The sequence below is a fragment of the Apium graveolens genome, chromosome 11 (genome assembly GCF_009905375.1).
Source record: "Apium graveolens cultivar Ventura chromosome 11, ASM990537v1, whole genome shotgun sequence".
NCBI lineage: Eukaryota > Viridiplantae > Streptophyta > Magnoliopsida > Apiales > Apiaceae > Apium > Apium graveolens.
This window is the reverse complement of record NC_133657.1, coordinates 120,475,342-120,547,430: the sequence shown is the minus strand read 5'-3', so window position 1 is coordinate 120,547,430 and position 72,089 is coordinate 120,475,342. Positions and strand designations below refer to the sequence as shown.

The 72,089-nt window shown below is 35.7% G+C and overlaps 1 pseudogene; it reads left to right on the top strand.

Annotated features, from left to right (window-relative positions):
• Nucleotides 1–20,098: 20,098 nt before the first annotated feature.
• LOC141695844 (putative 2-oxoglutarate-dependent dioxygenase AOP1) lies at nucleotides 20,099–61,873 on the top strand (annotated as a pseudogene).
• The last annotated feature ends 10,216 nt before the right edge of the window (nucleotides 61,874–72,089 follow it).

Below are 72,089 nucleotides of genomic sequence, written 5' to 3'. Positions count from 1 at the left end.
TCACTCCATTCCCTCAATCCTAGAAGTGATTGTACAGTAACCATGTCTTCTACACTTAGAATTGATTCAGTTATTTGTGTAAAGACTATCAACGGATAGGGAGTATCCGTTGAAGTAGGAACTGATGGTATCAATGGATAACTGTTGTTAAGCTTATCCGTCGAAGAACAACCACTTGTCAACGGATGAGGAATATCCGTTGAAGAAGGAAAAGAAGTAGAAATTGAAAGTGACATAATTATTGAATCTGTGTGGATTGATTTTAATTTAGGTGACACAGAGTCCTCAACTAAGTCTGAAAGAATTGGCTGATGATCCAACAAATCATCTAAAAGATGATGATCACCAGTATTTGAGTGGGGCTCCTCCCTGAGTTATAAAGAGGGAGAATCAGGAATTGATGTGAATATCATGTCCACATCCAGAGATGGTTATGGAGAATTTGGTGATTGATGTGTGTCAATTTTGAGAGAATGGGGCTGTGACTCCATATTTGTTGGAGTCATATCAAGCTAAATTTGAGAAGGCATAGATACGGGTGGGTGTATCTGTGCAGTGTATGCACCCTATGTGGAAACTAAGGTTTTGACCCTCTTTCTTCTTGTAAAGGCTTTTACAGGTGAGTGTGTGGCTTCAGTGTCCCTCCCTCTTTTGTTCTGTGTCCCTGGTTGGGGACTATTTTCAATAGCTTCACCCTTTTGGGAGGATGCAACTAGGGATGAGTTTGAATCATTTTCAACCACCACAGTCTTTTGAGAAACTGTGGCTTGGCTAGCTGGGGTACCACTCACCTCTCCTACCTTATCCTGGGGGGTTTCTTGATGTTCACCCCTCCCCTCACCACTCACACCATGTTCACTCCCCTCAAGGTTTATGGTAGTTGTTACAACTGTTATCTTTTGAGAAACAACAGAGGTGGTTTTCTTTGACTTTGGTTTTGAAACTTTAGGTTTGGTGGCCTTGGTAGGCATCTGTTGGGACAAGGACACAGATTCCATGGCCACACTTGAAGGCAAAGAAATAATGGGGTTGGAAGTAGTGGGAGTTGAAGAAGTATTTACCTCATTTACCTGAGGTGCATTCATTATTGGTAAATATACCAATGGCACCTGATTGTTGAGGTTAATTCTCAAAAGGTCTGCAATGACCCTTTTCTCTTGTGCCCAGCACTTGAGTTTATTACTCTCATTGGTTATGACCAAACCTTCAGCAACATGGTTAGCTAATAACATAAAGAATCTAGCATATTAGATGTTATGAGGTCTATTAGCTTTGTTACCTAACCTGGTACCCAATTCTAGCATAACATAGTTGCTAAAATTAAAATACCTATCAGAAACTAGCATATAGAGCATATTAACAAGAGATGAAGTTATTGCATCAATATTACTAATTTTCCCAGAGAAAACCTTGATAAAGGCATCACCAAGAAAACTCCATTATTTCCTAAGGCCTTTTCTTCTAATACTCCCTAAACTAGCAGAATCAAAAGAATAGCCTATGGAATCTAACATGCTAGATACATCATTATCAGTGTGTGGTGTCATGGCATTGTCCTCAGGTAGTTTGAAACAGGACTGTATATCATCACAGTTAATACAGTAATCTTTACCTTAGAGAGAGAAAGTGATAGTCATATCAGTGGGGTTGAACTCTGCAGTTGTCCAAATCTCCTCAATTACCTCACAGTAAATAGTTGGGGCTTCCAGCATTGCATAGCTTAGTTTGCAGTTTTTGATGAAGTCCATCATCTTGTGATAATCTGAGTGGGCTTCATTCTTTTCCACCAAAGCTACGAAATTGTTTTTCTCATAGACAAATCCAGACTGGGACATTATCTTTACTACTGGTGCCATTGTAGTGGGTAGAGGTTGCAGAGAAAAGTTGAGAGTTTTGGGAGAGAAAGAGAGTAAAAGCTTTTCAAAAATTGCAAGAAAGCGTAAAGTGAAAATAAGAATTCAAAGGGCTTTTATACTTTCTCAAATTAAAACATGAGGAGAATGATTAAACAATATTTTTAAGTAAATTACAGCCGTTTGAGAATAAAGAAAACTGTATGAATTCTAAAAACTGCCTTTAATATAAATACATATAACTGTGTATATATATATATGTATCAACAGCTAAGTAAAAGAATCAACGGCTGTGACTTACTTAAAACAACTGTTGTGACACTTCAACGGATGAGGTAAACAGTTATTCGTTGAATATTAACACAGTTTTATCCGTTGAAGGATAAAATTACCAGAAATGTATTTGTCTTTTAACGGATAATGAACATCCGTTGATAGAACAATTTTGGCTTTCAACGGATAGGGAATTTCCATTGATAGGATAATCTTTACTTAAAGCTAACTTTGTTCTTGCAACAAATTCATTTCAGGCTACAAAGAAAATTATAATAAGGACATGAATTTATGAATAATTAAGCATACCTAGCTCACTTACTAATCTTGTGAATGTTGATTCATCAAGTGGCTTGGTAAATATATCTGCAATCTGTTTTTCACTTGGAATAAAATGAAGTTCCACTGTACCATTCATCACATGTTCCCTTATGAAGTGGTACTTGATGTCAATGTGCTTGGTTCTTGAGTGTTGTACTGGATTTTCAGTAATGGCAATGGCACTTGTGTTGTCACATAATATTGGAATTTTGTCAACATTTAGTCCATAGTCAAATAGTTGATTCCTCATCCACAGTATCCGTACATAACAACTACCAGCAGCAATGTACTCAACTTCAGCTGTTGATGTAGAAACATAATTTTGCTTCTTGCTGAACCATGACACAAGCTTATTCCCTAGAAATTGACAGGTGCCAGTTGTACTTTTCCTGTCTATTTTGCAACCTGTATAATCTGCATCTGAGTAGCCAATTAGATCAAAACCAGACTCTCTAGGGTACCAAATTCCTAGATTTGGAGTCCCTTTGAGATATCTGAAAATTCTTTTAATAGCCACTAAGTGAGATTCTTTAGGGTCATCTTGAAATCTAGCACAGAGACATGTAGAAAACATTATATCGGTTCTACTAGCAGTTAAATATAGAAGTGAGCCAACCATGCCTTTATAACTTGTAATGTCCACAGACTTTTCAGCCTTGTTTAATTCAAGCTTGGTGGCAGTGGCCATAGGAGTTTTTGCAGATGAACAATCCATTAAGTCAAACTTCTTTAAAAGATCATAAATATAATTAGCTTGACTAATGAAAATTCCACCACTAACTTGTTTAACTTATAAACCAAGAAAATAAGTTAACTCTCTCATCATGCTCATTTCATATTTACTTTGCATTAACTTAGCAAACTTTTTGCAAAGCTTATCATCTGTACAACCAAATATAATATCATCTACATAGATTTGAACAAGTATTGTAGAGCCACTAACATTTCTAAAGAAAAGAGTTTTGTCAATAGTACCTCTTGTGAAGTAATTATCTAGAAGAAATTTTGACAAAGTCTTATACCAGGCTCTAGGTGCTTGCTTTAGTCCATAGAGTGCTTTCAACAGATAATACACATAGTCTGGAAAGTTTGGATCTTCAAATCCTGGAGGTTGGCTTACATAAACTTCTTCCTCCAATTCTCCATTCAGAAATGCACTCTTGACATCCATTTGATAGACTTTGAAATTGGCATGGGCTGCATAGGCTAGAAAGATTCTAATGGCTTCAAGTCTTGCAACTGGAGCAAATGTCTCATCAAAATCTATTCCCTGTTGTTGAGAATAGCCCTTGGCAACCAATCTAGCTTTATTCCTTATGACAATTCCACTTTCATCCATCTTGTTTCTGAATACCCATTTTGTGTCAATAGAGCTCTTGTTCTTTGGCTTGGGTACCAGCTTCCATACCTTGTTCCTCTCAAATTGGTTTAGCTCCTCTTGCATTGCTAAAATCCAATCTGGATCCAATAGAGCTTCTTCCACTCTCTTAGGTTCCTCCTGTGATTGAAAACTACTGTATAGACATTCATCTTGAGTAGCCCTTCTAGTCTGCACCTTAGATGTTGCATCACCAATGATCAATTCAAAAGGATGATTCTTGGTCCATTTCCTTTGAGGTGGTAGATTGACTCTAGATGAGGTTGCCTCAGTATTGTCATGATGCGAGATAGAATGTTGATTGGTTGAAACTCCCCCTGAGTAACTGATCCTTTGAAAAGAACTGGGAGTTCTATCAACTGATGAAGTAAATTGATTATCCGTTGATAGACTATGATCAACAGATGCTTCATTATGTACTTCAACGGATGATGCACTTTGTCTTTCAACGGATGCTGCATTACTTCTATCAACGGATGCTGAATTATGACTTTCAACTGATGCAGCATTTTGTGCATTATCCAAAGGCAGATTTTGAATCCTTTTCGAGGTGCCATCTTCATCATTCTCATCTTCACTATCATCACACTATATCTCAATGTTTTCAAATTTGAGTCCTTCATGATGTCCCTCATCTGTTAGTTCATCAATCTTTTTATCATCAAACGCAACATGCACAGATTCCATAACAATGTTGGTTCTTAGATTGTAAACCCTATATGATTTTCCAGCAGAATAACCAACAAATATCCCTTCATCAGCCTTTGCATCAAACTTCCCTTTGTGATCAGGTTGATTCCTTAGAATGTAGCATTTGTAACCAAAGATATGAAGAAAGTTTAAGTTTGGTTTTCTGATTGATTAGAGAAATATTTTGAGTGTAACATGCACAATTAACAGCCTCAGCCCAAAAATATGTTGAGAGTTTTGACTCTTCAAGCATTGTTCTTGCAGCTTCAATTAGTGATCTGTTCTTCCTTTCCACCACACCATTCTATTGTGGAGTCCTTGGAACTGAGAACTCATGCATGATCCCATTTTCTTCACAGAAAAACCTCATGGTAGAATTCCTGAACTCAGTTCCATTGTCACTCCTGATATTCCTTACTTTGAAATCTGGATGATTGTTGACTTGCTTGATGTGATTGATAATGATTTCACTAGCTTCATCCTTTGATCCAAGAAAGTAGGTCCATGAAAACTTTGAGAAATCATCTATAATCACTAGGCAATATCTTTTCCTTGAAATTGACAATACATTGACTGGTCCAAAAAGATCCATGTGTAGTAGTTGTAATGGTTCATCAATTGATGATTCAAGCTTCTTACTGAATGATGCTCTCTTTTGCTTTCCTTTCTAACAAGCATCACACAGTCCAACCCTTGAGAATTCCACTAGAGGCATTCCTCTAACTAAGTCCTTTTTGACTAGATCATTCATTGTCTTGAAATTCAAATGGGACAGCTTCTTGTGCCATAGCCAACTTTCATCTGGACTTGCTTTGCTGAAAAGAAAAGTAATTGATTCTGCATCTGTAGAGTTGAAGTCAGCCAAGTACACATTCCCTTTTCTTACTCCAGTTAGAACCACTTTGGTGTCCTTCTTACTTGTGACAACACAGGCTTCAGAATTGAAGGAAACAACATTCCCTCTATCACATAGTTGACTGATGCTCAATAGATTGTGTTTGAGACCATCAACTAATGCTACTTCATCAATGATGACATTTTCTTTTGAAATCAAGCCATATCCCATAGTGAACCCTTTGTTGTCATCTCCAAAGGTTATGCTAGGGCCAGCTCTCTCCTTGAACTCTGTGAGCAGGGTGAAATCTCCTGTCATGTGCCTTGAACAACCACTGTCCAAGTACCATAGATTCCTTCTTTTTCTCTACATACAACAAAATCAAATCAATTTGATTTTGGTACCCAAGTTTCCTTGGGTCCGGCCTTGTTAGTCTTTTTCCTAGACCTCATACTTCCTGCATCTTTGAATTAGGTAACTTTGGGTCAACCTTGGTCTCTGATGTAGTTGGTTGAAGTGTAGGGTTAGTCACAGAATCATTTAGCATATTTGGTTGAATTTGATAAGGCATAGATTGTGCAAACATATTATTCCACATAGGCATGTTGTATGGCATTTGAGGCATACTGAATGCAGCAAAATAAGGATTATTAACATATGGCATGTTTGCAAAATGTGCATGAGGATTCTGTTGAGACATAACAGGCATAACATGCAGAGGTGACATAGACATGTTAGGCATGAAAGGAGTTAAATGCATGGGAGCATTCTTAACAGACTTGTAGTTAGTAGATAGATGATTAACACTTTTACAATGCACACAACTTTTTCTAGGAGCATACTTATCAGGTGTGTAATTGTTGTGTTTGTTAATCCCTACCTTCCCATTTCTATTAGATTTCCTTTTGGTTTCCTTTTTATCCTCAACCAACTTAAGCCTATTTTTCAACTGATCTAAAGTCATGTGTCCTATATTCACCTTACTGGCATCTTTGGATGTGCTAGCTTCTTCTTTGACAAAGTTCTTGGAAGTTGAACCAAACTTCTTATTGAGATTTTTCAAATTGTTCTTTTTAGAATTACTTGCCTGTTTTAATTGATGAGCCTTCAACGGATGCTCCTTTTCTTCCTTCAACGGATAACTTTCATCATCCATTGATTCCACATCTGTTGACAATCCATCAATTAATTCTACTTCCTTTTTGTTTTTCTTCCAGGCATTCTCATAGAGTGATTTAATTCCCTGAACCTTGACAATCTGAGCACTAACATCCCTAGATGTTTTCCAGGCCTTGATTACATCTTGCTGACGTTCTAATTGCTTAGAAAGAATTTCTACTTTCTTAACAGATTCTTCTAGTTCACTCTCAACAGATAAGCATTTGATTTTAATCTTTTCAAGCTCAATTACCTTACCCTCTAACACATCATTCCTATCACTTAAAAACTAATTATTCTCTTTAATTCTTGTGTTTTCTTTAGCTAGTGATTTAAGGAAACACACAAATGATATAATTCATTGGACATATCATTTATAGCTTCATTGCATTCAATTTTAGAAAGCTGAGAGAGGTTAGTAGTGATTACCTGGTTGTTTGATGAACTAGTTTCATTTTTATCAGAATTAACCATCAGGGCTAGGTTGACATATTCCATATCATCATCTTCATTGGCTCCATCCGCTGCCCAGTCATCCTGAGTCAGAAAAGCTCTTTCCTTTTGTTTGAGCAAATCAAAATATTTCTTTTTGTAATCCACTTGCTCAAATTTCTTCTTCTCAGAAGTTGGCTTTCTGCACTCATTTGCAAAGTGTCCACTTATGCCACAGTTATAATATTTGAACTTAGATTTGTCCACCATGTTCTTGTTTGACTTAGTGAATCTAGCATTTTTCTTAAATTTCATCTTTGCAAACCTCCTGGACAGAAAAGCCAGATGTTCATCAACATCATCAGAGTCATCTTGACTGGAACTATCTTCAACCTCAGCTACTTGCTCCTTTCCCTTGCTTGATTCTGATTTGCTTGTGCCAATTTTGAGACTTGGCATTGTCTTTTCTTCATTCCTGGCTTCAGTCTTCTCATTGTCAGCTACAAGTGCAACTGATCCACCTTTTCTCTTTCCCTTTTCCAACAACTCATCTTGCTCCATCTCAAGTTCATAGGTCTTCAAAATTCCATATAATCTTTCAAGTGTGAAGTCCTTATAATCCTCAGAATTCCTTAGTGAAACAGTCATAGGCTTACATTCCTTTGGTAGAGACCTCATACATTTTAAGTTGGAATCCTTGACTTGGTACATTCTGCCATACAGATTCAATCCATTCAATAGTTTCTGAAATCTATCGAAGGTATCATTCAGTGATTCTCCTTCTTCAAAATGAAAGTATTCATACTGTTGAATGAGAAGCTACATTTTGTTTTCTCTAACTTGTTCAGTACCTTCACAGATAAGTTGCACAGTATCCCAAATTTCCTTAGCAGTTTGACTGTTAATGACATTAGCATACATATCTTGATCTAGGCCATTAAACAGAATGTTCATGGCTTTCTTGTCCTTGTGAACCTTTTCAATATCTTCATCAGTTCATTCTGCTTTTGGCTTGGGAATAGACTGTCTAACAGCAACTGTGGTAGTTGCAGCTGTGGCAGTTGCAGCTGTGGCCACCTTGTGAGGGATGTGAGGACCATTTTCAATGTAGTTGATGTAGCTTTCATCTTGAGAGAGAAGATGTAGATGCATCTTCACTTTCCAGTGATGATAATTATCTCTTTCCAGGATTGGAATTTTTACACCAATATCCTTCTTACTCATGATGTTAGTAGAATAGATCTTTAAACTCTTTGTAAGTTAAGAGCTTGCTCTAATACCAATTGTTATTCCCAAGGAACTAACAATGAGATTTACAGAAAGGGGGTTGAATGTAAATCTCAAATATTTTCAAGTTTTGAGCAGTTTCAAAGGCTAAGTGTTTTGATGAATAGTTGTGTGTGAATTGCTTTGAGCAGGTGCAGACAGATATATATTCAAGACACAAATGTAAAGAACACAAAGGCTTCAAAAACTTTTCTGGTGGATTTGTTGTTCCACCAGAGATGTTTATTTCAGAAAATCTGTGATTTAAAGAATTGATCACAGCTGCGTCCTAGTCCAAACTAGATGATTTTCTCTCTGGATTTTTCTAAACAGCTCTGGAAAAATTTACACTCTAGTTACTAGCTGCAACTTGGTTTATATATCACCAAGTTTACAAGTGAAGACAAAAGTACAAATACAATTAAAAAGGTTCTTCACATGTTTCTTCTTCATTTCTCTATCCAATGCAATCTAGGATAATCTTTGAATCTTTGAATACTTCCTTGTTTGCACCAGAATAGAAATGCTGCATTTTCTTGATTCCTCCAAGAGGCTACCACATTCCAATTGTCTCTGTCAACCCATGTGCCTCTGTCAGCTTATGAATTGTCACTGTCAACTGCTATTGAACTGAGCATCCGTTGAAGCTTTCATCCGTTGATGAACTCATCCGTTGATGCTTTATCAGTTGAAGCTTTATCCGTTGATGCATTAGCAGTTGAAGCTTTATTCGTTGATGCACTCATCCGTTGATGGATGTTATCCATTGAAGCTTTAGAGACATCCCTTGAAGCTTTGTTTCTCATCCGTTGAAGGCCTTTAATTTATCAGTTGATACTACTTCATTTATGCAAAATTACAAGGCATGAAATATTTACAATTAGCCCTCCTATTTGCATATCCACTAGTAGTCAACATGACTTATAATTTCCCACAACATCTAAGAATTATAACTTAAATGCAGAAACTGAAATGTGCTGCAATACTAAACTTATTTCTAAGTAAAGCTACTCCATCAATGGATAGCCAGAATGGTCTTATCCGTTGAGGCTACAAACACTAGATTTCTACTTAAGTGTTTTGTTTAACTTATCATCAAACTAATACACATATTCCTAACAGTCTATCGAGTCACACACTTTACATTCCTATCATTCAGAGCTATCATATCGATCTATTTCTAATGTGCGCTCCTCTGAAAAGTCTATAAAGTCAGATGTATCACATCCTATATAAATAGTTTGAAATCGATTTATGATGTGCGTGAAGCAGAAAAGTCTTTAATACTTGAACAATTACATTCCTATCAAAATCTATCAGTTTCTAAGCTGCACGATACAGGTTTCTCCAAAGGTTCTTTAGATTCATAAGTTCTAGATTCTAAGTGCTCAGCAAAATTTGCAGAAGTTAGATTTATCCATTTCTGATGTGCGTCTTGCGAGAAAAGTCTGTAGTCTCCAGTTCCGATTTTGATCGGAGGGGTTGAATAGGAAAATAAAAAAAAGTAATGACCAAGAAAATGATTTGGAACCTGAGGTGGTGTACTCTTGAAGAGTGTCTGTAAACAAGGTTGCTACAACCTATAACAGTAAATGGAACACACAATGTGGCATCCCCGACAAAATTGAAAATAGCTATAGACTCTTCTTGTAGAGAATGATTTAAAATCCTTTTAATAGTTGAATTTTTAATCTCTTTTGAAACCAGATATAAGACCACTCTAGCCTTTTTTATGTGATTTTAAGACATGAACAAAAAAATTAAAGCAGTTCAGATTCATGGCAAGATATCTACATAAACAGGTCTTACCTCTACAGTGAGTTCTGTTGTTCCTTGAGATGATTTGTCAGGTCTTCTTACTGAATTCTCCGAGTTCTTTATTTCAACCACATTTCTAATGTAGATCTGAGACTTTAGAATCTATTCTGAGAGAATTATAGAAATAAACAGAGAAAAAGATTATTAAAATAATATTGTTTCAGAGAAATAGACTACATAACTAAATTAAGCAAACCCTCATTTATTTTTTTGTAGGACACTATAGAATGAACATGAAGAAGGCGACGTGGATATAATGGGTTTAATTCTGGTAGACTTAATAATTATATAATAAATAATCAAGCACAAGATACCATAAGGAGGTGGCAATTTAAACTATGAAAATATACAAGTTGAAGAACTTGTCTAGTACATCAGCAGATGGTATAGGCTATTAGGGTGTCGACAGATATGCTCATACTTAATATCACTGCTGGTATTTCTATATGGTACCTTGTCAACTTTTGACATAATGAAGTGAACATATTATAAAGAATTTAGGCATTTCAAGAGGTCTCAAGTTTGTGACCAATTCGACAGTACTCTAATACTCGTAAAATTTTAAGTCAGGCTCTAAGTTTGTACATTTCCCCCAAAAGATGGACTCCCAGTTTGCATACTTTCAATATTTAGTTCTAAACTTGTACAGTTGTACTTCCAGATCATTTCCTAAGTGTTCTACATGATGTTGTAAAGGGGATATGAGAAAATTATAGTTTAACAATAGCTAATTGTGCGCATAATAAATCAAAACAATTCAGTAAATAATCAAGTCTTAAGCAAGATGCAAACATAACGTGCAAAAGGAGGCACCAAGAACATAAGTGAAATTTTAACATAATTAGAACGGATTTTCTATTTACATAAAAAAGAAACCATGAACATTGTGGAAATTCAATTAATATAAATATCTAGAATCTTTAATTAGTTTCTGTAATTCATAAACAATCGTTATGTTTAATAAATAATTTTACATACAGGGCTACAGACCATCCTTCAGCTCTGTGTCCATGATATGTTTCCTGAGTAGAGCTTTACAACAAATCTTGACCACCAGGACCATGTACCAAGTTTTTATTTAGTAATTGTTGCCTTTTTATTTAGCAAATCAAAGGGACAAAATTACTTAATTTGATTAGCATTTTTTTAAATTACTAAACAGATGATTCCAAGTTATACAATCTCCTTATAACACAAATATGAAAGAATCACGAAGAACAAATATGAACTCTAACTATTTAAATACTCTAATCTAGTTCTATATAGACAACCCAATTAATCACTTACAGTAATGATATCTAGAATTTTGAATATAATCAAAATATGAGAAGTATATGGTTAAATCCTAAAAGAACACAAAAAATAAGTAAGCACTTGATAAAGATCATACAATTAAATCTATGTGTATCAATGATGTATATGATTTTACCTCTCTAAGCAGACTAGTTCTTCAAGTAGCAGATTAGTTCTTGAAAGGGAAGAACAGTTCTTGAAGCGACAGTTGTTTTCGCGGAAAAATACCTACTATAGTTTGGGTGTATCACATAATAAGCATATATATGAATGGGTTCAGGGAGGAATTTGAGCATGAATCAATCAGTGATGAAAAAGATTCGCTCAGCTGTTAATATTAGTGCCAAACGCTATGAATGTATATGAAGCGTTCAGATAGACCCATTCAGTTGTAATCAGGGGTAAACAAATGGGCCCTAAGTGTATTATTTGTGTTTTTTTATTCCTATATGACTTATTATTCTAAATGTATTTTCAGCCCATTAATTTTTAGTAATCATTGTATTGGTATAATTCGGACAACCGTTACCTCAAGTAGATAATTATGTCAAAATATAAGCCATTGTCTGGACAACAATTTAATAACATCAATTAGTTATTAATTGTTGTTTGAATCATAAAGATATGACTTAGAACATAATATCAAAAGGATTGGTTTAGAAGATTTTACACAACTGTTGCTTTAAACAAACCATTGTTTGAATAATAAAGGAATTGGTTTTGAAGTTTTTCTTGCCATGAACTACCCATTTACTCATTGTCCATTACTTAGCAAACTGTCGCGTTACAAAGGTTTCTTCAATGGTTCCCGATAAGTAGTCCGTTATCTTTTTTGTATTATAACACCTCCCTGAAACTGTTGTCTAAAAAATACTTATATTACGGTTTTTTAAAAATAACTGTTATTCTTCTGTTTTATAAACATTAGATGAATATAATAACAGTTGTTTGAAAATGATATAAAAAAATTGGAAAGAAAATTTAGAACTTTCTATAGACCATTGTTTATTATTATGAATACCGTCATGTTAAAAACGTTCCAAAAATGGTTAGTTTAAAAGAACCGGTGTGTCATCCTGCTTGTAACTAGTGTTTAACATGGTTGTTCAATTTCTCTTATTACAAGGGTATAAACAACCGTTGTCCAATGTTCTATCACACGAGTGTTGGATAGACAACGAAAACTCTGCATGTCACACGATGGTGCAAAACTGTTGTATAATTGCTTGTTTATTGTAGTGAGTTATTTGTATATTCAATATCAGGTAATATATTCTCCTAAAATATATTTTCCGAATGATCAGAACAAAGATATTGTGGAACGTATTTTAGGCCTTCTATCTAATCCTAGCAACGTTATTGATCTCCCTCGTATAAGAGAACAAGCATTTATAGCATAATGACAAACTGCTCTTGAGTTTCCGAAACTGATTCCAATGCAAACTCTAGATTTGGAATTAAGCAGCAGCGCTGACTTGTGTATTTCATAATAGAATACACATAAATAAGTTTGCATGGAACCCACAGGTGGACTACTACTAGAAATGTTGTCTTGCAATCTACTAGTACCTAACTTTGAAGATCTCACACTGTGAAATTTATTTTAGACATAACTCAAGTGAGTTCTTAATTTTAGTTCTTTAATTCGTTATTTCATGTATTTTTCCATATCAAAAACGACCATAAGCTTATGCACTATGATAAAAAAAATTAAAAATAGATAGTTGGTTTAACATTAACTCGCCTGTAATGTTCAGGTGGAGTAGAACCAAAGAAAAAAGCAAACTAAATTATTAAGTGGAGTTTAACGATCTATTGTGCCATATAATTATTATAATGCTCCTATTTTCCAAGAATCCCCATCTCTTGTAGTTTGTTATTCCTTAAATCTTGTTCTTTAACAGTGGCTTCCTGACCCTGGCCCGTGATTTCATATCCTACTAAACAATCAAACTGAGGTCCTTGCTGTCAATGCCTCCGTTTGCTTCTCACCATAAGTCCTAAATATCAAGTCAATCTGTTGAGCAGCTAAGGAGTAAGAAATATAAGGCTTACGAGTCAGAGGATGGAGGACAAGGAATTTGGGGCCTACAAGCCAAGTATAAACAGCATAAAAGTAGGTAAATGATCTCGTCAGCTTGATTTTTATTGATGCTTTTGATTTCCCGGGTAAATTACTAGTTCAAACGTTATTTCCTCGATTTGAAAAAGTAACAGACACCTAGGTTTATGGTAATGTAGGTTAATAATCATGATAAATTAAATAACCATCAAGAGCTCTTAACAGAAGTGATATGTCTGGCATTATATTCTCCGAGGTTAGAACTTTGTGCACTTATCTTTACTGTATCTATAAAGTCATTCAACTTGAAAAAGCGGTAATTTTTAGTCTTTCCATGTTTTTTACATTATTCCAGAAAATAGTTTGTTGAGTTCTCCAGAGTCTAACTCACCCTGTTATGTTTTTGTTCAGAGAACTCAAATATTTGTATTGACCAGACCAGACTCCACTTATTCAGTGACTGAAATTGAGATGGATAAAATAAATATAGACTTAGGGGTCATATGGCAAATCTGAATAGTTAATATATGAATGATTAAAATATCTGGACAGTTAAGAATCTGAATTTTGAATGAATAATATTGTTTGGTAAATATATTGATTTAATATCTGGATAATTTTGATATAATAATAATTACATAATATGAGGAAATTTATTAAACTTAAATTATTAAAAAAAGGTTTGGCATTAAAATTGACGAATAACAAATCTATACGATGTTATTAAAGTCGAAAATTTAAAAAAATTGATCTACCAAAATGGATACTTGGGCCGGATAAATACTCAATTATTTTAAACATGATTTGACAGACTAGTTATTTATTAAAGCATTCTAATTAAAATAAATATAACTATTTTAAAATTAATTTAGTTCATCTCGATATTAGTTTATTTAAAAAAGCTTTGTCAAACATGATAGGCATGCCTTGCGAGTACTAATTATGGTCCTGGGTTTTTACTAATTTTTTAAGAGTTTTATAGGATCGTATAAATGTAAAAGAATAGCCTTTTACAAAAAAGGAAAATAATAACACGACATGAAAGAGGAAACTCAAAAAACTAAAATTAAAGGTTTGGACGAGCATTCAGATTTTTCCTGAATCATTCTGTTAGAATTTTTTCCATGAGCGATTCAGTTGTTTAAGATTCATTCAGATAATAAATAATAAGGGCCAAACATGCAGAATCTATCAGCTAAGTCCATTCAGGGTTGTTCAACACTAAACAAATGAACCCTTAGTACTTACCTAATGCACATGGCTGACTTTAACACTTCTCTCTTTGTTTTTGGGTTATTTATATTTCTTGTTTATTCCCTAATCATCTGAACCAGATGATTAGTAGAACTAAAATATATCTGCCGCTAATGAAAGTTGTTGGACATTTTTTTATTTGTTGTTTTGTAAAGGTTTAATCGTAGATTTTTTTCATACAGTTAAACACACTCACCTTGGGAGATACCGCCAGATCAAATGGTCATTGGTAACTGTAATTTGTTCTATGTGCCAAGATATTAGGCAATCTCTTTAGAATCATAGTTGTTTCACCGCATTTTACGGTAACTTTTCATCTGATCTGGACAAAGTACTAACAACAAAAAGTAGTGATGACAAATACTACAATCAGTAGTTAGATTCGAATTTTAAGATTTGTATTGTGTTCTTTAAGAACTTAAATATATAAAATTTCGAAATGACAATTTGCTGAACATGATTACGACACGCTTTTGTTATGTAATTTTAGGAGTTTGGAGGTAAAAAATATATGGATCACGTAATGAAATGAATCAAGCAACGTACAAAGATTATAAATTACTTTAACCATTGGTTTAAAATAAATGAACAAAATCTGTACAACGTAATTTAAATTTGAAATATTATTTATATTGTGAAAAAGGATTATATATAGAATCTAATTTCGATCAAATAATATGTCCACTACTATAAAAACAACAGCCGAATTTATGAAATAAATAAATTTACGTATTACTATATCTGAATTAGAATATTATCAACACTTTGAATATATTTTACTTATAACAAATGTAGTGAATTTTGTAAATGTATTAAAATAATTTGGAATCTAGTTGTGTACTTCCATGAGTTGATAGCATATTCTTTAATTAAGTATGTACCTGTAACTGTATCAGTGAAGTGCAAGTTGGAGCATGTACGAAGCCATAAAGTTCCACATCTTTAACCACTCATTAACCAAATTACAAGTCCTGTTGCTGTACATAGTTAGGCACTAACTTGAGTCATATCATAACATTCAATTACATACATGTTTACTTACCATTAAGAAGGTCGAAATATACATACCATTAAGAAGTTAGGTTAGGTCTTAGTGAAGCTCCGACTACAGTTCACACCATATCAGGTATGGATCTTTCAATCTTAAATTACAGTTTGCATTCATTTCTCTTACTTGACTGAGCTGTGAACACATTTATTGAACACATCTGTAGGTACCTACTACTGAAGTAATAAGTTTCCTACAAATGGATCTACACCAGTACGACAATTTGAGTGATGTGGATAGCTCAAGTTATGACTGGAAATGTAGAGTAAGAGTGCAGGCGCTTTGAAAAGGAATGAACAGAGAAACATAAGAATTTTGGGGTTTTAATATGGTTCTCATCGATGATATGGTAAGTACCACATCATAATATGTAGAACTACATGCCTCACTTCCACAAAACCTTTTAATATGATGCTCATTGACTATATGTAGAACAATCGAATTCACGCTTTTGCAAATGCAAAATATTGTGCGAATTTGACCTGCCCTTTGGTTGAAGGAGGCATTTACATACTTGACAACTTTAAAATGAAGGATTTTTTAGGGGACGAAACATATCACCCTATCAGAAACAAAAAACACTTCTTCTTCACCAAAGACACAAAATTAAGAAGAGCAACTGAGCCAGGATTAGTAATTGAAAAATATGTTTTTGATTTATTCCACATGACTGAAATAGAGAAACTTGCAACAAAAAATAGGTTCTTAGTAGGTATGGAAGCTATACTCATTTTCAAATTTATAACAATGCCTATTAGTACTAAAATGTATTCCATTTTAGACATGGTTGGTTACTTGAAGAACCGAAGACCGTTGATTACTTCAACTAAAAATAGTCAGGAAAAACAAAGGCTAAAATTTGATTTGGTAGATGGGAGGTTTGTTTGCTTAATTAACCAATTGTTAGTGGTTTATGTAAATAGTTACTGAATGACCTACTTAAGAAATTTTGCATGACGTATGTGTTGCGTGTCTGTCACTTTGTTTGACAAATTTGGGATTTTAATTGACAAAGCTTTACAACAACTTGGGGAGGAAGATCCAATTGTTATTATCAGCTGTTCTAGAGTTAGTTCGTACAAAGGTATGGGTAATGGCATTGTAATAATGTTATCTATTACCTAACAAACTCCAAATGCCAACTAATAATCTACGTTACTGGCATAGGGAGAGCACACCTCACAAACTATCCAGCAACAAGGATTTTTATCAATCCTGATCATTACAATGTGGATGACCTCATAAACAGGTTATTTTCTTTGTAATAGGAAGTAACATATGTAATGTACATAAATATTTATGGTGATTTGCACTTTCTTCAGATGCGATCAAATGACTAAAATGTCTAATGTTGATGAAAAAGACATCAAACAGATATTAACTGTGAAAGTTATTACTCTATTACCCGAAATACATGTTTAGGTACTATAATTATGTTGGTGGTATTGTAATTGTAATTACAGCAAGACTAATTTATGGTTTTCTTGTTCAGAGGGAAGTTGTGTGTGAAGTGATCATTGACAAGGTTAATAAGGATGGTAATTGGTACCTAACAAAATGCACAAGATGCCTCATTGAGGTTCCTTTCATAGTTGACAAATTCAAATGTCAAAATTGTAAGAAGATCATACCACATCCCAGAAGAAGGTAATATAAGAAAGAAATTATTTACAGAAGTATGATCATTTACAAGTTTGTGGATGCTTAATCAGTTTCTTCCTTATACAGTTTTCGGTTGGAAACAAGATGCTCAGATGACACTAGATCTTTGACAATAGTTTTACCCCATGCAGTCATTGCTCAAATTGCACAGAAAAGTGTTAAAGATTTGTACTGTCCGGACAAAGAGGTTCACCTACAACATTGTACTAGAATACTTTTGTAAATTATAGCAGATATATAACTATAATCACTCAATTACACGTGTAGGAACTAGGAGAACCACAATTCCCCCCATATTTGAGAATGTTTGATAAGAAGAAATATAAAATGACAGTCCTCATTTCAGAGGAAAATGTCATAAAAGGCTCAGATGTATACGAAGCTACTGGAATTAGTAATGGAATTGAATCTGGTGGGACCTTCACTCCGTCTTCTAACTAAACTGTTGAGACAAATGATATGTCATCTATGAATGTAAGATATTAGCATCATAAGTACGTTATTGCTATAAAAAAATTCTAATGTCTGACTACCTTCTCGTGTGTAGGTATCAGTGAACGAAGATACATTAATGCAAGCCCTAAACATGACAAAATTAACACGCAAGAAGGTTCGAGCAAGGAAATTCCACGCACTAGTGCTATTTGACGAAGAAGGTGAAATTCTGAAGGAGCCTAAATCAGACAGAGTATGTAACCTCATTTTTACATTTGACTACATGTTATTATTTCCCTATTTGTCTTCTCTAACCAAAAATATACATTCCCAAAAAAAGAAGGCCAAGTGAAGAGAAGTTTGAGATTCAGTGATATGAGGACTTTTGTCTACGTACAACAAATTGTTACAGTTGTACCTCCTCAAACTATGTGACATATTATTTTGTTAACAACTTATGGTGTAATTGACTGCATTTAGTTATCATAAGATATGAATGAAGTACTTCCCATATTGGTCATGCCGAAGTAGCACTAATTAGAGGGAAATTCGTGTACATTACAAAGACCTTACAACGGTACGCTATTCGGAAAAATCTCCACCTACAGATGCAAACTATAAAAACAAAATTATGACAAAATAATTGTTGACTTTTGCAATATCAATAAAGCAAACAAGTCATTTATAAGCACAATACAATTGAACATAAAAGAAAATTATTAAAACTTTTCTTCACCATTTACATTTGTGAGGAAGTAAATGCTGATATCAAATCAAACATAATTGCAATTGGGGGTAGGTGATACACATATCACATTTCTGTAACCATAAGGTAAGTTATTCACAACAGAGAGCTTTCAACCAACAAAAACTTGGGAAGAACATAATGTCAAAAACAAAGTTTGATGACCTAAGTAGTCTGAAAGTTGGGAAATTTGATTGGAAAATCAAAGTAAGAGTTATAAGATTTTGGAGAGGAGCAACAAGAAAGGGTGAGATTTTCAAAAGTTTCAGCATCATTCTGTTAGATGACAAGGTTAACTATGTTATGAAACTTTATTCTTATACATTCAACTCCAGATTTTAATGTCCACTTTTCACAAAACTACCAGAATAGCAGGATGCACACATTCATCCCTGGAAATGCAGATGACGTGCTCAAGGATAAGTTCACTGTGGGCAAGTGCTATATCATTAGGAAGTTTGTCATTCAGGCATATAAAAGCGATAACAAGTTCTTATGCCTCGCAAATGATGTGCGGTTGGTTTTCTCAAAAGACACTCAATTGAAAGAGATTCAGGAAAGTACATGTGGTATTGAAACTAATGCGTTTGATCATAGCGAGCTTATGGAGCTTACAAAACAAATGACTCACTTGGCAGGTGAAATCAATAAATCAAACTTTATCAGTTGTCAACCTAAAATTGAGAGTAACAACTGTAAATTATTGTATCGACAGATGTAATTAGAATTGTCAAATTTTATCAGCCACTCACACATTTGGTTAATAGATTCAATGATGCTCAGAAACAAGTGAAGCTAATACTCACGGATGGAAGGTTAAATTTTCCTTCTACATTTCATATCCAAATTGATAGATTATTTTCATTGTTATTCCTCATATATACCGAAAATAATACGCAGGTCCTCAATCAATGTCACTTTCTGGGATACATTTGCTGAAATGTTTGATAAATAGATGAAAGAAGTTCATGAGATACCTATTATACTGATTATAGCAAGTAGTCGAGTAGGATTGTGGAATGGTATTCTATTACTAACTTCTTCCGTTAATTGATAATGCCATACACTATATAAGTATTTGGATGCATTTTGCTAAACACTGTCATGTCTACATGCGCATTTCTCTTTGAAGATCAGGTTGATCTTTCAAGTGTAGAGGGAACTCAATGTTATATCAACTACAATCATTACAGTGTCATGCAACTAAGGCAGAAGTAAGTTAACAACTTATTTTTGAAAAATGTATAAACATGTAAACTATGCAGCACTTTTAATATTGCCCTGACCTCATTAGATTGACCCAACCTGCTTTCGAACAAGAAATGTATGCAATGGACAAGCATGCCCATGTCGAAATTCTGAATGTTGCAAGAATTATAAGCCTGGGGAAGGAATACATAATGGTACTACAAAACTAACCAACTTCTGGTGTTTACTTCATTCAAAATAATGTTAAATGTACTTGTAGAGACACATTTGTGCTCACCTTATTATCACTGCTGTCCAAGAGATCGATACATGGTACAACACGGTTTGCACACAATGCTTTCAAGAATTATAATTTGAGGAAGAGAAATGGTACTGTCTGCATTGCAATTGTATCCTGCCGTGCCCCGACAAGAGGTATCTTACACATTAAAAACTTATCTGCCACATAAAATATCGTCTACAATTCACAACACATTCAAACCTTCTATTGCCTCTTCAATCCTCAATGACCAGCAGGTAAGAGCTATCCTCGGAAAAAGAGTTGTTCACCTCCTGAAGCAGGTACCAACTCAAACTTTAACCAATCATTTATTGCATCATTCCACAAACCAGTAACTTCATTGCCTATATTCAGATGAGAGAAGATAAGTCGTTCCCTCCAGAGTTGAAAGCATTGGTTAACAAAAAATACACCATCAAAATTATCATCAAGGAATTAAATGTGGTGCATAAGGCCATGCCATACTTCGCAACAAATATTTGCACAACCTTCATCAATCCAAACCAGCACCTCCCTGATGAGAATGCCTCTATGCAGCAACCGACGGCCACGGTATGCCGTTACAACCCAACTGTCATTTTACAATTTGACAAAGAAGTTATCTCTGAATATAACTTTTTAATTTACTGGAAATTACAGGCATCAAGCAGCAGCTACCACCTCGACATGATGTCAAATCTTACTTTTCGCTCTCCACCAACAAAACTAAAAACCAATCCATGAGTCCACTACAAAAACAAGAATGAAATCCAGATGATTTCCAGTATCTATTTTGCTTGAGTTTTGTATCCACTACAATGTCTAACTATATGTACTTATGCTTATAATTTTCCCTCCAAGCTTCAAAGTCAGGAAGCTAAAGTATTATGTAATGAATTAATTAGTTTTCCACTCTAACTATATGCACTAATGCCTTTCGAATTGTTTACCAAATAAGATGTCTTATCACATTACACATATACTGAACATACCACTTTCTTTTTACAACTATTAATCAATCACTTTTCAACTTACAGTTTTTATATCAAACTACCCTTCAAGCTCATGTAACAATATTCAAATGATTCCCATATCAACTTCCAATCACAAACAACAATAACAAAGTAGAGGGCGTTATCCAGTAACAAAACAAAGAAATACAAAATTCGGGGGCAACCTCATTTTTTAAAACGGTGTTTCACAATTATGTTATTTCATTCAATTAACTTTCTTCCATTTCCATTGCGCCCTCATAAAAAAGACCAATACGCCTCTAAAATCCTAATTTTGGAGAACCATTCTCTGTAATCAGTTGATTTTCCTCTTAATTTATTAAAAAACCAACGCCACGCGAAGCGGGCATCCATGCTAGTAAATATAGACTTAGTACTTACCTAATGCACATGGCTGAATTTAACACTTCTCTTTGTTTTTGGGTTATTTATATTTAATGTTTATTCCCTAATCATCTGAACAAGATGATTAGTAGAACTAGAACTTACCTGCCGCTAATGAAAGTTGTTGGACATTTTTTTATTTGTTATTTTGTAAAGGTTTAATCGTAGATTTTTTTTTCATACAGTTAAACACACTCACCTCGGGAGATACCTGTTAGATATATTTGATAATGTCATGGTTAATATAATTTATGTTTAGATTTCAGATTTTACTTAACAGGACAAATCAGTACTTAACCGTTGATCAGTACTTATACTGGAAGTCAGGACTTAAGGATATCAGTACTTATATTATCAGGAGATAATCATCAGAAGTTAGATATCAGAACTTAAGTGCTGAAGGACGATCATATATGGACAGTAGTTGATTAAAGGAAAGAAGATCAATATAAACATAAGAAGAGATATGCATGAAGAAGGAGTTCCGTGAAGAATGGAATACTTGGAAGAAAAGATATCTGATTGATATATTTTAGGAAGCAGAATTATATTCCATATCAATTAGTGATTATCTTGTAACTGTGTAGTATATAAACACAGACATAGGGTTTACACTATAAGTGGTTATCATATTCGAGAAGATTATTCATTGTAACCCTAGCAGCTCTCGTGATATTTGTTCATCACTGAGAGGTAACAGTTCCATACTGTAACAGAGTTTATTGTTTCAATAAAGTTTGTTTTCTGTTACTTAAGATATTAAAGTTCGATTTGATTGTATTATACACCATATTCACCCCCTCTACAGTGTGTGTAACCTAACAAGTGGTATCAGAGCCTATCTGTTAACACACATACAGTTAAAGATCCAAACACAATCATGTCTGACACAGAAACTCCAACTAAGCCTACCAAAACTGAGGAACCACCAAAGACACAAATTCAGAGTCGGTATGAGACCATTAGAGTTCCCATACTGAGACCATCTGAATATCCCATATGGAAGGTGAGAATGACCATGTTCCTGGAAGCAACAGATCCAGAATACCTTGATAGAATCAAGGAAGGGCCTCACAAACTAACCAAGCTTGCTGTTGCAGTTGCAGGTGAAGCAGCAAAGACTGTACCAAAGGAAAAGAGTGATTATAATGCTGAAGATATAGCATCAATTGCTAAGGATGCTAAGGTATGACACTTACTGCATAGTACCATTGATAATGTAATGTCAAACAGGGTAATCAACTGCAAGACTGCTAAGGAGATATGGGATGCTCTGGAAACAAGATGTCAGGGAACTGACACAATTAAGAAGAACAGGAAGACAATACTCACTCAAGAGTATGAACACTTTGACTCAAAGACTAATGAGTCATTGAATGATCTATATGATAGATTTGTCAAACTTTTGAATGATTTGTCATTGGTTGATAAAGAGTATGATCTTGAAGATTCAAACCTTAAATTCCTGTTAGCTCTTCCTGAATGCTGGGATTTGAAGGCAACAACAATAAGAGACAACTACAATCTTGATGAAATCTATGGAATGCTCAAGACTCATGAACTTGAGATGGAACAAAGAAGCAAGAGGAAAGGAGGAAAGTCAAGGACAGTTGCTCTTAAGGCTGAAGAAGAATCCCCCAAAGCAGCTTCCTCAAGGAAAGACAAGGGTAAAGCTCTTTTCATAAAGTCTGATACTGAGTCATCAAGTTCTGAAAGTGATGATGACTCAGATTCTGAAAGCTTACCTGAGACTGATGCTGATGAGGAGATGATGAAGCTGTGTGCTCTTATGGTGAAAAGAATCACAAAGATTGCATACATGAAGTTCAGGAAGGGAAAGAAGTTTTCCAGGAAAGGCATAAGTTCTGATAAGAAGAATTTTAGAAGATCTGAAGGCAGAGGAGGAAAGTCTGACAGAGGAGATTATACCAATGTTAAATGCTATAACTGTGGTGAGAAAGGCCACATATCTCCTGATTGCAAGAAGGTAAAGGGTGACAAAGGCAAGGCTCTTGTCACAAAGCAGAAAAGCTGGACAGACACCTCAGACTCTGAAAGTGAGGAGAACTATGCATTGATGGCAAATGCTGATAAAGAAAGTGCTGAGAGCAGTTCTGAAGCTGCTGAAACAAAGGTACCTCAGACTACTTATGCTTTTCATACTGATGATATTAATGAGTTGAGAAGATATCTTAAAACCATGTTTGTTAGTTATAGAGATCAAACTTTAACATGTAAAGATTAACTTCTGAAAATCTTGCTTTTAAGAAAAGAAATGATTTCTTAGAAAAAGAGTTAGTCATGTTTCATCAAACTCAGAAGGATAGAGATGATGCTTTCTATTTTAGGGAAGAAGTGCTAAAAATGAATGAATCTCTAAAAACTGAGTTAGAAAAGGAAAGAGAGATTATCAGGACTTGGACTAATTCTGGAAAAACAACTCAAAATTTGCTAAGTAGTGGAAACTGGAAAGAGGGCTTAGGTTATGGAGAGGTTAAGAATGATAAAGGAACTGAAGAAATTAAGCCTGTTGTTAAGTAAAAGCCAAAGTTAAAACCTGTTAAGTTTGTAACTGTAAAGTCTGAAAATGAGAAAACAGAAGTTAAAGAGGAATTAACTTCTGACAAACTAAAACAGGAAAAGACAGCTGAAGTAAACATAGGCTTAATGACAAAGAAGCAGCTTAAGCATAAGCTGAAAGATGTTAAGAATGCAAACAAGGTAAAATCACCTAGGAAAAATAGGAATGGAAAGGAAGGTGTGAATAAAAGCAATGATTATAAACCTGTTCCTGATGCTCCTAGGAAAACATGTCATAACTGTGGAAGTTCTAATCATCTGGCTTCTTTTTGCAGAAAGAATAAGAATATTAACTCCTTACCTTCAAAATCAGGAGTTAAGAGTCAGTCTGTTAGATACAAACCACAAAATCCTTATTTTCATTGTGGTAGTTTATGGCATTCCATTTATACTTGTAAGGAATATCATAGTTTGTACTATGATTATTATCAAATAAAACCTTCTTTGAAGAAAGTTTCCATTGTTCCTTCTAGTGTAAATTCTGATTCAAAGTCTGATAATGTAAGTTCTGACAAGAAAAATGTTAACATAAACTCTAATGCTAAATCCGCTGCAAATGTTAACAAACTTAATAAGACCAAAGGATCCAAGCAAGTCTGGGTCCTTAAAACTAATAATTAGTGGTCTTTGTGATTGCAGGGCAACAGGAAAAATATTCTAGTTCTGGACAGTGGATGTTCAGGACATATGACTGGAAATAAGGCCCTGCTATCAGACTTTGTGGAGAAAGCTGGCCCAAGTGTTTCCTATGGAGATGGCAACATTGAAAAAACATTGGGATATGGCAATATCAATCTTGGGAATGTCATAATTAAAGATGTAGCTCTGGTCTCAGGACTTAAACACAATCTGCTAAGTATAAGTCAAATCTGTGACAGAGGTTATCATGTTGATTTCTTTGAAGAACACTGTGAAATTGTGAGTAAATCTAAAGGCAAAGTTGTTCTGAAAGGATACAGGTGTGGTAACATTTATGAAGCTAAGCTTTCAACAAGTACTGATGGTTCTGCAATTTGTCTGATGAGTAGAGCATCAATTGAAGAAAGCTGGAATTGGCACAAGAAACTCTCTCATTTAAATTTCAACAATATAAATGAACTGATCAAGAAAGATCTTGTGAGAGGATTGCCAAAGTCAGTATTTGCTCCTGATGGTCTTTGTGATTCATGTCAAAATGCCAAACAAAGAAAATCTTCCTTCAAGAGCAAGATTGAATCATCAATTCTTGAGCCTTATCATCTACTACATGTTGATCTATTTGGTCCAGTAAATGTCATGTCTATTGCAAAGAAAAAATATGCATTGGTCATAGTGGATGAGTTCACCAGATACACATGGGTGTATTTCTTGCACACAAAAAGTGAAACTGCATCTATCTTGATTGATCATGTCAAACATCTGGATAAATTGGTCAAAGATTCTGTGAAAATCTTAAGGAGTGATAATGGCACTGAGTTCAAGAATTTGATAATGGAAGAGTTCTGCAAAAGCCATGGAATAAAGCAGGAATTTTCTGCTCCTGGAACTCCACAGCAAAATGGAGTTGTTGAAAGAAAGAATAGAACTCTCATTGAAGCTGCACGAACTATGCTTGAAGAAGCAAAGCTTCCAACTTATTTCTGGGCTGAAGCTGTGCAGACTGCTTGTTTTACTCAAAATGCAACACTTATTAACAAGCATGGAAAAACACCATATGAGATGGTGAAGAAAAAGAAGCCAAATCTGAAGTACTTTCATGTATTTGGATGCAAGTGTTTTGTTCTCAAGACTCATCCTGAACAGCTATCCAAGTTTGATCTAAAAGCTGATGAAGGAATCTTTGTTGGATATCCACTTTCCACAAAAGCCTTCAGAGTCTATAATTTGAGAACAAAAGTGGTCATGGAATCTATCAATGTCTCTTTTGATGACAAGAAGATTACTGGTCTTGAAGATTTCATTGATCATGATCAGCTGAGATTTGAAAATGAAGACTCAAATTCTGATACTGAAAATCCTGACAGTCTAAGTCCTGATACTGTAAACTCTGATGGATTAAACTCCAATGTTATTGAAACTGTGGTGACTACGTCAAAGAAAGATGCACCAATGCAGGGGGAGCATACTCAAGATCCTACCACATCTCAAGAAACATCAGAACATACATCTAGCTCTTCAAGTTCTGATTCGGCAAGTTCTGATAAGCCAAGTTCTGATAGTGCTGAAAATCTAAATTCTGAAGAATCCAACTCAGAGAGCATAGTTTCAGGGGGAGCATCAGAAAATGAAAATGAAGACAGCATGGATCATGGGGGAGCATCCAGTTCTAGAGAAAACCTTCCATCTGCAAGGAAGTGGACAAAGTCACATACACCTGATTTGATAATTGGAAATCCTGATGCAGGTGTCAGAACTAGAACAGGTACTTTAAATGAATGTCTTTACAATTCTTTTCTCTCTCAGACTGAGCCAAAGAAAGTGGAAGAAGCTCTTCAAGATGCTGATTGGGTGCAAGCAATGCAGGAAGAGTTAAATGAATTTGAAAGAAACAAAGTCTGGACCCTAGTGCCAAGACCAAAGAATAGATCTGTTGTTGGTACAAAGTGGGTATTCAGAAACAAAACTGACAGTGATGGCATAATTACAAGGAATAAGGCAAGGCTGGTTGCAAAAGGATATTCTCAACAGGAGGGAATTGGCTATGATGAAACATTTGCACTAGTTGCTAGGTTAGAAGCCATAAGGATATTTTTGGCTTATGTTGCTCACAAAAAGTTTACTGTCTTTCAAATGGATGTGAAAAGTGCTTTTCTCAATGGAGAATTGGAGGAGGAAGTATATGTTGAACAACCTCCAGGCTTTGTAGATTCCAAACATCCAGATTATGTCTACAGGCTTGATAAAGCACTTTATGGACTTAAGCAAGCTCCTAGAGCATGGTATGAGACTTTAGCTCAGTTTCTTCTGGAAAGTGGATTCAACAGAGGAACAATAGACAAAACACTGTTCTACCTCAACCATGGAAAGGACTTACTTCTCGTCCAGATTTATGGTGATGATATCATTTTTGGGTTTACAAATGACAGACTTTGCAAGAAGTTTGCCAAACTGATGCAGTCAAGATATCAGATGAGTATGATGGGGGAACTTAGCTATTTTCTGGGCCTTCAAGTCAAGCAGAATGAAGAAGGCACTTTTATTTGTCAAACTAAGTACACCAGAAACTTGCTAAAGAAATTCGGAATGCAAGATTGTTCAAGTGCATCCACTCCCATGGCCACTGCAACAAAACTGGATAAGGATACTGGTAAATCAGTAGATATTACTGATTACAGAGGTATGATTGGCTCTCTACTCTATCTAACTGCTAGTAGACCTGATATCATGTATGCTACCTGTCTTTGTGCAAGATTTCAAGCAGATCCAAGAGAACCTCACTTAACAGCTGTGAAAAGAATTTTTAAGTATCTTAAAAGAACAGCTGATCTGGGATTGTGGTATCCTAGAGAATCAGATTTTAAACTAATAGGTTACTCAGATACAGATTTTGCAGGTTGCAAAATTGACAGGAAAAGCACAAGTGGAAGCTACCAATTTCTTGGAGGCAGATTGGTTTCTTGGTTCAACAAGAAACAAAAGTCAATTTCCACATCAACTGCAGAAGCAGAGTATATTGCTGCAGGAAGTTGTTGTGCACAGATTCTTTGGATGAAGAATCAGTTACTGGATTATGGGTTAACATATTTCAAAATCCCTATTTACTGTGATAATCAAAGTGCTATTGCTATGACAGGTAATCCAGTTCAACACTCTATGACAAAGCACATCAGCATCAGGTACCACTTCATAAAGGAACATGTGGATGAAGGTAAAGTGGAATTGCACTTTGTTCCAACAGATAAATAACTAGCAGATATCTTCACAAAACCACTGTGTGAAGCCACTTTTACAAGATTGGTAAATGAACTTGGAATGTGTAACACCCCCAGATCCGGGGTCAGGGATCCGGGCCGTCCCGGTCTTTCTTTCCACAATACCACTTCACTTAATTAATAATAATTATCCTTATGCTGTGACCCCACACTAACACACACCACAACTCGTTATAGTCTCAGAGATGAAATTGAAATAAGTACAAGTCTTTGAATCCACAGTTTAAAAGTTATTACAACCCAAAATGATTACTTGATAAATTTATAGTTAATTGCCATTATCTGCCACAAGTTATAATTATACAATATTTGGTTCCCAAAAGTAGAATGTCTGATCTACAGGTAGATCTACCTCTACAGCTATAGCAGCTACGATCTCAACGGAAAGGCGCGGGGTGCTTCCCACGCTCTTGCGTTGGGTCTGCTTGAGCCTGGCCATCTTTCCTAACTGTTGTTGTGTGAAGAAGAAATGAAGCAAGAGTGAGCATTACAGCTCGCAAGATAATATATAGTGTTAACAATAATACAAGTATCTGAAGGGATACTTACTAGAATCCTTTATCATGTGTAAGGTAATTACATACTGGATATAAGTTTAAAAGAAGATGAAGTTACCAATTACTTCACTATACTTATACCATTTTTAGAAATCTACTTGAACTACTACTGCTCAAAGTATAATAAGATTTAAGAGGTCATCCCATAGATGAGAACATAAATTAAAACTTGAATATATTCAATCTTTGAAATATTTTTAAAAGAAATGAAGTTACGAGATACTTCATTCAATGGAAACACCAATAAAACTGTTTGACCCTGTCAATGCTTCGGCAACCACCCATTCGTAGCCTTTCGATCGAAATGCTACGGGTAGTGTTGCAGAATTATCCAACTGGATGATGAACTCATTACGGGAGTTTGTCGCGCCAGGAAGACCACTTACGATGATCAGTCGCAGTAGTACAACCCCACCATTTTCTACATGTAGAGGAGAACCTGTCGGATTTACTTGTCAACCGAACACTGGACTCCTAAGGAATGGACCGTCTTAGCGAAACTTCCAGGCCATTTTGGGCCAATATAATAAGGCTGGGCCGGCGCCACTCGACCACGTACGCCACTCCTAGTTCAGATAAAATCCATGACTCTGAAACGTAAAGCTCGTCCCCCCTTTCCCCAAGTAGAAACTTGTTGATACGGCTCCACCAAGAAGTCGTATCTAGTTGGAAAGGAAAACTCACCAATATTTCTCAGGCGATGCCTGTTAATGGATTAACTTGTTCCAAGAATTTTACTTCCCGAGTGTTGGGTAAGTAATCGAAATTCTTTTATCAAGACAGCAACCTTGTTGCGAATATAAAACACATCACAGAGCCGGATCCCTCAGGTTTTGAGCGAGTATTTAAATCCCCTTCGAAAGGAGGATCTTAAATATAAAAATGAGTTTTGGGATCCGCTCTAACTTTTAAAAATCATTTTAAAGACTCGAAAACACTTTAAAGAGTGTTTAGAGTAATGCTGATTTAATAAAGTAAATCAGTCCCAATATATTAGAAAATATCTGAATATTATTATTTAAATAATATTCCCATAAAGAATAATCTTTATAAAAATAATTGAAGTAGATGTTGTAAAACTTATACTTGAAATGACTATTAAATAAACAAAGATATACTTATACGAAAGTAATATCTTTATTTGAATAATCAAAAGTAAGTTTGATTACCAACACATTATTCTTTAATAAAATAAAGAATATTAATTAGTAAATAAATCGGAGTCATAAGCCCTCAAATGAATATTCAAAATAATATTCATTAATAAAATAAACGGAGTCATAAGCCCTCGAATGAATATTCAAAATAATATTCAATAAATAAAATAAGCGGAGTCATATGTCCTCGAATGAATATTCAAAATAATATTCATTAATAAAATAAATTTATCGAATAAACCTTATTTGATTCATAGTTTTATAACTATTCATATATATATATATATAAATATATATATATATATATATATATATATACTCGGGAGCATCGACTCCCGGTTTTAGAAAAAGTTCACATTTGGGTCCCCTATACTAAGGGTATATGCAAATTACCGCTTATCTCTAGCATAGGTATAATTAACTGAATCAATAGATGTATGTATCAAGAATACGAAACAGGCATGCATATATACCATATCACATGCTACAATATATCGCAAGAATTTGCTAATAACAAATATGCATTTATCGCAAGATCATGCATAAACACATGTACATCACAACAACAGTTATACGGGTAGAAAACTTGCCTGAGCGACTGAGGGTGATTAATGGCTTGGGACGAGTCTGGTAACCTATAAACAACATGTGAGTTGGAATTAAACCAAAGTCACTTGTAAATCTATACTTTAACCAAATTATACTCTAACGCTCGCTTTGCGCTTACTGATTCTCTTAAGTCACTCGAGTACCCTCGGCTCCACCATTTTTAATAATTTACCCTTTTAAGGCGATTCTTTCGTGAGTGTCTTACTAACTGCCTAACACACTTAACATAATTGTTTCATACACTAATTAACCCTTTTTAGGTCTTTAACCTATGTTTCAAAGTAAGGCGAGGGGTAATATTTCGTTCGCGAAACGTCGTTACTTAAAACGGCCGTTTCTCCTAAACCGTACATCGGAATCAAACGAACCACATATCAAAACGAAGCTCGTAACATGAACTATCTAAACATGGCAACGGTCAAAACCTAGCAGAGAGTTCTCGGGTCCTAATGTTATGAACAAAAGCAGTCTAAAGTAAATCGGACATTACGACGGCTATGTTTATGCGATTTCCCAATTTTATACCATTCCAATACAATCACCAAACAACCCCAATCCATTCATACAATCAAAGTCCCTCCATATCACACTACAACAGCCCCAATCAACTCAATATTAACAATTATACTTATTCTTAAACTTGAATTTAAACTATACTTAAATCCTTTAACCAAACCATAAGATTTCAACATTCAATTCACCACCATTCCAACCCAAACTCTAAACAAACAAGCTTCAAGCTACTCTTTACCATAACTATCAAAATCATCCTAATATACAAAGTAAATCTAGGGTTTGGAGATGATATACCTTCCTTGAAGTGATGTGAGTAGCTAGGAAGCCTTAAGAAGCCTTAAGATGTCTTAGAGATGCTTGGATCTTAAAGGAAAAACAAGAAAAATCAAGTTAAAAACCTTGAAATCACTATTCATTGTCTTCTTCATTGATTTCTTGGAGAAGATTAAGAATGAATTGGAGGCTTAAACTCATAAAATAGCCATAACTATGCATAAGGAGTACTAGAGAATTATCTTACCAATTTAGGAAGCTTGGAACTTGGATTTTGAAAAATCTTCTCTTTGAAAATGGAAAAAGCCGAGAGCAGTTGTTCTTGGTGAAGAGAAATACAATTTTTGTTTTGATGAAAATAATTTGTTTTGGCTTGGTGGATGTAGTTTTGTTTTTTGTTTTGGTTAATTACCTTATTAACCTTGTCTTTGTGTGGTTATAAACCAACCACATCTCCTCCCTCCCTATGTCATGCTTACATCACCTTATTGTGTCATCATCTCTTACTTGTCCTCTCCTTATTGGTTGGATGACCTCATCATCCCTAACGTCCTTGATTAACTTCCTAATTGTTTGCCTAATGACCGCTGATCTGTTATACGGTTCGCTTAACATTCGTTTTCGTTTATCGTTTGAAGGATCATACCCGGGATCTTATTACTTAGGTTCCCTTAACCTTTCTCAATATATTATATTCCTTTTATGATCCTCTCTTATAATCCTTTAATTTAAATCTTTTTTATCCTGTTACCTTATACTCAATTCTTTCCGTATCTAGTGGATTTCCGGGAAAAATCAAAGTGTTCGGAATTGGATTCTGACGATCTTTACATACACTTATATACCCTATAGAGTACCAATAAAATCTCAGAATATCCATAACAGAACCCCTACATAGTGTGGCATGAACAATTTTCTTATTCAGCAATATCAGCAAAAACACTATTCATAAGTGTTATAAAGAGTTCAAAATTTTGGGGTTATTACAGTCTCCCCTCCTTAAAAGGATTCCGTCCCGGAATCAAATAGGAAACAATTGGGGGTACTTTTCTAGCATTGCGCTCTCTAGTTCCCAAGTTGATTCTTCCACATTATGATTCTGCCATAGCACTCTGACTAGCTTGATCACTTTGTTCCGAAGCACCTGCTCCTTCTTATCCATAATCTTTACTGGTTTCTCCACGTAAGTCAGATCTGGTTGTATATCCACATGCTCGTACTCCACTATGTGTCTGGCATCCCGATGATACTTCCTTAGCATTGACACATGGAACACATTATGAACTTGTTGTAGGTTCGGGGGTAAGGCTAGCTCGTAAGCCAACTTCCCAATCCGTCTTAGTATCTCAAAAGGTCCAATGTATCTTGGGCTTAGTTTTCTTTTCTTTCCGAATCTCATTAACCCCTTCCAAGGGGATACTTTTAGTAGTACTAAGTCCCCTACTTCATACTCCTTGTCCTTTCGGGCTAGGTCTGCATATTTCTTCTGTCTGTCTTGGGCTGCTACAAGCCGCCCTCTGATAAGATCCACTATGTCTTTGGTCCTTTGGACCATTTCGGGTCCGAGCATCTTCCGCTCCCCTACTTCATCCCAGTATAAGGGAGATCGACACCTTCTTCCGTACAGGGCCTCATAAGGCGGCATTCCGATGCTAGCATGAAAGCTATTATTATAAGAAAACTCGATCAATGACAAGTGATCATCCCAACTTCCTTTAAAGTCTATTGCACAGACTCTCAACATATCCTCTAGTGTTTGGATGGTCCTTTCACTCTGCCCATCCGTCTGAGGATGGTACGCGGTACTCATATTTAACTTGGTCCCCGCACATTCTTGAAAGCTCCTCCAAAATCTGGAGTTGAATCTGGGGTCTCGGTCTGAGACAATGGACGCTGGGACTCCATGTCGCGTCACTATTTCCTTAAGGTAAATGTCCACCAGTCTATCGACTGTGTATCTCCCATTGATAGGAATGAAATGAGCTGACTTTGTCAGTCGGTCTATAATTACCCATATGGCGTCATGATTGGCTTTCGTCCTTGGCAAGCCTACAACAAAATCCATCGCTATATGTTCCCATTTCCATTCGGGAATCTCCAGGGGTCGTAAAAGTCCACTGGGTCTCTGGTGCTCTGCCTTTACTCTTTGGCAAGTCAAACATTTGCTCACCCATTCTGCTACATCCCTCTTCATTTTGGGCCACCAGTAATACTCCTTCAAATCCCTATACATCTTGGTGCTTCCTGGGTGAATGGAATACCTTGAACTATGGCTTTCATCCAAAATCTCATCTTTAAGCTCTTGAACGTTCGGAACCCAAATCCGGTAGGAGTACCTCATTATCCCTTTATCATCTTTCTCGGTATGGATCTCCTCTCCAGTCATTGACTCTCTGCCTTCATTCATTATTTTCTCTTGGCACAATCTGATCTTTTCCAATAACTCTGGCTGCATTGAGATCTCAAAAAGCTTTTCAGTTCCGGTTCCGGTTCTGGTTCCGGTTACCTTTACTTCTATTTCCATTCTCTCAAAATCCCTTATCAATTCTTTCGAAGTCGTTATCATTCTGAGTCTTTCCTTTCTACTAAGGGCATCAGCCACCACATTGGCTTTCCCCGGATGATAGAGAATCTCACAATCATAGTCCTTGATTAGCTCTAACCATCTCCTCTGGCGCATGTTGAGCTCTTTCTGCATAAATATGTATTTGAGGCTCTTATAGTCTGTGAAAATCTCCACTTCTCTCCATACAAGTAGTGCCTCCAAATTTTTAAGGCAAAAACTATTGCCGCTAGCTCATGATCATGGGTAGGATATCTAATCTCGTATTCCTTCAGTTGTCTCGATGCATACGCAATCACTTTACCGTGCTGCATAAGCACACACCCTAATCCTTTGTGCGACGCGTCACTATATATCACAAAATCTCCTTTTCCGTCTGGCAATGCCAACACCGGGGCCGTTACCAACCTTTTCTTTAATTCCTGAAAACTGTTCTCGCATTTCTCTGTCCATTCAAACTTCTCTGTCTTATGAGTAAGTCGTGTCAAAGGGGCTGTGATCTTCGCAAAGTCCTATACAAATCTACGATAGTAGCCGGCCAATCCTATGAAACTCCTTACCTCTGTGGGTGTGGTTGACCTTTCCCAATTTGAGACCGCCTCTATCTTGGAGGGGTCGACCAATACTCCTTCTTTATTGATCACATGTCCTAAAAACTGTACTTCATTCCGCCAGAATTCACACTTCGAGAATTTGGCATATAAATGTTCCTCTCTGAGTATTCCTAGAGCTATCCTCAAATGCTCTGCATGTTCTGCCTCAGTCCTTGAGTAGATTAAGATATCATCGATAAAAACTATCACACACTTGTCCAAGTACTTCTTAAATACTCTATTCATTAAATCCATGAAAGCCGTTGGGGCGTTGGTTAATCCAAAGGACATTACCAAGAACTCATAATGCCCATACCTGGTATGGAACGCTGTCTTGGGGATATCTTCGGGTTTAATCTTTAGTTGGTGATATCCAGTTCTCAGGTCAGTCTTGGAAAAATAAACAGCATCCTTTAGTTGGTCGAACAGATCGTCTATTCTAGGTAACGGGTACCTGTTCTTTATGGTTAGCTTGTTCAACTCTCGATAGTCGATGCACAGCCTCATGCTCCCATCTTTCTTCTTAACAAATAAAACTGGTGCTCCCCATGGAGACACACTGGGTCTTATCATACCCTTATCCAAAAGTTCCTGCAATTGGATAGCTAATTCCTTCATTTCTAACGGGGCTAACCGGTAAGGTGCTTTTGAAACTGGCGTCGTCCCTCGGGCCAACTCAATCGCAAATTCAATCACTCTATCGGGTGGTAATCCCGGAAGGTTTTGTGGGAATACATCTTCAAATTCGTTGACTACTGGAATATCTTGTAAGTTGGGCACCTCCTTTTGCGTGTCTACCACATAGGCTAGGTAAGCCTCGTTTCCTTTTCGTAGCATCCTTCTGGCCTGGGCCATGGTCAAAAATTTCTGCGTCTGCCTCTTTCCCCTAAATATGACTTCTTTCTTTCCTGGAATATTCAACTTAACTTTCTTCCCCTTACAGTCTATCTGAGCATCATTGCTAGATAGCCAGTCCATTCCCAAAATTATATCAAATTCCCCTAACTTAAAAGGAATCAGATCAACACTGAAAGATTGCCCCCTATGCCTAACTCACAGGCGTGGTGAATCAGATTAACAAGAATAACTTCATGGTTGGCTATTTCTACTTGTAAGGGCTCTATCAAGGGTTCAACTTTAAGTCTTAATTTACGCGCAAAGTCCCTTGATATAAAAGATTTAGTTGCTCCTGAATCAAATAAAACATTTGCACTGACTGAATTTAGAGAAAGGGTACCTGCTATCACATCTGAATCTTTCATAGCATCCTGGACTGTCATGTTGAAAGTCCTCGCAGTAGGTGGCTTATTGGAGGCAGCCCTGCTGGCTCCTGAAGCTGCTGGTTTGTTCATTGGGCATTCCCTCTTCCAATGACCCGGGCATCCACACTGATGACAAGTGGTGGTTGGAATGATGGCAGGGGCTGACGAAGGGCATTTGTGAGAATAGTGGCCCACTTGCCCACACTTAAAGCAGGTTACTGGCTTTCCCTTACATTCCCCAGAATGCATTCTTCCACAAGTGTTACAGGCTAGCAATGGGGGTCGAGACTGGTTGGAATAGGACATTCTTGACTTCTGGCCACTCTGGCTCACATTCACGCTCATTGGCCGCTTAAACCCAGTGTTCTTTCCCGGTAGGGACACTACTCCTCGATTAAATCCAGTTGGGAAGCTCCTTCCTGCTGAACCCCCACCCATGCTCATACTTTTCCTCTTTATTCCCTTCTTTTCTCTTTCCTTCTGCATCTGTTCACTTCCGGCTTCTACAATTGTTGCCTTTTGCACCAGAGTGGCATAATCCGTAAGCTCAAGGATTGCCACCCTATTCTGAATCCACGGTTTCAATCCCTGTTGAAACCTCCTAGCTTTCTTTTCCTCGGTGCTCACAAACTCGGCACAAACCTTGATAACTCAGTAAATTTCGCTTCGTACTCTGCTACAGATAAGTTATTCTGCTTTAGCTCCAAGAACTTGAGCTCCATCTGGTTTTCCATAAACCTCGGGAAATACTTCCCCAGAAACAACTGACTGAACCTCTCCCAGGTTATGATAGCATCTGTCTCCATGTTTTTCTTGGCCTCCCACCAGTAGTTGGCCTCTCCTTTCAGAAGGTAGGTAGCAAATACAGTCTTCAGTGCCTCATCGGTACTCAAAATCTCAAAGGATTTCTCCATTTCCTTTAACCATGCCCTTGCCTCAACTGGGTCGGCTGATCCGTGGAACTCAGGGGGCTTAAGGGACTTAAAAGCCCTGAAAGAGTTTGCCACAACATTGTTATTTCCTTGAGGTGGTGGGTTGGGTTGACGTTCCAAGTTCTGCCTTAGTAGTTGCATGAACTGGCCCATGGGATTCATGCCTGGGTTTGGTACTGGTTGCTCAACCTCAGTTTCTCCTTCTTCAGCCTCTATCTCAAATCCCTCAACATCATATGTTTCCTCTTCCTCTTCATACAGGGAGTCATCCTGTTCTACATAATCCTCGTCTTCCTCTTTACTGTGTTCCTGGTTCCTATCATCCTGGTTATGGCTTCCCTGGTCCTCAGATCCAGGGTTCGCCCTAGTTCCAATCTTTCTTGGCGGCATGACACTGATAAAAAAAAATTATTATTGGGAAATTCAACGTTAGGTCACAATCATACACAACATTGTGCCTTGCACAATTCTATAATGGGGAGAATGTATCTCGCAATTTTATTATTTTATGACAGTTCTGATAAGAAGTGCAGTAATAATAATGATAAAAACAGTGATCTTGTAATAACCCCAATTTTTGGGAAATTTTTGAAACCCTTATGAATAGTGTTTTTGCTGAATGAGAAAACTTTTCATGCCACACTATGTAGGGGTTCTGATATGGATATTCTGAGATTTTATTAGTACTTTATATGGGATATAAGTGTATGTAAAGATCGTCAGAATCCAATTCCGAACACTTGGATTTTTCCCGGAAATCCACTGGATACGGAGAGAATTGAGTATAAGGTAACAGGATAAAAAGATTTAAATTAAAGGATTATAATAGAGGATCATAAAAAGGAATATAATGTATTGAGAAAGGTTAAGGGAACCTAAGTAATAAGATCCCAGGTATGATCCTTCAAACGATAAACGAAAACGAAAGTTAAGCGAACCGTATAACAGATCAGCGGTCATTAGGCAAACAATTAGGAAGTTAATCAAAGGGATTAGAGAGGATGATGTCACCCAACCAATGAGAAGAGGACAAGGGGGGGAAAGATGATATCATAGCATGACACAAGCATGACATAGAAGGGAAGGAAGTGTGGTTGAATTATAACCACACAAAATCAAGGTTAATTAAGTCATTAACCAAAAACAACACAAAAATCAACCAACCAAGCAAACATTTCATTTTTTTCACCAAACAAAACACAAACCCCCCATTTTCTTCTTCATGCTCTCGGCCCATTTCTTAAAAATTGAAGATCCAAGCTCCACCACTTACTATTTAGCAAGGTAATTATCTAAGCTTCCCCATGGATAGTTACATACTTCCTATAAGTTTAAGCTTCTAATTCCAAGCCAATCTTTTTCTATAAATCATGGAAGAAGATAGTGAATAGTGTTTTTCAAGAAATAAAATTTGTGTTCTTGAAGTTTTGTTTAGATTAAGCTTGGATAAGGACTTTAAGGGTGATTCCAAGCCATTCTCTTGATTCTCCACTATCCAAGGAAGGTATAAACTACAAACCCTAGCTTTAGTTTTGAGTAATTAGGAATGAATATGTTTGATATAGTATATGTGAAGCATGATGCTTGATTGTTTGAAGTTTGGTTGAGTTTGTAGAGATTAGTTGGTTTTGTGGTATTGTTGGAGTTGTAAATCTTGATAATTAGTTAAAGAACCTAAGTAAAGCTTTTAGTTCATGTGGGGAATAAGTATAAATGGTTAATGTGGATTTGTTGGGGCTGTTATGATGTGGTTTGGATGGATGTTGGTTGTATGATTGATTTGGGGTTGAATTGTGATGGTTTTTGAATGGTTTAAAAGTGGGAAATCGTGTAAACATAGCCGTCGTAACTTCCGATTTTCTTTAGACTGTTTTTGTGCATAACATTAGGACCCCAGAACCCCCTGCTAGATTATGACCACTGCCATGTTTAGATAGCTCATGTTACGAGCTTCGTTTTGATATGTAGTTCGTTCGATTCCGATGCACGGTTTAGGAGAAACGACCGTTTCAAGTAACGGCATTTCGCGAACAAAACTTTTCCCCTCGCCTTACATTATAACATAGGTTAAAGACCAAAAAGGGTTAATTAATGTATGAAACATTTATGGTAAGTGTGTTAGGCAGTTGGTAAGACACTCGCAAAGGAATCGCCTTAGAACTCGTAAAGGTTAAATTACTAAAAATGGTGGAGCCGAGGGTACTCGAGTGACTTAAGAAAATCAGTAAGCGCAAAACAAGCGTTAGAGTCTAAGTTAGTTAAAGTATAGATTTACAAGTGACTTTGGTTTAATTCCAACTTACTTGTTGTTTATAGGTTACCAGACTCGTCCCGAGCCTTTTATCACCCCAAGTCGCTCAGGTAAGTTTGCTACCCGATATACTGTTGTTGTGATGTAAATATATGTATATGCATTATCTTGTGATAGTGCATGATTGTTATTAGCAAATGTTGCAATATATTGAAGCATGCTGCTATGGTATATATATATGCATGCCTGTTTCGTATTCTTTCCATATATATATCTGTTGATTCAATTGATAATACCTATGCTAGAGGATAGCGGTAATCTGCGTATACCCTTAGTATAGGGACCCAAAGGTGAAAATATTTTCTAAAACCGGGAGTCGAGGATCCCGAGTAGATTTTGTATATATGGATATAAATATATATATATACTTATATATATATATATATATGGTCATAGTTTTCAAAACTATTAATCGAATAAGGTTTATTCGATAACTTTAACTTTATTTTATTATTGAATATTAGTTCGAATATTATTCGAAGGCTTATGACTCCTTTATATTAAATGAATATTATTTTGAATATTCATTCGAGGACTTATGACTCCTTTTATTTTATTATTTGAATATTATTTGAATATTCATTCGAGGGCTTATGACTCAGTTTATATTATTTAATGAATTGTATTTGAATATTCATTTGAGGATCTATGACTCCGATTATTTGCTGAGATATATTCTTTATTTTATTAAAGAATAAGGTGTCAATAATCAAACTTATTTTCGATTATTCAAATAAAGATAGTACTTTCATATAAGTATATCTTTGGTTATTTAATACTCATTTCAAGTATAAGTTTTAATACTTCTACTTCAATTATTTTATAAAGATTATTCTTTATGGGAATATTATTTAAATAATAATATTCAGACATTTTCTAAATATTCTGGGGACTGATTTACTTCATTAAATCAGCTTTACTCCAAACACTCTTTAAAGTGTTTTCGAGTCTTCAAAATGATTTTTAAAAGTTAGAGCGGATCCCAAAACTCATTTTTATATTTAAGATCTTCCTTTTTAAGGGGATTTAAATACTCGCTCAAAACCTGAAGGATCCGGCTCTGTGGTGTATTTTATATTCGCAACAAGGTTGCAGTTTTGGTAAATGAATTGATTACTTACCCAACGTTCGGGAAGTAAGTCAATCTATTGAGTCGGCATAAGCAACATGGGCTCAGTGGGCGTCCATGATAGTGTAAGTGGCTCAGTGGGAGTCCATCAAATGCATAAGTGGCTGAGTGGCAGTCCAGCATAAGGTCCTATTACGACCAGGGTGATGACCAGTGGGGAATTCGTCCATCTACTAGTAGAAAAGGTTACTTATGGGTATCTTTGCCTGATTAGCAAGATATCTGGTTTATGCCAAAATTCTTTTCCTTTCCAAATTTATTGGATATTACAATTCTGTTCATACTTTACATGACAGAGGTTTTCAGGAAATGTATGGGAGATATATATGAATATATATATATATATATCAGAACTTAATGAAGTATGTCATAACTTCATTTCCTTTAATAATATTTTAAAGATTGAATCTATTCAAATCTTGTCTTGTAGTCTCATCTATGTGATGAACTTTTGAAACTGATTATAACTTGAACGGTGGTAGTTCAAGTAGTATTTGGGAAAGATATAAGTATATTGGGGTATCTTGTAACTTCATCTTTTAAACTTATATCTAGTTAATGATTGTCTTATGAATGACAAAGATTTTCAGAAAAACGTTGAGACAAGGTTAGATATATGAGATCACCTTGCAACGATATTTTTTTATACAGTTATACACTGGGACTTTGTGTGTATTATGCATGGAAGAGGACTTCCAAGATTTTGAAAAGTATATATGTATATATACTGAATATTTTGCGACTTCATCGCATTAAGATATTAAACTTGGTTCATTTCTTTTGACCAAGACTTTCATGAATACTATGAGAAGGCTCATATATTGTTAATCATTATACATATTATTTTGGTGGGCTTGCTGCTCACCCTTGCTTTCTTCTTTCATCACACAACAACAGATAGAAAGGATGAACATGACCAAGCTCCCGATTCGCAAGCGATTAGGAGACGTTCCGCAGTTTTCTAGAAGCATTGATGCCGCCGTAGCTGAGGTAGGAACTACCAATAGGCTAGGCTTTCAACTTCTAATGTACCAGATTTATGTATATTTATGAATTGTAATAATGGCAAAGAAATATAAATTTATTCAGAAAACCTTTTAAGGTGTATTGGCAGATAATTGTGGAATAAAATGACTTGTGGTTATTTTTGGATGTTCATCTCTGAGACTATAACGTGTGGTGTGTGTGTTTATTGTGGGGTCACAGTACAGAGTAGTTGAGTAATTATTAAGATTGGGTGTTACTAAGGGAAATGGAACTCGTGACAACCCGGATCCCCGACCCCGGATTTGGGGGTGTTACAGAAATGGTATCAGAGCTAAGCGTTATAAACCTCAGAGATGATGGGACGTTAAGATAATAAGTTCACTAAGATAATAAGAACTCTTGCCAAGTTCATAGTCGGGCTACCTAACGTAGCACTGACAGTTAAAACCCTTATGGGAACCCTTATAAATATCGTGATAGAAGCGTAGTTCGTTATCGTAGATGGTACCGGGACTCCGAACCCTGAGGTTGAGGAGCAACAGCGCGATGATGTTTATTACTAATTGGAGATTGGATTGTGGATCCGATAGAGTGTCCTAATGCAGGACCGGATGATGTTGATATTGAGGATGTAGCGGTTGAGGATGTTGTCCTAGAAGGGATAGTTGCTGAGGAGGATCCCATGGAGGATCCTGACAAGAATGAATAAAGGAACACTGATGAATTGATGACCATGGTTAGGTCGACTACCAGAGGTAGGATTGGTCGGTCACTACCGGAGGTTCGTTCAAGTATGTAAAGATAGTAGCCCCTTTGAAGCGGCTTACTCGTAAGACTAAGAAGTTTGAATGGACAGAGAAATATGAGAAAAGATTTTAACAACTAAAGCAAAGGTTGGTGGCGACCCATATGTTGGCGTTACCGGATGAAAAAGGAGATTTTGTGAATTGTAGTGACGCTTCGCATAAGGAATTAGGATGCTTCTTATATAGCACAGCAAGATAATCGCGTCTGCGTCAAGACAATTAAGGGAATATAAAATTTGATATCCCCATCCATGAGCTTAGGCTCGTGGCAATAGTTTTGCCCTAAAGATTGGAAGCACTACTTATATTGAGAGAAGTGCGAGATTTACACAAGCCATAAGTGCTCTAGTGCATTTTCGCGTAGAAAGAGCTCAACATATGCCAGAGGAGGCAGTTAGAGCTAATCAAGAATAATGATTGGGAGATTCTTTATCATTCGGGGAAAGCCAATATGGTGGCTGATGCCCTTAGTAAAAAGGAGAGACCCAAGATGATAATATCTTTGGGATAGTTTATAAGAGATTTTGAGAAAATGGAAATAGTAGTGAAGGTAACCGGAGCCGGTACCGAAAAGCTGTTTGAGATTGCAATACAGACCGAATTATCGGAAAGGAACATATTGTGCCAGAAAAAGTGATGAATGAAGGAAGAGAGCCAACAAATAGATATGAGATTAATACCGATAAAGATGATAAGGGAATAATGAGGTATTCCTATAGAATTTGGATTCCAAATGTTCAAGAGCTTAAAGATGAGATCTTAGATGAAAGTCATAGTTCAAGAAATAAGATTAAGGGCAAACCCTGAATGTGATAGTCAGGGAGGATGCCATCAAGATAGAAGGAACCCATAACATACTGAAGTGGAAAATGAGGATTTTAACGTATAAGATAACCCCAAGTACGGGAAAAGGATGAAACATTTCATACTAAGGAAACGGAAAGTCGAGTAAGGAAAGGAGACCCGAGACGGTACTCCTATACGGCAATTCATGGACCTGTCTAAAAAGAACTTAGACTATTATCCCCAACCACCACCTTGAGGAAACAATGCGGTAGGAAATTCTTTCATGACCTTTAAGTCGCTAAGCTCTCAGAGTTCCAAGGAACAGGTTGACCCAGTCGAGGCAAGAGCCTGACTAAAGGAAATAGAGGAATCATTTGAGATTCTAAATGATTGACGAACCACAAAAGACTGTTTTGTCACTTACCCTCCCAAGAGAGAGACCATCCGCTGGTGAAAGGCCAAGGAAGGCACGGAGCAAGAGATTATAATAAACTGATTTGAGTTCAGTAAATTGTTTTCGGGAAAGTAATTCCCAAGGTTATGGAGATAGTGTAAAAGCTTTAGAGTCAGAACAAAGGCAGACAAGTATGATAAATTATGAATCTAAGTTGTAAAAGTTGTCAAGATTCGTTCTGAGGACACGAATCCAGAATGACGGGATGTTTGAAATCAATGCTTATGTTGTGTTGGTTCATGAAATAACGATAAGAGAAAGGAAAATAAAAAGAAACTAAAGGGGAAAGGAATATAAAGGCAATAGAGTTTGAGGAATGATAAAGGAATTGGGTATGAGGAAACCCTAAAGACTCGTAGCAATAGAAATAGAAAAGTATGTAATCGTCAGGATGAGGGTGATTCACCATGAGTTAAAATTGCTGGGTGAAGGCATAAGGGATACATATATTTTATCCCCTGTAAGTTGGGAGGATTCGAGGAAACCTTGAGATAGTTCGAAGGATAAATAATGAGACGCGGATAGACTGAGGAGACAAGGAAGTAAGAAATTAGGAAAATTGGATGAAGGAAGTGACCTTCAAGAATGTGAAGTGTAAGACCGGTGGCTCGATACCCAGAAAGGGAGACGCCAGGTATGAGAGGTATCCCAACATTGAGATGACTGTTGAGATAAACAACAAAAGTAAATAAGGAATTATTAAGAAGAAGTTCACGTTGAACAGGACCAATATCTTCCAGAACATCCTTGTTATCGTTACCAAATTAGGAAAGAAAAGCGGATAACCGTCGTTATCTTTTGGAGGCCATAATTGATTGACCTCATTTGGAATACAGATGTTATTGTGAAATTAGGCATATACTATCGAGGTAGGAATGATTGAATAAGACACCCTTATCAGGGATATATGACTTGATTTATCCATGGAAGAAGGCAGGTACCTTTTAAAGGTGGAATTAAGGATAGAACATCGGTAACTTAAAATGAATCCTCGGGGAATGCATAAAGGTTGGCATTTCATCCTTAATAGGGACAGTATGAGTTTTGACAGTATGATTTAGAAAGGGTTAAGGTAATAACAACCTTTAAGAATCAGTGGAGATATTTTTCAGAAGTATATAGACAATGGTTCTAGTATTAGTAAATGGTATTGTGATATGCCCTGTATCTAGGGAATACAGGAGGAACGATTGAAGGATAACCTTAGAGGTTTTATAAGGAAAAAGGTAATATTCAAAATTCTCAAGAATAGAAATGTGGATAAAGGAAATATGACGTAATTATAATAATGCCAAGTGGGGCACGTGTTGAACCACAAGAAAGTATGGATCGAACCAGTAATGGTTGAAATTGTTCAGGGCAATTAGGACTTAAGATAAAAGATGTTCTAAGTATGATTGAGAGTCATTCGTGATAGTTATTAACCTCTAAAGACTGAGGCAATAACTCATGGAAAAATGGTGATTTTTTTTTTACTCATCAGATTTTAAGGAAAGCATTTTCACATAAGCTGTGATTGAAATGAGGTAGAAAATTTATTTGGAGGTGGTTAAAATGACATTGACTGTAAGGAAATTTTACTATCAGGAAAGGCCAAAGAGGTGGCCGACACTTTAAAGGTAAGAGGATAATTATAGGCGCTTGTGCCAAAAGAATACAGTGATGATGGTTAAAACTGTGAAGGTTGTATTATGGTTTGGAAGATTGACATTCCTTCTGATGACTGTGCAATACCCAACCGTAATAGTAGTTGGTAAGGGTTTAATTCGTGTAATCGCCATGAACGGGCTATCTATCTTATAAGGTCCTATCTTGAGATAGCCAGGACCATGTTTCAAAAAGGACTAGACGAACCTTTGAGTAAGTCTTCTATTTAAGGCATATGATTTAGAATGGTATTAACCTGCTATCGTTGCTTTGATTGAAACTCTTCTGTAATTTTATCTGCTTCATGTCATGAAAGTACGTCAAGTTCAGGAGTGTTCTTCATGAATCATGAACGGTGATCATGTTACCTCCTTAGGAGAATTTGATACGACATGTATGGACTCCGTTTGGTTAGATATTAAGATTTCATGGAACGTGAATGACGACAGTAGGTCAGTGGTGGACCATAGTAATGCAGCAATGATTCTGCGAGTAATGAGCTGATTACAACCGTGAGAGTTGTATTGGAATGGATGTTGAGATTGAGTACCACTAATCAGGTCGTGGTAGTGTATAAGTTATCATTGATAGACTAATTAAGTAGAGTATCTACCTATTGAATATTTATTCTTTCTTATCAATAGAGAGTCGTATTATTATACGAGGAAGGTTACGGTGCAAGCATGGAATTCAAGTAACGATGATGTCTAGAATGAGATCCCGGGTTCGATTTTCGGTATCGAAGGAGTTTCAAAGGTGATTGTGTATAAGCTCGAGGAAGAACATGGGTCCATAGAATGATGGACGGAATAGCAAAAATATTTAGGCATGTGAAATACGATGCTATAATACTTGATGTTGATATAAATACATATATGTTTTGTTCTCCTATGACAAACCTCTATAGTTCGGAGGTAGGTTCCAAGCTAGATATTTTGTGGCAGTATATTTTTATATATATACAATTCTCTTCAATTCGTTCTTTTCTCTCCTTTTCATTTCATGTAAGCTGAGAAGAACAACCCTTCCAGAAGGGGAGGTATTTCCGAATGACTATCTATCTGTGTGATAGAAGCCTAGTAGGATACCATATATTGTTTAATTGCTTGTCAAGTACTAAAGGCTGGCCACCTTCTGTACTAACTATACGATATAACAAGTGTTCATGATCATAGTGATCTCTCAATAAATTCTTTTACTTCTATATGAAGGATTAAGCTTTCGAAAATAGAAACAGCTGAAAAAGGAGTAATAAAGTTGTGGTAGTATTCGGAATGGAAACACATTCGTGATACTAAGGTTGGCATGGTTATTAAAAGGTTATAAAACGCTAACGAGCAAAAGTATAACCAGTATAATATTAGGAACGGAAGGTGATAGCGATTACGAACTGGAAAAGAATGGGTATTGAGAAGCAAAAGCTCTAATGCTAAAAGCTATAATGAGAGTCTGTGCAATAGACTTGAAAGAATTTGGAATGATCACTTAACGCGGATTAAGTTATATCACGACAATAGATCATATGTCAGTATTGAGATATCGCCTTATGAGATCCTTGAGGGAAGATAATGTCGATCTCCCTTATGTTAGGATGAAGTTGTAGAGCGCAAGATGCTCAGACCAGTAGTGGTCCAAAGGACCAAGGATATAATAGATCTAATCAAAGGACGGCTGGTAGTAGCCCAAGATGGACATAAAAAGTATGTTGATTTGACACGAAAGGACAAGGAATGGGAAGTAGGGGACCTAGTGTTGTTATAGGTATTCCCTTGGAAGAGGTTAATGAGATTCGGAAAGAAAGGAAAGCTAAGTCCACCAATTGTTGGACCCTTGGATATATTAAGAAGTATTGGGAAGTTAGCATATGAGCTAGCCTTACCCCAGCACATGTAGCAAGTCATAACGTGTTTCACGTATCAATGTTAAGGAAGTGTAATTCGGATGCCAGATAATTAGGGGCATATGAGCGCATTGACATGCAACCAGACGTAACCTATATGGAGCAACCAGGAAGGGTTATAGAGTGAAAAGGAACAAGCACTTAGGAGAAGGGTTATCAAACTAGGCGGAGTTTGGTGGTAGGACCACAATGTGGAAAAATTTACTCGAGAGTTAGAAAGTGCAATGCTAAGAGAGTATCCCTATTTATTTTCAATTTGATTCCGGGACGGAATCCTTTTAAGGAGGGGAGACTGTAATAACCCCAATTTTTGGGAAATTTTTGAAACCCTTATGAATAGTGTTTTTGCTGAATGAGAAAACTTTTCATGCCACACTATGTAGGGGTTCTGATATGGATATTCTGAGATTTTATTAGTACTTTATATGGGATATAAGTGTATGTAAAGATCGTCAGAATCCAATTCCGAACACTTGGATTTTTCCCGGAAATCCACTGGATACGGAGAGAATTGAGTATAAGGTAACAGGATAAAAGGATTTAAATTAAAGGATTATAATAGAGGATCATAAAAAGGAATATAATGTATTGAGAAAGGTTAAGGGAACCTAAGTAATAAGATCCCGGGTATGATCCTTCAAACGATAAACGAAAACGAAAGTTAAGCGAACCGTATAACAGATCAGCGGTCATTAGGCAAACAATTAGGAAGTTAATCAAAGGGATTAGAGAGGATGATGTCACCCAACCAATGAGAAGAGGACAAGGGGGAAAGATGACATCATAGCATGACACAAGCATGACATAGAAGGGAAGGAAGTGTGGTTCAATTATAACCACACAAAATCAAGGTTAATTAAGTCATTAACCAAAAACAATACAAAAATCAACCAACCAAGCAAACATTTCATTTTTTTCACCAAACAAAACACAAACCCCCCATTTTCTTCTTCATGCTCTTGGCCCATTTCTTAAAAATTGAAGATCCAAGCTCCACCACTTACTATTTAGCAAGGTAATTATCTAAGCTTCCCCATGGATAGTTACATACTTCCTATAAGTTTAAGCTTCTAATTCCAAGCCAATCTTTTTCTATAAATCATGGAAGAAGATGGTGAATAGTGTTTTTCAAGAAATAAAATTTGTGTTCTTGAAGTTTTGTTTAGATTAAGCTTGGATAAGGACTTTAAGGGTGATTCCAAGCCATTCTCTTGATTCTCCACTCTCCAAGGAAGGTATAAACTACAAACCCTAGCTTTATTTTTGAGTAATTAGGAATGAATATGTTTGATATAGTATATGTGAAGCATGATGCTTGATTGTTTGAAGTTTGGTTGAGTTTGTAGAGATTAGTTGGTTTTGTGGTATTGTTGGAGTTGTAAATCTTGATAATTAGTTAAAGAACCTAAGTAAAGCTTTTAGTTCATGTGGGAAATAAGTATAAATGGTTAATATGGATTTGTTGGGGCTGTTATGATGTGGTTTGGATGGATGTTGGTTGTATGATTGATTTGGGGGTGAATTGTGATGGTTTTTGAATGGTTTAAAAGTGGGAAATCGCGTAAACATAGCCGTCGTAACGTCCGATTTTCTTTAGACTGTTTTTGTGCATAACATTAGGACCCGAGAACCCCCTGCTAGATTATGACCACTTCCATGTTTAGATAGCTCATGTTACGAGCTTCGTTTTGATATGTAGTTCGTTCGATTCCGATGCACGGTTTAGGAGAAACGACCGTTTCAAGTAACGACGTTACGCGAACAAAACTTTTCCCCTCACCTTACTTTGAAACATAGGTTAAAGACCAAAAAGGGTTAATTAATGTATGAAACATTTATGGTAAGTGTGTTAGGCAGTTGGTAAGACACTCGCGAAGGAATCGCCTTAGAACTCGTAAAGGATAAATTACTAAAAATGGTGGAGCCGAGGGTACTCGAGTGACTTAAGAAAATCAGTAAGCGCAAAACAAGCGTTAGAGTCTAAGTTAGTTAAAGTATAGATTTTCAAGTGACTTTGGTTTAATTCCAACTTACTTGTTGTTTATAGGTTACCAGAGTCCCGAGCCTTTTATCACCCCAAGTCGCTCAGGCAAGTTTTCTACCCGATATACTGTTGTTGTGATGTAAATATATGTATATGCATTATCTTGTGATAGTGCATGATTGTTATTAGCAAATGTTACAATATATTGAAGCATGCTGCTATGGTATATATATATGCATGCCTGTTTCGTATTCTTTCCATATATATCTGTTGATTCAATTGATAATACCTATGCTAGAGGATAGCGGTAATCTGCGTCTTAGTATAGGGACCCAAAGGTGAAAATATTTTCTAAAACCGGGAGTCGAGGATCCCGAGTAGATTTTGTATATATGGATATAAATATATATATATATACTTATATATATATATATATGGTCATAGTTTTCAAAACTATTAATCGAATAAGGTTTATTCGATAACTTTAACTTTATTTTATTATTGAATATTAGTTCGAATATTATTCGAAGGCTTATGACTCCTTTATATTAAATGAATATTATTTTGAATATTCATTCGAGGACTTATGACTCCTTTTATTTTATTATTTGAATATTATTTGAATATTCATTCGAGGGCTTATGACTCAGTTTATATTATTTAATGAATATTATTTGAATATTCATTTGAGGATCTATGACTCCGATTATTTGCTGAGATATATTCTTTATTTTATTAAAGAATAAGGTGTCAATAATCAAACTTATTTTCGATTATTCAAATAAAGATAGTACTTTCATATAAGTATATCTTTGGTTATTTAATACTCATTTCAAGTATAAGTTTTAATACTTCTACTTCAATTATTTTATAAAGATTATTCTTTATGGGAATATTATTTAAATAATAATATTCAGACATTTTCTAAATATTCTGGGGACTGATTTACTTCATTAAATCAGTTTTACTCCAAACACTCTTTAAAGTGTTTTCGAGTCTTCAAAATGATTTTTAAAAGTTAGAGCGGATCCTAAAATCATTTTTATATTTAAGATCTTCCTTTTTAAGGGGATTTAAATACTCGCTCAAAACCTGAGGGATCCGGCTCTGTGGTGTATTTTATATTCGCAACAAGGTTGCAGTTTTGGTAAATGAATTGATTACTTACCCAACGTTCGGGAAGTAAGTCCATCTATTGAGTCGGCATAAGCAACATGGGCTCAGTGGGCGTCCATGATAGTGTAAGTGGCTCAGTGGGAGTCCATCAAATGCATAAGTGGCTGAGTGGCAGTCCAGCATAAGGTCCTATTACGACCAGGGTGATGACCAGTGGGGAATTCGTCCATCTACTAGTAGAAAAGGTTACTTATGGGTATCTTTGCCTGATCAGCAAGATATCTGGTTTATGCCAAAATTCTTTTCCTTTCCAAATTTATTGGATATTACAATTCTGTTCATACTTTACATGACAGAGGTTTTCAGGAAATATATGGGAGATATATATGAATATATATATATATATATATTAGAACTTAATGAAGTATGTCATAACTTCATTTCCTTTAATAATATTTTAAAGATTGAATCTATTCAAATCTTGTCTTGTAGTCTCATCTATGTGATGAACTTTTGAAACTGATTATAACTTGAACGGTGGTAGTTCAAGTAGTATTTGGGAAAGATATAAGTATATTGGGGTATCTTGTAACTTCATCTTTTAAACTTATATCTAGTTAATGATTGTCTTATGAATGACAAAGATTTTCAGAAAAACGTTGAGACAAGGTTAGATATATGAGATCACCTTGCAACGATATTTTTTTATACAGTTATACACTGGGACTTTGTGTGTATTATGCATAGAAGAGGACTTCCAAGATTTTGAAAAGTATATATGTATATATACTGAATATTTTGCGACTTTATCGCATTAAGATATTAAACTTAGTTCATTTCTTTTGACCAAGACTTTCATGAATACTATGAGAAGGCTCATATATTGTTAATCATTATACATATTATTTTGGTGGGCTTGCTGCTCACCCTTGCTTTCTTCTTTCATCACACAACAACAGATAGAAAGGATGAACAGGACCAAGCTCCCGATTCACAAGCGATTAGGAGACGTTCCGCAGTTTTCTAGAAGCATTGATGCCGCCGTAGTTGAGGTAGGAACTACCAATAGGCTAGGCTTTCAACTTCTAATGTACCAGATTTATGTATATTTATGAATTGTAATAATGGCAAAGAAATGTAAATTTATTCAGAAAACCTTTTAAGGTGTATTGGCAGATAATTGTGGAATGAAATGACTTGTGGTTATTTTTGGATGTTCATCTCTGAGACTATAACGTGTGGTGTGTGTGTTTATTGTGGGGTCACAATACAGAGTAGTTGAGTAATTATTAAGATTGGGTGTTACTAAGGGAAATGAAATTCGTGACAACCCGGATCCCCGACCCCGGATTTGGGGGTGTTACAATCTTGTCACTAAGGAACTGAACTGAAAGGAAACAAATATATACATAATGCGAGAAATACATAGTTTGATCTGGTTAAAAGTACAACAGTGCTACAGCCATCTGTCCCAAAAGTGATACACAAGAGTCTATCTGTCTAGTCAGAAAAAGGGATGCTATATACAAGTCAACTATCCCGGAAAATTGGCTCTTACTAAGGCCTCGGCTAACTAGACAACTAGACTATCCCATCGTCAGTCCTGAATCACACACCGGAGCGGGTCAGCTCCCATACCCTTTCCATCGCACGACGGAAGATATATTCGGCCTGCCGCCTGGAGATCCTACCATGCCTGTCCCCCTGGAGCGATCTGAGTCTCACTCGGGACGTGAGCTCTATCCCCGTCAGCTCCCTCCTCAAGGATCGGGGTATAGCAGCCCTAGTCTCATAAGCTCGGGTACGCCTACCCGCCCTCTCCGCATCCAACTCCCTCCTGACCTCATCCAGCCGGGCCTCAGCAACGGCCACTCGGGTCCTCAGTACATCCTGAACATAGCCGTGGGCTAACAAAGACTGCCTATGGGCAGGGTCGAGAGGTGGTGAATCTGGAGTCGCTGGGGGTGCCTCCTCGGTCTGCCTAGGCTCGGGAGTATGGGTCTCTGAGCTGTCATCATAAGTGCTCCAGGATGGTAGTGGAGGGGTAGGAGCTCTGACCACTGGGAGTGTGGGTAAAAGGGTACCAGTGTACACTACCATAGGTCCGACACGCTCCTCAGCTACTGGGACCTCATCCGGGTCCTCCTCATCTGAAATAGTAATGACCTCTGTCTCTAACTCCTCTGAGTGGTCCTCCTCATCCTCCTCCATCTCAGGCTCCTCCTGATCCTCGACATCTAGCAGTGCCTCATCATGCTCACGCTCGAACATCTCAGGGTCCTCTATCTCATGCGCCTACACATTAAACGAGCTAAGTTACTATCATGATACTTATAAGGGTTCCCGTAAGGGTTTTAATTGTCAGTGCTACTTTAAGTAGTCCGACCATGAACTTGGCAAGAGTTCTTATTATCTTTGTGAGTTTGTTATTATATTGTCGCATCATCTCTGAGGTTTATAACGCTTGGCTCTGATACCATTTCTGTAACACCCCCAGATCCGGGGTCAGGGATCCGGGCCGTCACGGTCTTTCTTTCCACAATACCACTTCACTTAATTAATAATAATTATCCTTATGTTGTGATCCCACACTAACACACACCACAACTCGTTATAGTCTCAGAGATGAAATTGAAATAAGTACAAGTCTTTGAATCCACAGTTTAAAAGTTATTACAACCCAAAATGATTACTTGATAAATTTACAGTTAATTACCATTATCTGCCACAAGTTATAATTATACAATATTTGGTTCCCAAAAGTAGAATGTCTGATCTACAGGTAGATTTACCTCTGCAGCTATAGCAGCTATGATCTCAACGGGAAGGCGCGGGGCGCTTCCCACGCTCTTGCGCTGGGTCTGCTTGAGCCTGGCCATCTTTCCTAACTGTTGTTGTGTGAAGAAGAAATGAAACAAGAGTGAGCATTACAGCCCGCAAGATAATATATAGTGTTAACAATAATACAAGTATCTGAATGGATACTTACTAGAATCCTTTATCATGTGTAAGGTAATTACTTACTGGATATAAGTTTAAAAGAAGATGAAGTTACCAATTACTTCACTATACTTATACCATTTTTAGAAATCTACTTGAACTACTACTGCTCAAAGTATAATAAGATTCAAGAGGTCATCCTATAGATGAGACCATAAATTAAAACTTGAATATATTCAATCTTTGAAATATTTTTAAAAGAAATGAAGTTACGAGATACTTCATTCAATGGAAACACCAATAAAACTATTTGACCCTGTCAATGCTTCGGCAACCACCCATTCGTAGCCTTTCGATCGAAATGCTACGGGTAGTGTTGCAGAATTATCCAACTGGATGATGAACTCATTACGGGAGTTTGTCGTGCCAGGAAGACCACTTACGATGATCAGTCGCAGTAGTACAACCCCACCATTTTATACATGTAGAGGAGAACCTGTCGGATTTACTTGTCAACCAAACACTGGACTCCTAAGGAATGGACCGTCTTAGCGGAACTTCCAGGCCATTTTGGGCCAATATAATAAGGCTGGGCCGGCGCCACTCGACCACTTATGCCACTCCTAGTTCAGATGATATCCATGACTTTGAAACGTAAAGCTCGTCCCCCCTTTCCCCAAGTAGAAACTTGTTGATACAGCTCCACCAAGAAGTCGTATCTAGTTGGAAAGGAAAACTCACCGATATTTCCCAGGCGATGCCTGTTAATGGATTAACTTGTTCCAAGAATTTTACTTCCCGAGTGTTGGGTAAGTAATCAAAATTCTTTTATCAAGACAGCAATGTTGTTGCGAATATAAAACACACCACAGAGCCGGATCCCTCAGGTTTTGAGCGAGTATTTAAATCCCTTCGAAAGGAGGATCTTAAATATAAAAATGAGTTTTGGGATCCGCTCTAACTTTTAAAAATCATTTTAAAGACTCAAAAACACTTTAAAGAGTGTTTAGAGTAATGCTGATTTAATAAAGTAAATCAGTCCCAATATATTAGAAAATATCTGAATATTATTATTTAAATAATATTCCCATAAAGAATAATTTTTATAAAAATAATTGAAGTAGATGTTTTAAAACTTATACTTGAAATGACTATTAAATAACCAAAGATATACTTATACGCAAATAATATCTTTATTTGAATAATCAAAAGTAAGTTTGATTACCGACACATTATTCTTTAATAAAATAAAGAATATTAATTAGTAAATAAATCGGAGTCATAAGCCCTCAAATGAATATTCAAAATAATATTCATTAATAAAATAAACGGAGTCATAAGCCCTCGAATGAATATTCAAAATAATATTCAATAAATAAAATAAGCGGAGTCATATGTCCTCGAATGAATATTCAAAATAATATTCATTAATAAAATAAAGTTATCGAATAAACCTTATTTGATTCATAGTATTATAACTTTTCATATATATATATATATAAATATATATATATACTCGGGAGCATCGACTCCCGGTTTTAGAAAAAGTTCACCTTTGGGTCCCCTATACTAAGGGTATATGCAAATTACCGCTTATCTCTAGCATAGGTATAATCAACTGAATCAATAGATATATGTGTCAAGAATACGAAACAGGCATGCATATATACCATATCACATGCTACAATATATCGCAAGAATTTGCTAATAAAAAATATGCATTTATCGCAAGATCATGCATAAACACATGTACATCACAACAACAGTTATACGGGTAAAAAACTTGCCTGAGCGACTGAGGGTGATTAATGGATTGGGACGAGTCTGGTAACCTATAAACAAAATGTGAGTTAGAATTAAACCAAAGTCACTTGTAAATCTATACTTTAACCAAATTAGACTCTAACGCTCGCTTTGCGCTTACTGATTCTCTTAAGTCACTCGAGTACCCTCGGCTCCACCATTTTTAATAATTTACCCATTACGAGTTTTAAGGCGATTCTTTCGCGAGTGTCTTACTAACTGCCTAACACACTTAACATAATTGTTTCATACACTAATTAACCCTTTTTAGGTCTTTAACCTATGTTTCAAAGTAAGGCGAGGGGTAATGTTTCGTTCGCGAAATGTCATTACTTAAAACGGCCGTTTCTCCTAAACCGTACATCGGAATCAAACGAACCACATATCAAAACGAAGCTCGTAACATGAACTATCTAAACATGGCAATGGTCAAAACCTAGCAGTGAGTTCTCGGGTCCTAATATTATGAACAAAAGCAGTCTAAAGTAAATCGGACATTACGACGGCTATGTTTATGCGATTTCCCAATTTTATACCATTCCAATACAAGCACCAAACAACCCCAATCCATTCATACAATCAAAGTCCCTCCATATCACACTACAACAGCCCCAATCAACTCAATATTAACAATTATACTTATTCTTAAACTTGAATTTAAACTATACTTAAATCCTTTAACCAAACCATAAGATTTCAACATTCAATTCATCACCATTCCAACCCAAACTCTAAACAAACAAGCTTCAATCTACTCTTTACCATAAATATCAAAATCATCCTAATATACAAAGTAAATCTAGGGTTTGGAGATGATATACCTTCCTTGAAGTGATGTGAGTAGCTAGGAAGCCTTAAGAAGCCTTGAGATGTCTTAGAGATGCTTGGATCTTAAAGGAAAAACAAGAAAAATCAAGTTAAAACCTTGAAATCACTATTCATTGTCTTCTTCATTGATTTCGTGGAGAAGATTAAGAATGAATTGGAGGCTTAAACTCATAAGATAGCCATAACTATGCATAAGGAGTACTAGAGAATTATCTTACCAATTTAGGAAGCTTGGAACTTGGATTTTGAAAAATCTTCTCTTTGAAAATGGAAAAAGCCGAGAGCAATTGTTCTTGGTGAAGAGAAATACAATTTTTGTTTTGATGAAAATGATTTGTTTTGGCTTGGTGGATGTAGTTTTGTTTTTTGTTTTGGTTAATTACCTTATTAACCTTGTCTTTGTGTGGTTATAAACCAACCACATCTCCTCCCTCCCTATGTCATGCTTACATCACCTTATTGTGTCATCATCTCTTACTTGTCCTCTCCTTATTGGTTGGATGACCTCATCATCCCTAACCTCCTTGATTAACTTCCTAATTGTTTGCCTAATGACTGCTGATCTGTTATACGGTTCGCTTAACTTTTGTTTTCGTTTATCGTTTGAGGGATCATACCCGGGATCTTATTACTTAGGTTCCCTTAACCTTTCTCAATATATTATATTCCTTTTATGATCCTCTCTTATAATCCTTTAATTTAAATCCTTTTTATCCTGTTACCTTATACTCAATTCTTTCCGTATCTAGTGGATTTCCGGGAAAAATCAAAGTGTTCGGAATTGGATTCTGACGATCTTTACATACACTTATATACCCTATAGAGTACCAATAAAATCTCAGAATATCCATAACAGAACCCCTACATAGTGTGGCATGAACAGTTTTCTTATTCAGCAATATCAGCAAAAACACTATTCATAAGGGTTACAAAGAGTTCAAAATTTTGGGGTTATTACAGAATGGTTTCATGTTCTTTTTCTAAATCTGTCTAGTTTTGTTCTGTTTCATTAGACTTTATGATCAGTATTTACAGAATGTAATTTCTTTGTGTATTCTGTGATTAATTGACATATGCGTTCAAGTACTGATTGTTGTCTGATATATGTTTCTAAACTCTGATAAGTGATATGTCTGTTTAAGTAACTATTCAATCCTACGAGGATAACTGTGCTAGATACTGACCTAGTAGTCTTCAATAAACAAATGATCCCATGTAAGGAGTAATTATTTCTGTGGAAATCTTATGACACAAGCAAATTCTGATAATTGAGCTTAGTTGAGTTTACTTTGTTTATCTTATTACTAAGTCACAAATTAAAATAATGCTACTCATCTGTTAAGTTCTGATACTAGTAAATCTGCTGAATGTACTAAGTGCTGATAAAGCTCAATTATCAAAAGAAAAAGCAAAAAGATCAAAGAATAAAATCAGGTACTCCTTTGAGATCTAGAGTAAACATGTGGAAGGGACGACCCAAGTGCATTGCTGGTATTAAGTAAATATGCATTAGAAAAGCAAAATATTTTCTTGGTGACTTTTCACACTCTATGATTACTGGAGAAATACTCTGATAATAGCATAAATTCTGATAAGCAGTCGTGACTCACTTACACTGAGAAGCCACTGTAAAATAGAATTTAAAAAGATGCATAAAATTAGCACAAAACAGTTGAGGTGGACTCAAGCATGAACTCATTCATCAGTAGGTTTCAGGATAATGACAGCTCTTTAGCAAAATTTTAGTTATGCCTTATTTCTAAGATGTACTGAAGTGAATCAGACTTTACTCCTTGTCTGCAATTTAGCTTAATGCACACAATAATCACTCCATCTGAATGATGAAAATTACTGTGGTGGTCTATGTTGTTTTAGATAAACAGTCATTGTGTCATTTTGCACTAACTCTGAGGACAAGTTCTGGTTGCATATTCTGACGATTAAGTTCTGAAGAGTATAACTCAGAACTTGTATGTGGATTTACTCACATAGGCATTCCTTTTTCGAGTTAAGAAATTATGTTCTGATGACTGTTAAGTTCTGATATAAGTCTAAGTTCTGATATTACAGTCTAATTCTTTACTTGACTTATCTGTGGATAAAATTTGATAACAGTCTCAGTTCAAACTAGAATATGTTGAAGTGGAAGACTAATAGTCACTATGGTTAGGGTTAATGGTATTCGTACTTGAACAGTCCACTTTTACTTGTTTCTTGTGCGCATTCAACCATGTTTTCTCCTTCCAATGAATGTTATTCTTTTTCCAAGTCTGGGGAGACGAGGTAGAATTAATTCTACCTGTCAACATTAAATACTTTTACGTCTCCTGGCATTCTCTTGCCTATATAAGCAGCCACTTCACATCAGCCTTCCCATCAAATTCTTTCTCACAAACTTACCTTCATACTTTTTCTTTCAAAAACACAATGGTCAGATACAACATGTTTTTGAACTACCAAAACTTCAATATGGAGCTAAGCTGTGCCGACTGGCAGCAGGCACAAGTGCTGATATTGATGTTCAAAACTTGGTTGTGCCTGAAGTAATTCTCTTAGAAGCTCCAACAGTAACTAATCCTTCCACAACACCTGTTACTGATGTTGTTCAAACTCCAGAGTTATCTACAACACCTTCTCTGCATCAAGATGCTGATGATCAGACTTTAGGTGAGCATCAGGATATGGCTATTGATCAGAACTTAAAACCAGATCAGCAATTATAGGATGCTGAAGCCTCCATTGCTACTCACACTGTTATTTTATCAGAGGATACTGATTCTGTAAGTTTTGATGCTGCAAATGATGGAGATACTGGTGATGCTGCTACAACTGCAGATGTTGATGCAGCAGGTCCTTCAGGACATGCTCCTCAACAGACTATTCTAAAGTCTGAACTGGTTAAGAAGTTTGTTACCAGAGAAGCACCAGTACCTTGGAGTAAAACTCCTGCAGGACAGGAGTGGACTAAGGAATGGAACTCAGTTTCATGTGTTCCAACTGAAAAGCATCTTGCTGAGCACTTGACTAAAGCTGATGAAATGTTAAATTCTGATGATTTCAAAACCCAGCTTAGAGTCACTGTATTGAGTACTAAACATCTACAAGGTCTTCACTCAACTACTCATGCAGAGCTACACAAGATTCAAATAATTTATCAAAAAGGAACAAGTTTGGAAAATTGATAAGAAAAAGTTCTTCCAACCTACCTTTGACAGGATTGCTTATATTGAGAAGACTCAAGATCATCAACAAGCTCAGATTGATGATATTCTGAAAAATCAAGCTTCTCAGCAATCACAACTGACTGAAATCCAATCCTCAATGGAATTGCTTATCTCTCTTCTACTACCTGCTGATGCCAAAAAGGGGGAGAAAGTAATTAAGTCCAAATGCAAGACTGACAAGACACTGACAGGGAAGGATGATGAAAAAGATGATCAAGGAAACCCTGGAATGGGTAGAGGTCATAGTCAAGGTAGAAGATTCACATCAAGAAAAGCTGAAATCACAAGTCACAGGACAAGTTATGATACTGGGAAAAGAATAAGTTCTGTTGTTGGTAAAATGATAAGTTCTGATGAACTTTTAGATCTTGATGAGGAAATGTCAAGACAGTTATTTCTTCAGGAAAATCCAGGAATGGACTTGGAAAGTTTAATGGAAGAAGAAGCCAGGCTTAAATCAGAGAAAGTCACATCTAAATCTGAAGCTTCTGGTAAAAAGCCACTTCCAAAACTCAAAGGCATTGTGATCAAAGAAAGGACACATACTGAAGCAACATTGGCTAGATCACAACCGCAGATAGATCCAAGATCCAAGGGTAAAGAAAAGGTTGGTGAACCTATCAAGGTTTATGTGCCTCCTGAGGATGAAGAAATTACTGATGAAAAGGATAATCTTGCTCTGACTTCAAGAAAAGTTCTTAAAACAACCTCTGACATGGCTCAAGTTGTCCAGAGTCAAGAAATTGTAAGTTCTGATATTCAGAAGAAGCAAGTAACCTCTGAAATAGCTCAAGTTAACTTGATATCAGAAGATAGACCAAAGACACTCTTACCAGGATTCACTAAAGCAAAACAGACTCAATCTTTGAAGACTACTGCAAGTGGTTTTGAAGCAAGAGTAGTTACTGGAAAGGAAGCAAGAGATAAAACTGGATTGGGAAGTGCTGATGAAAGAAGAATACATAACACTACCAATGATCCAACTTCCTTGAGTGAACCAGGTATTGGAGCAACTCCTGAGAGATTGAATCAACTGGAATCTGTACAGATGGTTTACCATACCTACTTGAAAGAATACATCTTGTTGTATTTCATGACAGATGGTAGGGTTTATCATATAAGACAAAATGCCATTCTATTGAAGTATTTTGAAGAATTGGAGCATGTACTATTCTTACTTCAAGTGGATGACAGAATAACAGGAACTGTTGCAAACTATTTGAAAGAACAGATTCAGAGACATAAAAGGTTTTATTCTGTTAAGTCTGACAGCACATACGTTCCAAAGTACAGAGATCACAATGGTGATATAGTTGAAATGAAGCCCAACACTGCTAAGATTATAACTACCTTTCTGGGGTACAGGGCTGTTGAATTCAATCTTGAGTCTGATAAAGCTTATTTGATTAGACTGGATCAGGATATAAGAAAAGCAAAGATCAATGATCTCAGAGCTGCAATCTTTCAAATTGGTGAAGATACTGCAGAGCTTAAAGATGCCAAAAGGAGAATGATTGATGAACTTAGATATGCTGAGAGATGTTTGTTGAAGAATTATCTCAGAATAACTCCTGACATCAGAGAGATCAGATGATGAAGCCAAGTCGAAGATCTACAACTGCTTAAATTCTGATATTTGTACAGACTGAAGTTGTTATCAGAAGTTGAATATTGGTAAAGCTTTAAGGACTGTAAGTTGTAGTTATCTAGTCTAATTCTCATGCATTTGTACTTAATGTTTTTGACATCATCAAGTATCTGTTAAACTTGTATATTATGCTAATTTACAAGTTGGGGGAGATTGTTAGATATATTTGATAATGTCATGGCTAATATAATTTATGTTTAGATTTCAGATCTTACTTAACAGGACAAATCAGTACTTAACCGTTGATCAGTACTTATACTGGAAGTCAGGACTTAAGGATATCAGTACTTATATTATCAGGAGATAATCATCAGAAGTTAGATATCAGAACTGAAGTGCTGAAGGACGATCAGATAAGGACAGTAGCTGATTAAAGGAAAGAAGATCAAGATAAACATAAGAAGAGATATACATGAAGAAGGAGTTCTGTGAAGAATGGAATACTTGGAAGAAAAGATATCTGATTGATATATTTTAGGAAGCAGAATTATATTCCATATCAATTAGTGATTATCTTGTAACTGTGTAGTATATAAACATAGACATAGGGTTTACACTATAAGTGTTATCATATTCGAGAAGATTATTCATTGTAACCCTAGCAGCTCTCGTGATATTTGTTCATCACTGAGAGGTAACAGTTCCATACTGTAACCGAGTTTATTGTTTCAATAAAGTTTGTTTTCTGTTACTTAAGATATTAAAGTTTGATTTGATTGTATTATACACTGTATTCACCCCCTCTATAGTGTGTGTGACCTAACAATACCGCCAGATCAAGTGGTCATTAGTGACTATAATTTCTTCTACGTGCCAAGATATTAGGCAATCTCTTCAGAATCATAGTTGTTTCACCGCATTTTACGGTAACTGTTCATCTGAGCTGGACAAAGCAATCTTTGAAGCATAAGATGAGTTGTTTGATCTTCCTACTGATTCTAAAATTCTAAACATGAATGACAAGCTATATCATGGCTATGTCAGAAAAATCCTTTTTGTTCCTCTTCATGAAGGATAGGGGGTTGACTATGTAAAAACTGACCAAGGTGTTACAAATTTCAAAAATCTCATGTGGCGAAAGGGAAATAATTCCTTCTGGTAAATAGTTAATTATTCAACATTATTTTTGAATGTCCGGAGTAATACACTAAATTTATGTTAACCAGTTTTGTTTAAATCTAAATTTGTTAGTAAAATTTCATTGGCGTTTTCAAAGGAAGTGGCTGGATTTGATAAAGTGATAATAAGAATGTTGTCCGAAAGCTATGGTGTGGAAAAGTATACAGAGCCTCATGTAGAATCAACAACATACCTTATCAAGTACTTGAAATACAGAGCTTAGGAGGTGAATGAGATTACTATGCCTTTTTCTTCTCAAACAGACAAGAGTTTCTTGACAACACTTTAGCAGAATCAAGTCTCTGGTTTAGAAATTTAAGCAAGATATGGCAATTGGATTTCCGTTGAGTTATCTCCTTCTGCCTTTGTAATCATGGCTGGTGATGCATGCAAGGTACGTAGTTAGATAAAAAATTATGCTTACCAGTAGATCGAATCTACTATGTTATATCCCGCGGAGACAAAAAGAAATACTTATGGCATAACATTAGTTTGATCCAGGTGTGTACTTGTTAAAAAATTGATGTAATTGGGTCTGTTATTAGAATTGAAACCCGAAAATTAAAATTGATCATTCAATGTTGATATATAGGCATGGAGTAGCAATAAAGTTCTGTCTCCAAACCATTAAGTTACTATGAGGTTGAGTGGAAATGAAATACGATACAATGTCACATTTTTTTCATTTCTAAACAACATGAAAATGGTGGAAGTTCCAGAGGAGTCTGTGGATGAAGAACATAAGTTGCAGTTCAAGTCATTTATGCGTGTTGATTTGCTCAAGTTTTACGATACTGATCTTGGTCGTCCATCACAAAACATTCTTCAAGATTTTTTTGGTGTTTGTTGAAATTTTTGAAAGATATATAATAGTTGATTTTGATATATGTAATTTTTTTGGATTGGTGGATGATGTACTCTGAATCTTGGTAAATTAATGGATGTATGGTTTTGCGCCATTGGTTTATTTTTTTTAAGTTTTGGTACGGTGATTTAGTGTTTGGATGAATATTTTGTTTTTGGGCATTTCATCGAAACAGGTGATTCATGAATTAAAAAAAACTAACATCACTTTACAAACAAAATAATAGATAATAGATGTTAAAGTATGTATTAGACATCACTTCATAATCGAACTCATGTAAAAGCTGAACAAAGACATCGCTTTACCAAAGAAAAGAGAGATACAATGTCGCTTCCAAAATGAGACTGATGTAATTTTAAGATACACATTAGTTTAAAGTTATACTCGATGTTAATGTCTCAATTTATTTTATATATGATAGTTTAAGGTGATATAGATGTCATGCTATAGCAGAATTAAAATCATAGGCAAAGTATAAATTGAAGAAAAACACATCAGAACTTTGATAAAAATGATGTATAAAATGCTATAGACATCGGCTAAAAATGATGTTTAAGCCCCTACTTTTCTCATTACATGGAAACACATCGATTGGATTTTAAAAAGACATTGCTTATTAGCCGATATCCAAGGTAGTTTTTGTAGTAGTGATGACTAGATAAACATGTTTGCATACTATGTGTTTACCTGGTTATTCTTGATTTATGTGCATTAGTATAATTATCATTTATCCGTATCTCCTAATTTTAGAGAAAAATAATTAATCAATTTTCTATTAAAAATTTGAATGGTTACCTCTCTTTAAAAATAAGATGTCTCTTCATTTTCTCTCTCTCCCCTATATATAAATCTATTTCTCTCATCTTTATAAACAACCAGTTCCTTACTCTTCTCTTCACATTCTCAAAACCCTTTCACTCTCAATTTCATATCTATCTCATTTTATCCTTTACTCAAAACCATAATCCCTAAGCCACTAATGGCCCATACTGAATCAATTATCTCATTAAATTCACAAGTTTAATCATGTTAAATACAGAGTTAAAATTGAACTAATCAGTTTGCTTACTAAACCTAATTGATCAATGTTCCTAAACTTAACATCCAATAATCTCTAATTTAGTGGAACAATTGATCAAACTCTGAGATGGTTAATAAATATGATAATTCTTCATTGAGCTTTGTGACAAACAGGAATAACAACAAAACAAATGTGTCAACCTAAGTATCACTACCGGTGGTATTGTTTCAAGTAAATCATACTTGTTTAATGATCATTATGGTTATCAGAAACAAGTAACTTGGCATTGGAGGGTAATAAAAGGTATCATACAAGTTACTAACTCATACTAATGTTGAAATAGGTTTCTATGTACTTTCCTGATTGTATCTTTGACAGCTCATAATATTATAAGAGCTTAAGGATTCTCATGCAACAGTCTTGTGCATCATAGTTATACAATAAATCAATTTGTTAGAAGTTCAATGAATATTGTTCAAGCAATAACTTGAAGATAGAAGACCAATAAAGTTGCAGAAATGTTCTAAGTTCAATATCATGAAGTGAAGAAGATCTATATCGTCAAGACTATCAAACCATGTAGTGGAGTCCAATTCACATTTATTTCATGAAGTTCAAGTTTGACTTATGTCAAGAAGTCCAAACTTGACCTAGATCGCGAAGTCTAATTTTGAACTACACCGAGTAGTCAAGAAAGATGTTATACCATGAAATGTAGAATTATACTACATCGAGAAGTCCTAAGTAAACTGTATATCGTAGTCAATTCAAATGGAGTTCATGTGACGGCCTCAACCCCGGGGTCAGGAGTTGACGTCATCAACAACAACAACAACAACAATAGTATAATCAATTCAATGATAAAATATAATTACGACCCTTTTATCTTTTCCAGGTTTAAGTATGATTTAGGCTACACAACTATCACAACCCAATTTAATTTTTTTTTTACAATCCTGACAACTAACTTAATACAGCAACTGAATAGACCACATATAGTCTGAACACTACTACCTCAGAGGAGCCTGGCACGGAAGGAACTGGAACTCTGGCCGACTATGAAGGAAGGATCTCCTAAGCATCTGTCATACATATAAAACATTCTGCAAGGGTGAGCAATCGAATTGCTCAACAGTACCACTATATGAATAACAAGTAAAAATGGTTTAAAATAAAGCAGTCATAGGAACATAATTAATAACTTTCTAGAAAACAAGTAAAACATGTATAAAGTGGATATCAAAACTAGCATGCTCTGTAAAAAAATAACATCAGTTGTGTGCTGTGTACAAATACCAGAGTTTAATTCTAGCATGCCATTTTCATTTCCAAATCCACTGTATAGATCACTTGTTCCATTACGGGAACCACAAAGCCTAATCAGATACGTAGTGGATATGTGAAGACAGCTGATTAGGCTATCAACACCAGACGGCTCCAACTGCCATCCCATTTACTTGTTTCAGAACTCAGAGACTAGCTAGGTCTCTGACCTACTGGACTAATCAGTTATATAGTACGCGCAACCGAATTAGCCTCTTACGCCATCTCAATAGGCCTACTCTGGCCCCTATGTATCCCATATATGATCGTTTTATCCATTTTTCAAAACACGTGTACATATCTCATTTTAAAACCATTCATTTTAATAGCACACATATAAAAATTCAGTTCACAAATCATTTCATTCGAGATAGGTACCTTTTGAAGTTACTTTTTCCCAAAACAGATTAAAAACAATGATTTATAACTACATGGGATACGTAATTTAAAACATTTATGTTCCATTACGAGAATAAAACATTTAGTTATTCATATATACTGAACCATAAAAGAATGGTCAGGGGTACTTGCCTTGCAGAGCTTTACAACTTTCTCTGATTGACCTCGAATCGATTTGGACACTCGGCTTTATCGCCTTACTATTGGACTATCCTGGATCCGACCTCGACACTCAGGCCCTTCGATTGGAACCTTGCTGCGCTTGCCGACTGATCACTAGGTTAACCTTAGTCCAACGTCAATTCTCGAATCCTTCGACTAGCACCTACAGAGTCGAACTACTCTATGTTAGACACCCATTTATGCTTGACATATCCTCGATACCAATCCTACCCAAACAATAACAATCTCGACTCGTAATTATTCGTATTATAATAACACACGCAACAATTAGGGTTCACGCATTCAAGTTTCTGTTCTATACTCAAAATTTGGTTCGACGATCATTTTCATAAAATACATATGACCAACGTTTGAAAATGGGGTTGTCATATACTTTGAAAAAAAAATTCCATCACAACACACCAAGTAGGTCCTGCAAAAATACTTATTTATAATTATATACGTATATATATATATATATTCGACTAGTAACCCGATAATCACAGGATATGTCCCCGTATTTTCGAACTTAATTTCCCAAAATTCGGGCAGCACCTCCTCTGTTTATCGGCCTACACGTCGAAACAATTCGACGTCAAATCCCAATTACAACAATCGCAATTTAATTCAAGCACTATCTAACAATCACAACCCACACTCCAATAACTTTGAATAATAATATTCAACTACTATTTCGCATCGAACTTACAAATAAAATTTATGTATTTATTATTTATTTATTTTTAAATATTAGGACTCAGAATAAATCATCACAGTCCACCGTCCGCTCTTAAAAAAAAACTCATCGCGGATGGCTGCAAAAATTTGTGGGTACCCGTATAACTCGGGTTTCCATCACGAACATTCACCGATTAATTCTCGAATAAGGTAAATAAATATTTGAATAATCAAGAATGTTTCATCTAATTATTACTCCATAAAATTACAAAAGCAATAACAGAATTAAACTGAAGTTATAGCATCAGTTCGTATTACTAACTTAGCAACAGAGCCAAGATGCACACAGGCCTGACAAAACTCGCCCCACGCGCACAATTGCACAACAAAACGAAAAGAAACGGCGCAAAGCAGCCGACAACTTCCAGGAGCCACCCGGAGAAGAGGAGAAAGAATGGGAAGAGAGAGAATTGGGGGAGGGAGGAGAGGAATTGAGATATTAACAGAGAGGGTAGGCGTGCATCTATTTTTCTTTTTTTTTTAATAATCCCGCAGTTGACACGTAGTAAGCAATATCCTGAAAATCAACCACGTGTCAAATGGATTAACATAAGTCCCCTGTAGCCCGGCTTCGCTCCGAATTTTACTGCTTTAAGAACCAATGTGCGGTTAAAAATAACCCGAAAAGTCATCAAAATAATTTTAATATTTTATAAAAATCCTGAAACTAATAAAATAAAATTTTCATAATTTTTAAAATATTTTTGAAATCCCAAAAATGATTATTATAATTATAAAACCATAGAAACAATTTTAGAGATAATCCAAGTATTTATGCAAATAAATTTGCCATAAAATCACTGGTTTAAAAATAATAACGAGACAATATAGCTCAACAAACAATTATACAAATAATCTTCGTAAACCCCTAACCACACATAACTAATAATAAAATAACACACGGCTGACAGAACCCATACACACATTTTATTTATTTTATAACTCTATAATTACACATTTAAATAATACAAAAATACGTGAGTCGTTATATCTTTCCCCCGTTAAAAAGATTCTTTCCTCAGAATCTGATTTAACTAAATAAGTGAGGATATTTGTCAAGCATATCTGACTCTAACTCTCAAGTTGACTCTTCTACTCGCGGATTTACACAAAGCATACTTACTATAGATATAAACTCATTCCTGAGGTTTCGATCTAGGTTCTAGATTAATTCGTACACACTATCTTGATTCAAATCGAGGATATACTCCTTCGACACAAACGACTTTACCTGATTTTCTCAGTATCTTAAACGGTCCACTATATCTAGGACTCAGCTGCCCTTTGGTTCAAAACTAATCAACCCTTTTCAAGGTAACACCTTTAATAATACTATCGATCCTATTTCTATCCTTCAGACTCTTTCGGTACAAGTCCGCGTTCTTTGTCTGAATCAACACAGCTGCGTCTTCAGTTTACGGAACTAACTTAAGACTTAACAACTTCTTTTCTCTTACCTTATTTCAGTAAAGCGGGGTTCTATGCTTACGTACAAACAAAGCTTCGTAGGGTATTATTCCCACACTAGCATAATAATTTCCCTTATCTGAATCGTCCTCTCACCTTGACCATTTGTCTGGGGATGGTAAGCGGTACTCATTTTTCACTCAATCCCCAAGCATTCTTGGAACTTTTTCCAAAACCTCAAGTTAAACCTCGAGTCTCAATCAGTCACAATTAAAACATGGACTGCATGCTTTGTCACAATTTCATTCAAATACAACTGCGTTAGCTTGTCCAATTGTATCTTTCATTATTTGGAAAGAAACATGCGGACTTCGTCAACTTATCAACAATTACCTTAAAGTTCCCTGTCATGTCTTGATACGCCCGAGTGCTTCCAGGTGAATAGAATCCTAGAATTGTGGGTTTGTCTTTATATTTTACTCTTCAGCTTAGTCATATTGAAATTCGTGCTCTAGCGAAAAATCCAAACATACCTCTATTGTCCTTTTGGGTGCAGCTTTCCTTTCCATTAAACTATCCAACTCTTTATTCATAACTTCTTCTTAACATTTCTCGATTCCTTCTACTTATTCTGATTGAAAAGCGATCTCATGCAATTACTCCTTATTACCTCCAGGTACTTGAACTTCAATTTCTAACTTCCCCCATTGTTCCACTAAATCTTCAATAAATTTAATGATATTCAATATTTCTTTTCTACTCAAGACATCTGTCATTATACTGGCTTTTCCTGGATGTAACCAATAGAACAATTGTAATCCTTCATCAATTTCAATCTAAAATTCATACTTTGAAACTTAACATATCATTGTTGTTTTTCCAACCTTTTGTAAGGAAATCTTCAGGTGTTCAGTTTGATCACCCCTAGTCCTGAAGGGATGAGGATGTCATCAATAAATAGAATTACAACTTACCTGAGCACTCCTTATACACTACGCCCATATAATCCTATAGATAACTGATGCATTTATCAATCCAACTAACATAAAATAAACTTGTAATGTCTATATCTTGTTCTAAATAAGGTATTTAGTATGATCTCAGGCTTAACCCTTAACTGATGATAACCTGCTCTGGGTCAACCTTCAAGAACCAACACGTTCCTTTAATTGAATCCTATAAATAATCAATTTTATGCAGGGTTATCTATTCCCATTCATCAACTTTTCGAACTTCTGATAATCCGTACATAACTGCATACATTCACCCTTTTCTTCTTTTCTATAAACCCCATTAGTGCACAACACGGAATACACCTTGTCTCATTATTCTTTCATCCCACAATCCTGAAGTTTCCTTAACTGATTACTTGGTTCCTACTGGGTCATACGATACGTGGCTTTTGACATCAGCCCGACTCTGTATAGTAACCAATGAGAGATTTTGTCTCATACTCAGAGGTAATCCTGGTAAGTCATCTAGTAAAACCTTTGGGACTTCACTTTCTATCTAGATTTCTTCCAGCTTAGGTGCTTCCTTCTTGATATCCACGACATGCGCTAATTATGCCTTGCATTCTCTCTTATGCCCTCGAACGCTCATTCTAATATTGGCTTCCGTAAATATTATAATTTGCTTATTCTGGTAATCAATTACTGCCCTATGACACACACCCAATCTACTCCTGGGATTATATCAACCTCTTTTAACTCAAAAGGTAATAGATTAGTCGCAAAAATTTTCTAAGATTCCTATAGGGTATTTAGGACAGGACTGGTTCACTGGAACTTTACTTCGACTATCCACCTCTATAATTGGTACATAATCTCATAATTTTGTCCCTCTTTTCTCATAACTTCACTAATACACCCCACGGGGATATATCTGGTATGATCACCTTCATTTCCAGTATCTTCTGCAATTACTTAATTAATTATTTCATTTCTACTAGCCTCTTGAGAGACTCCAGGGTATTCATTTATTACTCTATCTTCTCCCAGTTTAAGTACTTTCTCTTCGTATCCTTTCATATGGTGGATCTACCTTATATCCTTGGCTTATTAACTCATTTTCTTGCATGATTGGAAGAACTTCTTATCTTGCTTATGCCCTTAAAGCTTACCTTACTATTGGCTTCCGCACACTTCACAAATCGCTTCTCCTGAAAAATCAATATATGCCTTATATATAACACCTACAGACGTTCTCTTCTTATCACCCGCTTCCTTGACATCCAACTTTTGGTCATTTTCAATTACCAAGGCGGCCTGAACCATAGGGGAGTATGTCGTGAGTTGCGATGCCACAACTCCTCTGCGAATTACAGGCTTCCTTGCTTTCTGAATGTAATATCTGGGATATATCGTGTAATTAATTTTGCTAATAAATAAATATTATGAATGTTCAGTATTTATTATATGAATTATTTGTTAAGTGGTATATGTGTATGGATGTTTAAAAATAATATAAATTGAGTATTTTAATTTTTATATTTCCAAAATAAAATATAGATAATTGTCATATCTTCCTATTTATTTTTATGTTGATTTATGATTTTATAGGAAATTTATGGATTTTATAAATTCTTTTTCTGAGTATTTATAAACTATTTAATTTAATCGGGAACCAGCCGACGTCACCCGTTTTTACGTTTTTATACCCCAAAACTATTCCGAAAACTCCTTCCTAACCTAATTGCAATATTCCGACCATTTTCCATGTTTCGACTTTTTCAATCTGGTGTACTGTTTGTCCTGTGTGGGCGCAATATTTTCGATAGTGTTATTCTTTTTGGTAAATCAATAAAATCTTCTGAAAATCAAACCAGCTTTTGAAGGTGTTCTTGATCTTTGTTTGGAAAGCTCGAGTAACCAAATTGAAGGGTTTGAGGAGTACTATCAAATTTTAGAACTCGTTTTACTACAGAATCAGAGGTTGATTTTATATATTTTTATTTATTTTCGAATTATTTTGATTAAAAATATGAATTTTTGTTCGGATGATTTTTTGATTGATTTGATGATTGCATGTGGTAGAGCTTGTTTTCCGGATGATTTTGATATGTCATATGACTGATTTAAAGTTCAAAAACATGTTCAAAATTGAGTTTAATTTTCGAATTTTGAAATTAGGGTTTATAACCCGTATGAATGTTCTTAATTGAAATTTAGGGCTTTTTGTTCCATGAGTTATTAGATGTTCTAGATAGGTGGGTTTTGTTCCTCTTGAAATTTGCAACCGATTGGTGTATAGCTCGTTATCAGACGATCCCTGACTTGAAGGGAGTTGTCATTTGAAGTTTTCGTCGAGTAACCTGAAACCGATGAGTTTCTTGGCCATTTTCCGGCCAGGTCTGGGGTTATTAGGATGAATTGATTGTTGGGTTGTGTTCCTTGTGAGTTGTAGATCATATCTGGAGGAGATGGTGGTATGAGGATGCCGGGAACATATTCTCCGGCGATCCCCGTACTTTTCCGGCGACTGAACTGCAAAATTGCAATTTAGTCCCTGAATTATTGAAGAAAATGAAGTTTGGTCCTTGCAGTTTCCTAAATTTGCAAAAATATGATTCATGTTTATAAATTATCTAAAAATTATATTTTTTATTTATTTTAATTATAAGAATTCATTTTTAATTAATGAAATTTCAAAAATTATTATTTTAACTCCAAAAATTATTTTTAATTCAAAAATAAATCTGAATTAATTAGTTAATTAATTTTAGTTAATAATTAATTAGTTAATTGGTCAATTAATTCGAAATTTAATTGATTAATTATTTTAGTTAATTATTAATTGATTTTAATTAATTATTTAATTAGATTTAATTATTTATTAATGATTTAAAAATTCTGAAAAATAGTTTCGAGCTTTAAAATATTATTTTAAATTATTTTCAAGGCTCGATAATTATTAGAAAATTATTTTGAAGACAGATGTGGCCAACCGAATGCTGTTTATTGCTTTAAACTTACCCAACGACCCGTTTTGACTCCGAAAAATGTTTTAAAAATCATATTAAATACCCGAAAGACTGTTTATGACTTGAGACTTCTTTATAAATGAAATTTCATTGATTGTTTGACATGCTTTGTGCTATATGTGACTTGTTTGTTTGACTATCGGTCTATATGTTTAGTGTTTACTTGTTTTTAGCGTAACTTTCAATCCGTTAGTCGGATTTGGGTAAAACGAAGGGTAGATAGAAGTGTATACCAAATAGAATCGTATGAGTTGAGTATTGATAGATACTTATGATATGTGAGCAGAAGAGGCCAGGAATAGGAAAGGGAAATAGATAGTCGAGAAGTAGGAGATTGTGATTGGAAATTGGTGAATTATAGCAAGCTAGTACCAGGAAAGTGTTCTGAACTTTCTCAAGATATATTGTAGATTATTGATAGTCCTGTTTTATATTGCAATGCTTTGAAGCACTGAACCCTAAACCTTGATTCCGGTTTTTAATCTTTGAACCGTAAACCTTATTCTTTCTGAACCATTGATTGTTGATTACCCGAATACGAACTACGGCTATATGATACTACTCCACAAATACATACAAACAAAATACCAACCACTGAATCAGATTGCTTACGTAATCAAACCATTGTATCTTATGCTTTGAAAGATCAAATCCTTATAACTTTGACACTTTGATTCTTCTGTTATCCAATTCTTTCACCACCTGATAGCCATTCTTTGAAATTGCCATATTGTCTCTTTGTGAAGATTGAAACCATCTCATTATTGGAAATCCAATGTTGCTTATGATTTTGTTTATTGCTTTACATTGTTTATTCTGTTATTATGATAGAATTGGATTGTTTTGTAAAATAATGGACCAGATTCGTGGTCATACCAGATTGGTGGTCAAGTTAGGCCAATGTGTGCCTTGGATCCAGTAATTAGAGTAGAGCTGTGTGCCTTGCTCGGGTTTAGTGTGTGACTGATCAGCAGCCTAACCTTGGTTTTTAAAATAAAAAAAATAATATCCAATTCTACATCATTATTCATTGTTCACTTGACACCTTGACTCTTTTCACTTGATGATCACTATTCTCAGTCTTGTCAATTTGACTTGCTGAGCTAGTTAGCTCATTTGTGCGATGCTGTTTATGTTCTTTTCTAGTTAAGAAGGAACCTGTTGGTAGC